The sequence below is a fragment of the Peromyscus maniculatus genome, chromosome 14 (genome assembly GCF_049852395.1).
Source record: "Peromyscus maniculatus bairdii isolate BWxNUB_F1_BW_parent chromosome 14, HU_Pman_BW_mat_3.1, whole genome shotgun sequence".
Lineage (NCBI taxonomy): Eukaryota > Metazoa > Chordata > Mammalia > Rodentia > Cricetidae > Peromyscus > Peromyscus maniculatus.
In genome coordinates this window covers 78,826,697-78,898,785 of record NC_134865.1, presented here as the reverse complement: position 1 = coordinate 78,898,785, position 72,089 = coordinate 78,826,697, and the positions used below count along the sequence as shown (strand labels likewise).

Sequence of the window (72,089 nt, the reverse complement as noted above, 5' to 3'; positions counted from 1 at the left end):
TTCACAGGTGCCGGGCTGAGGGCTGACTGTTTCCTCCTCTCTAACAGGACTGCATGTACAAATGTCCCTGTAGAGGGGGTTGGGGACGGTGTCTGCACTTGGACTTATCTTCAGCTCTTATGCGATGTGAGGCAAGAATGTTCCTTGGACACAGCAACCAGGTAGCACCATCGATGGAGAGGCTGCATTTGCCAGTGCTTGATCTTGGACTTCCAGCCATTAGAAGCATGAAGAATGAATCCATGCTGTTTGTCTCCTGCACTCTGCTGCCCCAGCACAGGACAGATTGATACAGCAAAGGGAATGCATGGTATTACCAAAGGAGATCCCCAAGCAAGGGTCTGCATAACACATACTGTACATACATAAACATGTTCGTTAACAACTGATGGAAAGCCCAGACACCAGTCAGGTGGCTTCTCACAGTGGGAAGATACGTGGTAAGGGTGGGTGGGGTAAAGAAGAAATACTAATCAGAGAGAGGGTGGTGAAGGTTCTGGATGAGGGAGCCAGGAAAGACATCACATCCCTAGAAAGACCCCAGAAAATCTGAAACCATGGGGGTGACAGTCAGCCAGGATTAGGGCTCTCCTTCAGGAAAGGATCAGCAGGTTGATTCTCATCCTGGCAGGACAAGGACAGCACTGTCCAAGACAGCGAGGTCAGAGCCAGGAGGATCCCTGGCGTCACTGGGCAGAAAGCCTCTCCCACAGTCAGAAACTTCCTGTTTAAAATATAGAAAAGGACGGGGGCCTGAGAAGCAACAGCTGAAGCTATCTTCTGGCCTCTACATTCATATACACACATGCACATGTGCACAAGCACATGCAATCAGACACAATTCCATGTCTGCATATGAGCGTGCAGACACACAAAGACACACACAAAAAAAGAGTGAATCTAATGGGCTATACATGATGGAATGACACCCCCCCCATGGAAGAAAGTGAGGAGAGGCCACAAGAGTACATACAATTCACATGAGTGCAAGAGGGATTTGTATGCTAGGTTCGGCCCAAGTGGCTTGTGCTGAAATTTCATCCATACCTATATCAACGTGTTGTTTTCCAGAAGCATCTGCAGCCCCATTCACTGGCACACCCGACCAGCTGTACCTTGCACCACTGAGGAATGGCTAGGTGGAGAAGGGCAGTGCAAACATCAGCCTAGGAGGGGTCGGGGACTCAGCACCATGGATACGGGAAATGGGCAAGGCTGTGCGCCTGGCTTGTTAGAATTGGATACCAAAGGCAATCACGCAGCTTTCCACACTGACTGCCAAAGCCCAGAACTAAGCAAGTAAATAAATATATCCATAAATTTAAAGGAGCCTCTGTTAGCCTGTCATTATTGTTCACTGATGATAGGAAACTGGAATATGAATGCAGTTGGAAAGACAGCAGCGTCTCTTTGGTACATCAAAAAGCCCTCCCTGCTAGCTCAGGACTTTGGAAAGATGCTGGCATCAAAGCTACTGTTAATCTATTCTCCTGATGTCAGATTGCAATGACAGAGGCCCCGATATATCAATTCCATCTCCGTTCAGAAACTCTCAGTTCTACACCAGGGAAGTCAAATGGACTTTTATCACCATTCACAACAAAGTGCTCAGTTTTCTCGATGAAAAAATAAAAATGCAGAATGTGGTTAAAATGTAATCATATTTGGGAGGAAAGAGTCAACCTCACTCAATACTGGAGATCTTGAGACGACTCTGCCACCAACAAAGTGGATACCACCAGCTGTAGAACTTCTGGAGCCCTGGAGTGACATGTGGAAAATGCATGGAGTTTAAGTCATACCAACCCCCTGGGATAGCTCACCTTTATTGACAACTTGACAGGATCTGGATCATCTAGGAATGAAGCCTCTGAATGTGCCTGTGAGGGAGTTGCTAGGTTAGGTAAACTAAACTGCAAAGACCCACCACACAGCATATTCCCAGACTTGATGTAGATTTCCAGACTTAACTAAAAAGAGAAAGTGGATTGAGCACCAACCAGCATTCATTTTCTCTCCACTTCCCAAGTGTAGATACAGTGTGACTCCCTCCCGTGACTTCCCTACCATGAGGGATTATACCTTGAACCAATCATGAGCCCGAACAAGCTCTTCCTTTGTTGTGTTGCTTTGATCAGGTATTTTGACCAAGCAATGGGAAAAGTGACTAAGACACCCTACGTTCTCCAGGGACCCCATGCGTTTGCTCCACTCTCCTGTGTTGGATGCATCGGCATCTACACAATTGATCTCTGCGTTAGAGAGCATGGCACGGCTCTGGAGTGCCTATGCTTCTAATCCCTAGAACGCTGACAGGCTGGTTGCCACTCTCAGAGAGAAAACATAGGAATACAGGAAGGCCTTTCATGGATCCTTCTCATGAATGTCAAGTCCTAACTTCTGGAATGCTACAGGCCCACTCGCCCTTAGTGGGGACATGTGTGCCTGCATCCTCTACGCATCATATGTGTTCATGCCTGTGTCCACATGTGCATGCATACACACAGGTAGATGTGTTTGTACAGGCTGGATATCAGTGTCAAGTATCTTCCTCAGGAATTCTCCACCTTATTTTTGAGACAGGGTCTCTCAGTGAAGCCAAAGCTCACCTATTCAGCAAGACCCATTGGTCAGCCAGACCTAGGCCTCCTCCTGGCTCCTCATGCTCAGGGCAAAGACTATAGCTGTACTTCATTGCCCTCACCTTTTGACGTGGGCACTGGCTAAGTACATGGCCCACTCCTCACGTTCATGCACCAAGCATTTGCCTTGCTGAGCTGTATCCTCAGATGACTCAGTGGAGACTCTGGGTCCTAGAAAAAAAGAGTCTGACGAAAGGCTCACCAAAGCCTGCTGGCAGAGTTTTGCTGTATTGTCAACAACCTTGACTCTAGTGTTAAAATCTTCCCAGGGCCTGGGAAGTGTGTATCTACTTGGCAAACATGGGCTCACTGGATGCCAGCTTCCAGGCTTGGACACCATAATTGTCCCTAAGAGCCATCTGTGAAATATCTGAGGGATCATGAGTTCTAACCTGGCCTCTTGGAATCTACCCACCATGCCAGGTGAACCCTATCCTTTGCTGACCTGTCTGAGGAAATCCTCATCCATCTGTTGAGTCCTGGGAACCTCTGGTCCCCACTGTCTCAAGCTGTCCCAGGAGAGGCAACTTGGGTAATAATGATGCTAATGACAAAGCGCTAACTGAAGACCCCGTAACCCTTGGTTTCCTCCTTTCCCATGGCCATGGTGATGAAGCGGGGCAGGCGCTGGGGGAGTTATTAGAACTGGCTGGGGATTAGCTAAGAGGTGGTTTGTGGTCAGGTGCCCAGCAGATGGGTTCAAATTGCCTGGCTTTAATTTCACCTAATTGGTGGGCTGGATTACCTCAAACTCGTGGGACTGGGAAGTGTGGCTCTGGCTATTAGTGCATAAGAAAAGGGTGACTCAGCCCCGTGGGGAAGAGGAGGGTAGAGGAGGAAAGGGTCTGACCACGGAGACCAGATGAGTAAGAGGTGGGTTACGCTCTCCAGCCACCAAGGTGGGTATCCTGTGAGAATCCGCCAGGAGTTCTCCACAGGGGATGGAAGAGAGTTGGAATTTGGAAGGGTGAAATTGGGTCAGCCTTGTATCTCTCCTATTGTTTGGTGTGGGGTTTTATTTCAGCTACAAATGCAAAAATGCACTTGTACAACTTCCAAATACTTGCCAGACTGCTAGATTGTGGTACTCCTCTAGCCTGAACTTAAATCCACATGCACGACATTATATAACATCTAAATGACCTTCCCCTCCAACTAGGTGTTGATTTTAAGCCATTAGCTTGTGGTGGTGATTACTGGTATAACGAGATGAATGAAGCTGCTTGGTATGAACCAGTACTGTCTTACCTCATATCCATTGGTATAACAGAATCCATGAGAGGGGATAATTTATAAAGAAAATATGTTGTCTAGGTTCATGCTTCTGGAGGGTGAGAAGTCCAAAATGAGGCATCTGGTGAGAGCCTCATGCTATTTCAACTGACAGCAGAAACGAAGAGTGAGTGGACATGAATACTGTGGAAGAGAGAAAAGGGGACTGAACGTCTAGAGGTGATGTAGACCCGCAGAAAAGCGCTGCTCCATTGTTAACTCTGCTAAACACCTCCCACTAGGTCCCACCTCCAGTTGCTGTCACATTGGGGAATTAATGTTGGAACATGGGAAGTTTGAGGAGACAGATTCAAATCTGAGCGCAGGGCCCCTCATGGGAAACAGGACTCTGCTCTCAGCCCCTGCACCCAATTATATTATTTGTTCTATATTTCCTTGTGCCAAACTCACAAAATCCTCTTCTCTGGGGACTATGTCAAATGCCTCCACCTTAATACACCCACCCATCCCTTCCTAGTTCACTTGTCATTCATTCATTCATTCATCACTTATAATCAGATCCTTAAGTCTGTGCTTAACCTGAGTGTGCTATATACCAAGCATCCACTAGACACTCCACAAACATTTGCTGAATGACTCAGTGAGCAGTGTTGCAATGATTGACAGTGGAGGTCGGAGGGTCTTCCACTGAGGGTAGTGGATAGCCTAGAGAGGCAGATGAGATGATGAGGGCTTTAGCAAGAGCTGATAGAGATGGGGATTTCTGTGAGCATAAATTAAGGCATATGTACAAAAAAGTAATGTCTGTGTGTTTTTGTTGATATGTGTGCTTGTGTTTAAACAGATGAATTTGTATGGATATATATGTATGTACATGTTTGTGTATACATGTGCACATATATGTCCTAATTGCCTTCATTCCTGGTTGCTAATCTATGCCTAGTCATCTCCTTTTACCCAGATTATGATGGAGGCTTCTAGAAAGAAAAACAAGGGATTGAGACCAAGAGAAAAGGCTATTAAAACGTCCTCTCAAAGCTTCCCAAGGGCTCTGATAAGGCATTTAGAGTTACTCTGTAATCTGCTTTTAATCTAAGAAGTGCTCTATGGCAGATCATCCAGAAAAAGACCAAAAGATAGATAGCTCTGTACCCCCTACCTGCTTGAGGGCTTCAAGACCCAGAAAGGCTGTCTGTCCCTGGTTGGACTCAGGGTTGCTGGTCTCAGTGCCAGCAGAATAAAAAGACTCTTGGGTCATGGGGTCAATGATGAACAGTTTCACCCAGCTCCCCAAATGCTCTTTAACAGTTGAACCCTCAACAGCCTGTTTCTGCATCTGCAAAATGTGAATGCTCTACCCAAGGGGCTGGTGTTGACTTCCAAAAGAGGACAGTTTCTACAGATCCAGTACGGTCCGTCAAGGGCCCAGGAGACTGGCGAATGCACTCTTTTATCACCCATGAATTTGTGCTGACTCTTGCCCCTTCCCTGTGTTATATAATCGTCACCATCACCAACTGAACGGCTCTCACCCTCAGGCCCCAGCTCAGGTGGCCACTGATCGAGCTTGGCCCCCAGACAGTTTAACCTCACTGGGGCCACCTGGTACTTGAAGTACCTCAAGGGCCTTCATAAAACTGCTGGGTGACCACAAAAGCAACCACCAGTTCCTCTGGCGCCCGGCCCAGCAGCATGCACCCGCCCTGGGGTGGGGTGGGGGGGTGAGTTGGGGGATGATGTAGCACTTTGTCGCTCTATCCTTAGCAGTCAGGGGGCAGGGGCCTCCGGGCAACTTGTCACTTCTTCATAGAAACCTGCTCAGGTCAGCCTGTGGAAAGCCCCACAGGGATGAGGGCGCTGGGGCTCTGTCCCCTCTCTATGTATGCACAAAAAGGGGGCTGCCTGCCTGCCGGGGCCTCAGATTAAATCTTTGAAGTTAGAATAGCAGTGACTTGCAAGGAACGAGGATGGCCTCCCAGACAAAAGCCTCCGACTGACTCTAATTGGGCAGACTTAAAGGGATAAAGCACAAGCCTGAAAGCTTAGCCCCTGGGAGGGGGGCGGTGGTCTCCTTAGAAGGGTCTTGATCCTTGCAGGGCTTGGACATTGGGGGACAACCATGAGCCTACATCGATACTTTTGTCTCCTACCTAAATGTTAAGTCACCCCAAATCTGACTCTATTTATCTCAGTCTCCTTCATCAACCATCTATCTCTTTCTTCAAAACCCAGAGAGCTCCGATTACTAGGCTCGCCCCAGTACCACCAGACTCTGCGGTCAGGGCAGCTGCCCTGTCCTTCGAGTATTAGCCCATCTTGCTCCCGTGGATACAAAGCTGGGAATAAACATTCGAGCAAACCCACAGGAGCACAGCAGCGGTTGCCAAGGGCGGCATGGAGAAGCTCCAATTGGAAGGAGGGGGCTCTGGGGCTCTGAGCATCACTGATCCCTGGTAATGGTAAGAAAGGCATACAGATGGCCTTGTGTGTGTGTGTGCCAGGGCAAGAAAGGAGACTGGAGTGCCACACAGTCTGGAAAGGATACTCGACCACCAAACCGTTCAGAGCCTGAAAGTCAAAATGAGAGGCCACAGAGGACTGGGCATGGCTGTGGTGCTCAGTACCCGCCTTCCTCAGAGAACATGGTACCCCATGTCTTCTTGTAGGAGGATGACGTGGGGAAGATGAAAAGATCTGTTTACATCTCTGAAGGTCCGGCACTGAGGGTTAATGGCAAACTTCCCATGTGATAACACTCTTGAAGAAGGAAGAGAGTGGGCCAGGCTATGGGACTTCCCGTGCCCGGCTGATTGGCACCATGGCTCTGACTGCTGCTCCTGGGTCCAGAGGGAGAGGTAAGAAAGAAGAATGATCAGATGAAAAGGAGCTAGGGCCTCACAGACAAGGCAGGAACTTGAGATGGTCTGGGAAAGATGGCAACAGGCAGGCTACTGTTCGCAGCAAGCAGGATGAAAAGGCTCGGTTCCAGGAATGAACACACAGAGCTCCCGAAACTCCCCAGCGCAAGGGACTTCAGTGGTGCTCTGTCTGGTGGAACGAAATGGCCCCTGAAGCCTTCCCACGTGATCCAGAAACCTCTGCTGGCCTTCACCCTGACAGTTTCACTGGAGGTCTTTCTTTCTGTCCTATCACAGCTTGCAAGTCAGATCCAGCCCCACGCCTTGGTTGTTTATCTGAAGGGAGAACATTTCAGAGAACCTCATCTTGGCTAATCTTTCAGACAGGGTGAAGAAGGACAGACAGACAGCAGGTTTGTGCCATGACATGTTTGTGGCACATACCACTTTCAGCAGCCCGGACTGTCGTGTTCTCTGTCCTGCTTGCCTCACCTCCCTCCTGGTGCTGGAGGAGATGAGGGCCAGCAGGGAAAAGGTAGAGAGAACTATCCCTACCCCTAGTGGGTTTACCGACCACTGATTGTGTGCTCTACTCGATAGACAATCTAAAGAAAGGAGGTTGCAGGTCCAGAGCCCAGCTCCTAGCATTCCCAGCCCCAGGAGTGTCTGCTTCTCTCTACAGATGGGGTACATCCATGGCAAGTCATCAAGATACTCTGAGCCTCAGTTTCTCATCCTTGAGAAGAGGGATGATCTCACCCTGCACTCTTTTCACAGCCTGCAGGCTGGAGGTAAAAAATACAGTAAACACAGGAAGTAGGCTTGGGTACTGAATCTACTGAAGCCTGAGCAAGATGCACACACTGGCCTTCCGGCAGCCCCGCAGCATTCTTGGGATCCTCATCTTCCTTGCCTTCCCAAGCACCTGCTGTATTAAAAGCATAACATTTGATTTGCTGTTATTATTACTAAAACTCTTATTACTATTTGAGACAGCATCTTGTGTATTTCAGGCTAATTCTGAACTCCCTGTGAGGACAAGGATGACCTTGTTTTTCTTATTCTTCTGCCTCTACTCACCAAGTGCCGGTATTATAAGCATTCACCACCATGCCTGGTTTATGCATACAGAACTGGTGACTAGACCAGGAGGTTTATGTATATTAGGTACACAGTCTACTGACTGAGCTACATCCCCAGCCCTTTTTATCTGAGTAAGGAAGCCAGCAGCCACTCCTCAAAGCAGAATGAGCTTTGCTATGCAAGTGGATCCATGACCCCATATGAGAAACCTCAAGGCCATGTGGCCTTTGGCATTCAGAATGCTTCCCATTTAGAACGGTAAGCAGTTGCATGCATCAGTATTATTTAACATCCCCAGTGGGACCTGGGGCAATGCCTTGCAATAAAGCACAGTGATATTTCTGCAGAAAAATGTATGAACATGTGCACGAAGTGAAATAAACAAGGGCTATAAATAGCCTAGTGTCAGTCTGGGTCAATTTTTGCTGCCTAATAAGTTCAGGTCAGGCCAGTTGTGACAGCCAAATAAGTTATCAATTGTAGACTTTCCAAGTGCTTGGGCCTTTAGGATTACAGAGGGGACTTCCATGACAGATGAGAGTCTACTGCCCTCCATTCTCTGTGCTAAGGGCACCTAGGTGATACGTTACCAAGGCCACAGGTACAAGTACTCCTTCTACCCTTGGTACTAGAAGAGAAGCTGAGTCCCGAACAGGAAGCTGCAGGAGGATGCACTCCGCCAAACTTCAAGATGCAGGTTCTGAACCTCAGTGTCTGACTAACGCCTATGGCTACCAAGCAGGGAGTTGTAAGAGTCGAAGAGTGGAGTAGAAAAAGGAGAAAATCCTCCTTCTGTTGGGTTAAAGTCACAGGAACAAGGAGAGCAGCCCGTTCTGGATTTCTATCCACACTTCCTTCTAACCTGGAAGAGCCACAGTCCCAACACATGAGATGTCAGGAAACAAGACACCCTGATTTCTCCAGCTCGGTGCCAGGGGATCGAGAGTCGAGGCTTCACTAGACTGGTGTCCTCATCAAAGATTTTAGCTCCCTGCCTTGTCCCCAGACTGGCTCTATCAGTGTCCCTGACTCCATAGTCAGGTTTACCTTCTAATGGAGTCAACTAAACATGTTACTCCTTTCAAAAAAAAAAAAAGTCCTCTAGAGTTTTTGCTGAGGACCTGAACACTCTGCCTTCGGCTGCTAGACAGCATCAGTGTACTGCATAGCCCCCCCAGGTCAACTAAAGCCAGTGACGTCATTCCACAGGCTCAGGCTCAGTGCCCGATTTCACCACCACCTCTGTCTCCCACTGCCACTCTCCTCCCTTCCTTCCTTAGGTTAAAGTCTGCTAAAATTGAAGAGTTTCATCTGGTCCTCTCCCCAAGGAACATTGGTTGATGCTCCCCAAGACAAAAGCGAACCCGAGTGTTCTTCTCTTGGAGAATGTCCCACTTCTCTTCTCTAGAGTTCTTGGCGCCTCCAGGATTCTACCATCTAGTGGGCCCACTTTATTCAAGAGGGCAAATTGGACCCCATTTTACTCAGAATTACGATTGTTTGCCGTGGGGTGTGTGGAGTTGGACAAGATGATGCTGAATAAATGAGTGTCACAGAACGAGGGCCTAGAGCTCAGGCTAGGGCCTAGCTTCGTTCTGGAACGAGGCGCCATGCAGTTCACCACTTTCAAAAAGCTCTCAGCCCGGGGAAGTTCTCAAATGACAGCCAGAGTGTTGGGGTGTTTCCTAACAACTCCCATGGGTGACAAGTAAGGAAGGAACCACACCATAAATCTACTGTTTCTTTGGTCTCTGAACTGTTCAAGGTCTCCTCTTCCTCCCTCCTCCCGTCACAGTATGTACTCACCACAGCATCAGTAGCCTGTGGCCACCAGTCTAAGAATGTAGAGCTTTGCCAAAGAAGCTTCAATGGGATCAATCAGTGTTGATGGGTCTATAAGTAGGTTTCTAGGGCTATTTTCTTGACACTGAGTGACAAGCAATGGTTTTCTTGATTTGATCTTGATAATTGAGTCGCTGGGGCAGGGCGGGGGTGGAGAAGAGCTACAACTCTTTGGTAGAAGAGGCTTCCCATGGGACGTCCAGACTCTCTATGATTCTTCAAATTAGTAGCAGAGGTAGCAGAGGAAAGCTCTGCATTGCATCACAAGGCAGCACTGATCCCTCTCACCCTCTGGGCACTCAGCAGATCTCTTAGCCTCACAGTCCACGGGCAGCTGTGGACCAGGAGATCCTGTTGACAAAGGGCTCCCCTAAGCATTCTACACCATTCCTGTAGACACAGTCCCCCTGTCTCAGCTTACCACAGCCCATGATGTAACAGGTTGTGGCCTGGATCTAATTAAGAAGACACCCTAGGATTGAAAAGTGTTCCCCAGGAACCCCATATGAACATAGATATCATCTATTGATTTGGTAACTTAGCAACTTTTACTAGCCTTGGCTGGACACCATGGCACAGCCATGGTGGCTTTGTGGGTACATATAGATCATTCTGGTGCTTGCAGTAGGACCTGTGTCTGTCTGTCCTATACCAGTTGTAGTTCCTATATTTTCAGGCTCTTTTCCCATGGGCTACCATGGGCTTGAACTCGAAGCTTCTTTTATTTGCTGATTTGCTTTCTTTGATATATTTGTGTGCACATACACTGTGTATGTGTGTGTGTGCGCACATAGTATGTGTATATGATGTATGTATATATTATGAACGTGTGTGTGACCATGGTGTGTATATGATGTGTGTATGTGTTGTGAATATGTGTGTGAGTGTGGTGTGTAGACGATGCGTGACTTGGTATGTGTATATTTACACGTAAGTATGCATGTGTCTGTGATGTGTGTCTGTGGTGTGTCTGTGGTATGCATTTGTGATATGTATATGCATGGGACGTGTGCATTTTATATCTATATGTGTATGTGTGTTTGTGTGACATGTGTATAAGATATGTATATGTGTGTATTGACATGTGTATATGATATCTATATGTGTATGTGATTTTGTATATGAGTGAGTTTGCATATATATGTAGTGTGTATATATGATGTGTGTGCATGTGGCATATATATATAAGGTGTATATGTATATGATATTTATATGCATATGTGTGTACAGTGTGTGTGCATTTATGTATGTGGCATGCATATATGATACATATGAATACATGTGTGTGAGTACATGTGCCATCTAGCACATGTGCATTCCATGACATATGTGTGGAGGCCAGAGGACATACTTTTGGAGTTGCTTCTTGTTTGGTTGCAGGGTTTCTCTGGTTTCTACCACTTCATCACACAGCCCAGGTTAGCTGGCCTCTGAGCTTCTGCACGGGTCCCCCTTCTCTACCCCATGTTGCTGCGGGATCACTAGGGTTACAAATGCATAGCGCTACATCCAGCCTTGAAAACATGGCTCCTTTAGATCCGAGCTGAGGTCATGGGCTTGTGTGGCAAGTGCTTTCACTACTGAGTGTCTCCAGGTCCCTTTGATGCATTTTGACATTCATTAGAGCTTTGATAATGTACACGAGTCGATGCCATTGAACCAAAGCCGGTCTAAAATAAAGTCCCCTTCTCTCTGAGTCTGTCTCCCCTGCAGTCACCGAGAGTCAAGTTCAATGCAGCATGCCCACAGCTTTGCAGTTCTTACATTTATACTAAAGTCCTGCTGGGGGACAGGCCGTAGGTCTCCTGGTACTACACAGATGACTAAGCCCGAGCCAACGCTGGCTTCCAGGTCCTCGCCATCTAGAAGGAAAAGTGGATATAGATATAGTGTCGTTTCTGGCATGGGACCTCTTCTTCCCTCACTCCCTGTGCCACTGACCATTTCCCAAGCTGTTCTTGAGTGTGGGCAGCTTAGACACGCCTTGCCTTCTGGAGTTTGGGCCACTCCAAGTAGGCGTCCTTCTGCCTGTCACTAAGCAGAGATGACATGAGTGGGTACAACTGACATGTTTCTTCCTTTTGGAAGTGTGGGTGCCTGCAACATTTTCTTCTCTTCCTCCTTCCAGAAGTGCAGTGGGTAGTGTGCCAGTGAGGAGTGGGTGGATCCAACCAGCATGGTCCAAATGGCCACCCTGACTTCCCCACTTCTTAAGCGTCTATGCTGCTGCTTTGGGGCTAGTGAGGTCCCTCAATATGCTGCTGACATTCTCACCCACACTGGGAAGGGCTCAGAGTACTGCCAGAGCAGGAAGCAGGAAGATTCTTCCTAGCCATAGAATGTCAACACCATCTAAGGCTAATACCAGCACACACAGGAAGACAGCTAAAAGCTCCTACATTGGAATAGCTCAGTCTTATTTCCACTGCCGTGCACTCCTCCTGGGAATGTTCCAGGATCTCCGTCCCAGTGTCATTCATGGCCACCATGCCTTTCAGTCTTACCTTCTTTTGCTGTGATACAACATGAAAAGTTGTGCTTCTGGTCTTCATTGGCCTTCAGTCCCTGATCTTTGTTAGGTGGAAGACTGAGTGATCTCATCTTGCTCAGTGCCCAGAAAAACTGGAAGCACATAGTGGCTGCTTCACAAATACTGTACAATTAAAATGCACACGGTTTCATAAATATTGTGCAATTAAAATAAGATGTGGTGTTTTGTTGAAGGAGCAAAGATATTTTAAATTTCATTAATTCAAAACTGAGGGTTTAGGTTAAGCCAGGCCCCTAAAATCTCTTTTCCAGCTCATAATACCATTTGAAAGCAAATGATGTATGATCTTAGTCAAGACTAGAGATGTGTTTCTTGTTCATTGTCTGTAGAATGAAGATCAGATAATCCTAAGGATCTGTGGAAGAAACCATCAACCACAGCAGGGGATGGGTGGGGAAGAAGGGCGGGGCCTCAGTGCCCTTTCTTTGCAGTGAAGTCAAATGTGTTTATTGTATCTGGTTCTTCACGTCGATCTCAGGAGCAACTATCACATAATGAGTGCAGGATGTAGGGAGGGGTTTCTCTCTGTCCTAGATGGTGTGAGCTTACCAACTGACATCCCACTCTGATGGCTTATTTTTAAGGCATCATGGTGAGGGTGCATCATCTATGGCTTTCCTCAGGATGCTCTGTTTCCAGAGGATTCAGTCTGAGCATTGCATTTCAAGGGAATCATTTTCTCTTTGGGATTTCCTGGCAAGCAGATAGACAAGGAGAGAAGACCCTGAGAGAAAGGATGTTGGAGCATGCTTGCTGGGTAAATTATGTGCAGAGATGAACATGGCACTGTGCGGCTCCAGCACCCCGGAGCTGGGAGGTGGCAGACCTACTCCCTGGCCAGCTTTGTGCTTTGATGTGGAGACTCTTGGGTGAAGTTAAGCTCTGCTTACCTGCATCTGTTACCTTACAGCCCACATGAAAGAGCTTGAAGCGACATGCCTCACCCTAAGGTGACTCGCCCTGAAGTTATTTGAGGTGGGCTTGGTGACTGGTTGGCACCTCAGGCAAGATCTATGCTCTCAGGAAGCTTCATCAGATATTGTAATTTTCACCCCTGAACCATACGGGATTCTCAACTGAACCTCCCTTTCCAGAAATGTACTGCATATCATATAACACCAAGACTGGTCATAACATAAATGCATTTTATTTAGTTTTTAAATTCATTTCTGAGTAAGCCTAGGGATCAAACCCAGGGTTTCGCCCATGCTAGGTGAGCACTCACTAATGTGGTGTTATCTCCACCCCTATACGTGAATTTCGAAAACAAATGCCTATTAAGTGCACAAACCAGACCTTCCTCTTCCTGTGAAAGCAGTGAGATAATCAGGGACCCCTACTGGATGCATAGATCAGACCCTGGGTGACACACACTCCCAGCTTACACTTTGCTTTTTCTGTGACTCATGTTTCATCAGGAACCTCAGTGTACAACTCTCTCTGCAGCATCTTCCCAGCCCCAATTCTGTGCCTCAGAGAGCTCCTGGGGATGATTGACAAGTCCATCTCACCCATTCTTTGCTTGCTGGAATCTCAGAGTGGGCTCTAATACCAAGCTGAGGAGCATATTCTAGTTAGGGCATGACTGGTTTAGGAATAACTTGTTGAATTAAATGCACAGAACTCGGCGCCCCTAACAAGCCAGAAGGCTAGGTCAGCGTTGCACCACTCTCATGGGAAGACATGGCTGCCTCTGTTATAGAACCTTGGGAAATGGGAATTCCTTAGTCAACAGGCTTTAATATTCATGACCACAAGCCACCTGGTAAAATTTACTCTCACTTTTAGTTGCAGTTGGCCATCTCTGCAAACAGCAAAGATCCACCTGGAAACACTAAAAGAATCCACTGTAGACATCTGGAAAGCAGACCACTCAATCTTTGTGTATCTACCTCTTAATCCATACCTTCAGTCACTGTGAGTACCTCAGATTGCTGAGCACCGCTCTGCTCCCAGCACACTAACTTGGCACTGAAGATGCAGAATTGAGAAAAATAGTATTTTTATCTCCAAATAACCTAAACATAAACCAAACTTCTAGGTTATTATCAAGACTAAGGAGCAATGATCTCTGTCCTCATGCATTCTCTTCCTCAGTTCTCAAATGTCTTAGACTCAAATCCTTCTACTACTCAACGACACTGAAGATGATCTTTTGCTCCTCTGCCCATAGAGACAAAAGAAGTAGATAGGAAGGCCCTAGACTAGTCATCCTCAGGTGCAAAGGGTGGTCTCTGGTCTCTACCTGCCACGTGTGGGTCTGTGAGCCAAGCAAGCTCTGTACTGACCTTCACTTCCTGGTATGACAAGGGCCTTCTGGTTACTGCTCCTGCCACCAAGTCAGAGTATATATTGATATGTGAGAGAGTTCTGCAAGGTTCCAAAATAATGCAGATGTGGAACAATGATACCAGACTGTACCCTGGAGCCCCGTAGAAGCCAATTGGATGTCAGGGTGGAAGATCCTAGGAGGTGATAGCCATGGCTATAGGTCCTTTGGCCAATCTTGAGAAAAAATGCAGAAGACTCTGCAGGACAATCAGGAAAACATGTCAACATGGAAGGGAGCTGCCAACTCCCCCCCATGACCCATTTCTGGGAGATGAGAGAGCTCATGAGCCCATGAGAACTGTGAATCAAAGGGAGAAGCTGTAGACCTCAGCAGGTGGGGCCACAGCCCAAAGAAGAAAGCTTGCCACAAGCCCAGAAGCCGCCGGGCACAGACGCTCTTCTTCAGCCTGCCCTTCTGAAGATGGCCATGCATATTTACATCTTATCGTTTCTTCTAGAGAAACGAAAGAGCACCCATCTGCCCAACCACACTCCGCTTCCAGGAAACCGAAATGAGAGCGGATGTTGTCTCTCATGGCTTGCTTTCGTTTTTTGTGCTTTCCTTTCATGCGGGACTCTATTTTTGTTATTGCATTCTTACAAGATACTCTTGGAGATATTTTCTTTTCTTTTTTTCTCCCTACGTTCCCCCCTGAACTGTCCAAAGTCTTGCCCCACAGCAGGAGAGGCAGATACTGAGGAGACCATTTAGTCAAACTCAAGTCGCCCTGCACGTTCCCTCACAACCCTTCAGGATGATGCCCAGAAGGCTGCTGTGGGGCTGAGGCCTTGTACCATAGGTGCTGTTCCACAGTTGCCAAGCCTGCTGTGGGACACACGGCCTCAAGAGCTTTCCATTCTGAGTCTAAAGAGAAGAGAAGCGAGATAATGCACTTCCCAGTGCCTGCTCCCATACCTTCAGCTACCTTTTCATAGCCCTTGTCTGATCCAACTCTAATTGTCTTTACAGACTTGTTATGGGGTCATTCCTCCTTTTGGAGGTGAGAGGAGATTGGTAAGCAGACACGGGGACCCAGAAAGAGAAGCAGGATAGGGCCATAGAACTTCCTAGCTGCAAAGATCACACTCCCACCCGTCTTAGAGAGAAGCCTTAAGGACATGAGCTGTGAAGGTTTCCTGCACTTCTTCAGGATCCTGCACTCAAGAAGTAGACGTTAATTTCAAGGTGTTTCCAGGCTCTGGGATGCTGCTGTGTCCTGCTGGACACATGAAATCTAAGTCATTTGTGCCCCCCATCCTGGGATTATTTTAAATATGTTAACTCTTGACTTGCCAAAGCCCTGTAGGACTCTTCAGTGTGCATGGTAACTTGTTCCTCCAAGGAGACCCAGCCCCAGCCTCTTGTCAAAGATGCACAGGTCTGCAAATGCAAACACATAGGGGCATGACAAGGAGGCCATTCCCAGCGCAGTCCTGGGAAAGCCCTCCAGAGCTGATCCTTGCTCACAAACACAGCTCTGGGAGATAGGAAGCTGTTTGGGACATTCCAGCCAGGGCTAAGGAGCATCCCTTGAATGCAAGGAGAGGGTCAATACCAGGTAAAAATGGGTATGAGAAATCTTGCAATCCATGATTTCAATGCATAGAATCACAGAACATTCTAGAACATTCACAGGACAAGAGTCAGTACCTTAGAATGTTCTCTCACACATTGTTCATACATTGACCCAGAGTGCCAGGTCAAACATCCTATCCCTCTATTTCCTGTTCATACAAATCTGTAACCCATTCACTCTGTCAACTCCTTGCTTATATGGACTGTAGGAAGCTATATCCTGGAATCTTCATCCTCAAGGTCAATGTAGGTCATCTGTTTCAGGACAGAGGGACTGAACTTGTCACCTTGTAAAGAAAAGCTTATGGAGAGTGATCAAACTCCTAGACTCCAGCTTCTGTCTTTAAACCACTCTACTACACTGATAGTCACCACTGGCAAGGTGGCCTAACTCATTTGCTGGAGTTTCATTTCTGTTGCTGTGATAAAATACTCCAACCCAAAGCAAATTAAGGGAGAGAGGGTTTTATTTCAGTGTCCAATTCTAGGTTATAGTCCATCACTGTAAGTCAAGGTAAGAACTTCAGAAAGTTAGTCACATCAAATCAACCGTCACAAGCAGAAAGAAGCAAATATGCATGCCTTCTTATTTGCTTGCTTGTGCTCAGCTCACAGTCTCTACTCTTACATAGTTCAGGACCCCCTGCCTGGGGAATGGTGTTGCCCACACTGGACTGGATCTTCCCACACATCAACTTAGTTAAAACAGATCCTCACAGGAATGCCTGTAGGGCAACCCAGCATTGACAGTTCCTCAAGGAACCTCTCTTTCAGGTAATGCTGAGCTGTTTCCAGTTGAAAATTAAAGCTAAACATTGTGTCATCATCATAGAATTTGTGCAACGGTCTCTCCTGACAAAAACATAAGATCCCTTCCTTCTTTCTTCCTTCCTTTCCTTCTTCCTTCTATCTTTCCTTCTTTTTTTCCTCCCTTCTTTCCTTTTGCCTGTGAACAAGTACTAAGCCACTTGGCTCAATAATAACACTGGGATCACAGTGTGAGCAGGATGGACCTGTGTTTAGCCGTTAGGGGCCAAGGTTGGCAATCAGCACAAAGAGAGCAAGGGAAGCTCCCATCTATCAGGCAGTGGCATCAGGAGGCTGAGGGGGCACCATTCAACTCCAAAAAGGTGGGCAAAAAGAAGCTCAGCCTTGCCATGCACAGTTTTAATCTTGTGAAAAATTCCCACCAAAGTGCATCTCCTCTCTCAAAAACTGCTATAAACTTAACCACCCAGGGTTATAGGCTAGCCCTTCAGAAACACCATCAAAAGTTAAAATGAGGGTCTGTGAGGTGGCTCAGTGGACAGAAGCACTTGCTGCCTAGCCTGTTGACCTAAGTTGGATCCCTGGAACTACAAGGTACAAGGAGAGAACCAACCGCCACAAGCTGTCCTCTGAGATCCACAAGTGCACTATGCATACATGTGCTCTCTTTCTCTCTCTCTCTCTCTCTCTCTCTCTCTCTCTCTCTATATATATATATATATATATATATATATATATATATATATATATATTAGATAGATAGATAGATAGATAGATAGATAGATAGATAGATAGATATAGATATAGATATAGATATAGATCTCACACACACACACATGCAGGCACACACACAGACACACACAAATAAATACATTTTAATAATTATGCTAATCTAAGGTCTGGGTTGGCTTTTAAATGGTCATTCACATCTTACAGCATGGGAATTGTCTTGCTGACTGAGGATACTCCTCACTATTGGGTCCTCAGGTCCTGATGAGTAAACTAACTTTCTGTCCCCATGCTGCTCTGAGCTCCTAGAACAGGTCTGGGCCTGTGTCCTGGGCTTTCTGACATCAGGATATGGGAAGGCTGAATTTTTTTGCTGGCTTCATGTTAAACCTGCTTCAAGAATCTTTCAAATATTTAGTCTACTCCTTCCCTAACGGTTGGGAAGCCACAGCAAAAGGCAGGAAAAGCAAGAATAGAAAAGTGTGGATACACATTTTCACTCTCCCTGTCACCAAATAAAGAGGAAAAACAAACAAACAAAGTAAAAAAGAACCTCTCAACACCTCAGGGACTGTATTCCAGTATCCTCTGGAAGAATAGAGGGGCCACTCTGCTGACCTTGGGCTTGGCTGAGCATTGGTCACAACTGTGTGCTTGTGATGGTTTGACTTCAGGGTGCAATAGAAAACAGAAGACATTTTTGAAGACAGAGAAAACTTTTTTTGTGTGTGTGGCAAGGGAGAAGAGAAAAGAAAGGTTTGTTTTAATGCCAGACAACAAGGAATTGATCTTTATTAAACAGCCAAACGATAGTGATGCTCATCCCTTGACTTACTGTCTTAGACTCCTCCCTGTGTGTCAACTCATTTGCTCCTCATGGCATGTCTGGATCTCCACTGATGATGCTTCTATGGCAGTGGACCAGTGGGCAGGCATGTCCATCTCTGGCATCCATGACTGTACATTGGTGTGGAGGCTCCTAAGAGGAACTTCCCCCTGAGACTTTTATTTCTTCTTCTGTTGTGTGTAAATGCATCTCAGGTGGAGGAGGAGAACAGAGCCCAGAGGCAGGTCTGGTTTTGTGACTCCAAGTTATTGACACCCTACTTCTCTTCTGATGAGGGGAAGGCACAGAATGAAGGAATTCACTCACCGTGCTGAAGATCTACAAGAGAGGATTCCATAAACAATCGAACCCCAAAACACAAGCAGCTAATGAACCCCAAACCACCCACAATATCTTCGTTGAACAGAGAATACTCCCACTTCCAGCATAGACATCACCATTCTCTGAAGGGAAGGTGCTTAGAATGTATTTTGAATCAGTTTTTAAAGTATCTATGTTTCCTCACACAGAGAAATGGATGGGAGCAGAGGCCCTGGCTTGGCATCTTCTTCCTCGGGAGCAAGTTGTCCCCTATCAGTGTATTCTCAAAGGAGTCAGCTGGGGAGTGGTTTCTTATGTCAGATTTCACTCTTATGTTCTTATCCCACAAAAAAGCCCTTCTCAGCTCTCAGTGCTCAAGCAACTGCTCATTTTAACACCTTACATGTAAGGAAGCCAGCATGGTTTGAGAAATTAACACCCGGTCCAGCAAGCGAGCCCTCAAACCAGTTCCCATTTGCCAGCCTGTAATAGATGAAGCATTTCGTATCTATGCTGAAGATGTGGAGGGCTCCCCTGCTCAGGAAGGTACAGTAGGTAGTTTGGGGTTCAATTGCCCTTGAAATCCTTTCTTGTGTACCTTTAGCACCATGAGTGAACTCCTTCAATCTGTGCCTTCCCCCATCAACTCATGAGGTGCTTTGAGAGCAACATGCAACTTCTCAAGCTGCTGTGCTTTGTGACAAAGTGCCAAGAGAAGACTTCATCATTACTCATGACTGGTGTGTGTGTGTGTGTGTGTGTGTGTGTGTGTGTGTGTGTGTGTGTGCATGTGAAGGTAGATATCATATAAGTTCCCCATAGAAGTTCCTCAGTTGGTCTCCACCTTATTTCTATTCAGTATCTATCTATCTATCTATCTATCTATCTATCTATCTATCTATCTATCATCTATCTATCTATCTTTTATTTTTTTTTGAGACAGAGTTGGTCACCTAACATGGAGTTCAGTACTTGCTTGACCAGTTGGCCATTGAGCTGCAGGGATCTGCTTGACCCCCACCAGAGCTTCAGTGATGGAGGCAAGACATCATCTTCAGCTTCTGATGGGATGCTGGGATCCAAACTCAAGTCCTCACATTTATGCAAGCAAGCACCCTGTCAGCTGAGCCATCTCCTCACCCTATGATCTGCTTTCTACGTAGATCCAAACACAGCCTCAGGCAGGGTTTAAATGGTTTCCCTCCCTCATGGGGTGGGCCTTAGACAAATCTGAGCATATGCGGTTTGAAGCAGATTCATCTGAACAGTTCAGTCCCATATTCCAGGCACCACTTTAACTCCAAGGAGCTGTGCTGCCGGGGCCACCAGCTTTCCAGCTCTGTTTGAGGAAGAAGAAGGCAGCCAAGCCCTTCACAACCACCTCTGCACTGCAGCATCAGAGCTTTGGAGAATCCTCATATTAAATACTTTTCTAGCCACTGCAACACCAAGCACCCTGTGTGACCACAGTGAATAAAAACATTGATCACCCAGGAGGCCAAAGACAAGCCTGTGAGGATGAGATGGATGCCACAGGCAAATCAGAACATGTTTCCAGACCCACACAGTCCATTGGAAGTCAGTCTGAAACCTGCTTACTTTTCCCTCTTACACAGATATCACACACACACACACACACACACAAACACACACACACACACACACACATCCATTTACACATGCACATGCAGACACCTGTATACACACACACACATTTTCACAAAAATACACAAGCACATACCTACGTACATATGGAGACATAGACATACATGGACAATTGTACATATACATACATGTATACTCATATATACATAGACACACACATGTATATACATGCACACAGACATACAACCATATATATACAGAAATACATATATAGATGTATACATGTGTACACATAGACATACATGTGTACATACACACAGAGACACAAATGGATACACACACAGATATAGGCACACACAAAAAGACACACATAGATTCATAAATACACACACATATAGACATACACAGAGATATATGCATACACACCAGCATACATATACACATATACAAATACACAGATATACACATAGACACAGATGGGCATGCACACACACACACATATATATGTATAATGCATAAGACATACACACACAGAAACACACCTGTATGCATGTACACATACATACAGACACATAGGCACAAACACAGATATATGTGCATGCATACATATATACACACAGACATACGTACACACGTAGACTCACACAGATACATACAAACACAGATAAACATATCCACACAGAGAGACAGACACCCCTCAAGCAGCACAAGGTTCTGTGATCTTGGAGAATTAAAGGTGAGGTGACATTTTCTCATCAGAAGGGACGTCCCCTGGCTTCTGCCACAAAGGGAGCCAAGACCTTAAACTATACCAGTGTTTTCCTTCTGTCTTTATTCAAATTACATAATCAAAGCTGCCTTTGGCTCTCGGTGTCTGGGGGGAAGCAGACTTGAGTCTACACAGCTGCGTGTTCAGCTCCTCGAGGCTGTGGAGCCATCAATGGGGCACCTCACATGAAGTTCAGAGCTGTGTTCCCTCCTCCTTCGTGAGGCACGAATGACCCTGATCACCTGGTGTGTTCAAGTTTGAGTCCTGACTCTTTGGCCCTACGGAATGCCCATGACTGTGTTTCTGCGCCTCCCATACCCACTGTCCTCTGGGATTCGGTACGAAGTGAGGGAGGACACAATTAAGAAATCACTTGGAGTGTGGATGTCCACCAGGAATGAGAGCTGCTGCAGGGCCCACTTCTCACTGAACTGGAGGACGGTGGCACCAGAATATGTGCCCCCATTAAAGTACACACTACATCAAAATATAAGTAACTCAGCTAAAGGACGGCGACCTCATTAAAACATGTCACCTGATCAAGCCTGTCTCACTGTTGCATCCTCCTGGAAGGTTTCTCAGACTCCCAGTGGGAAGAAGTCTGCCCTACATTGTGGAACCTCTCAAGCCACCTCTCTTCAAGGGTCCTGACCACCACCAATGCCAGAGAGGGCGTCCCTGTCCACGGGTCCTGTCTGGTCCTCTGGGTACACACCCTCAGCTCTGGTACAGTGCCGGGCACACAGAGGCTCCCTGCTCATATACCTGTCAACTGCTCAGGAATCTGGAGTCAAGGCTGACCCTGGGTGATGGACAGGGCCCAGATCAGTCATCTGGTCAGACTGTCTGTCATTTCTGCAACTGATCTCCTTCTGAGAGTCCAGGTTCTGGCAGCAAAGCCCGTGGCTGAGGCCTGCAGGGTATTCATCTTTTCGACACAGAGCATTCTGTAGATCTTTCCAAGAGATGGGCCACTTAAGGTACCCATAACCAACTGGAACTTCACCCTTTCCCTCTGAAAGCATTACAAAGGAAAAGAAAAAAAATTATCACCTGCCATGAATATCATCCAAAAGAAATATTGGTAGGCACAGGGTGGTGATGGTGGTGGGGAAATCCTTACACAACAATCCCAAAAAGAAATTCCAGCTTCTAGTATAGACATGATTTAAATTTTCATGAACAAATCATCTGGTTCACACAAAAGCAGCAGTGATACGGGTAAAAAAAAAAAAAAAGAAAGAAAATAGAAAACACACCATAAGCCACAGGGGACTGTGTGACCCGACAGGGTCCCCCCCAGGACCCTTCTGACCAGACTGCAGTGTGCACCCCTTGTCATGGAATACACCTTCTGCTCTGGCTAATTACTTTTTAAAATTCATATCTAGAGCCATGGGCTGCCTCGTGGGATTAAGCACAGTATGCTGTGCAAATTGAAAATAAGATAGCTGTTAGGAATATATGCTTGCCTCTATGATTACCGCAGCAAACAAAGGCAAAACATTAATTTACATCTATTATAATAGAGAAACAAAGCCAGAGACACTCCTGGCATCTCAGGCAAGAGATGGATTGGCGAAGGTGATGTTCTCCAGAGATGGGGTAGGTGATGGGCTGCAGGGGTAAAGGGCTCCTGGGATGAGGCTGAGGGAGTGAGGACTGCTTTGGAGGCTTCCACATTCCTCACCTACTTGATGGACAAGGAGAGGAATGAGGGTGTGGAAGGTAGGACCATGTCCACCAAGCAAGCTAGGAGCAAAAGGGACTTGGTTTCTCTCAAATTCACACCTGAGTTTCTGACAGGACATGTTTCAGACACGGGGTTTTGCTTTTAATCAAAAGGCTGTGAGAATCACAGAGAAATTCATGACAACATGCTCTTTCCCTTTCCCTTTATATTTCCGGTGGTCAACGCGCCCGCGCGCTGCACAATTTCTACGGTGACAGACACTTGGATTGTTTTTCCCGGTCACGGCTGCAGACCTTGGCCTTGAAGAGATCCGGAAACCAGACCCAAGGATGTCACTTAGATTGTCACTGTGACACCAGACTGGACACAGAGGCTTTGTGGTTCCTGGATGGCCATTCCTCGCCATTCTCCACTCTCATCTGGATGCTTTTCACTCAGGTCAAGCTGTCTGGCCTTCGAGTCTCTCTGACCTATGAGCAAAGGCAGAGCCTTGCCTGCTTGGGGTCTTGCCATTTTGCTTTTCCCTAACCCCCCACATGGAGGCAGGGAACAAGGTGTTAGGTGTTGACCGGTTGTTGCTCCAATGGAGAGCAGGAGTCAACTTATCTGTTCCTATGAGAAGTGCCAGGTCCGCCTTCCTTGGCACATGGACCTTATCTCATAGCCTGGAGCTCTCTACTGTCCTTTCAGAGAATTGCCTGTCTTGAACCAGCTGGGACCCAGACATTTCTGCCTCTTGCCTATGTCATAGATTGTACGCCTCCTCCCATGTCAGAGCCCGGTCCCCAACACCTGCTGACGGGACAGTGATAATCCTGTTCTTGCAGGGACAGTGCCAATCTCTGCAGAGCTTTAGTCGACCTGGGGCATTGGTGAGGTTTTGGAGTCCACTTGAAGCCAAGTCTTAGAAGACAATTCCCTGGCAGGGATTGAAGGGGACTGAGAAGTTATAAAGTTCTTTGCTATGTTTAATTCTTCCCAGACAAAGAAAAATCCAGCCATGCTAATGTTCCACTCAAATATTTGAAGCAGACAGTTTTGCCTCTCAACCATGCGTGTGTGCCCTTCATTAAGTCCTATGGTGGTGAACACATGGCTGTCCTCCCTCATGCAAATGTCGTAAGGCTTAGGAGGCACCTAGCTGGATTCCGGTTCACAGTGTCACCTACTCATTGCAGGACCTGGATGAATCACCAGCTCTCTCTGACCCTTTGTTTCCTCTTCTGCCCCATGGGCTTGAGGCAAAAGTCTCCATTGCATTGTACCCCGTTACCGCCAAGGTGAAGGCTTTGAGCAGTGACAATAATTTGTAGCAGAAACAGGAAGGAGAAAGGAGGACTCCTGGGATAGGAGGGGCTGAGGAGGCCGAGGGTGGGGAAGGTCTCTATCCTGGGGTCCTGGGTTTTCAAGTGCTTTATCTGGTAGAAATGCAGAGAGCATTTACACATTGGAAATAACTCTGTAAACACAGATAAGATTGTGCCGGCAATACTGTAGCCAGAAACAGCTCACCACAGCTTCCTTTCAATTAACCATTTAAATCACAGCCCATACAAACCCCGACCCCTGCTGCTTTGTGATACAGAAAGGAGAGTTCTGCCTGAGCCAAGGAGTTTTGATGTGAGCTGCCGAGTGTGGAAGACACACCGTCTTTCTTTGCAGCCCGAGGTCCAGGGCTTTCTTTGAAAGAACTTTCTTTCGGCTGTTGTGGGAGATACGTTTGCCCCCTGCCCTGCGGCGATTCATTATAGATAACCCCTCCTGATTAATTTTGCTTTGACTTTAACTTTGACATTAAAGAAAGAAAAAGATAGCACCAGAGAGGTAAAATCTTCCCTCTAACACTCCATACTCAGCTATTTTTAGCTAGCTCTCGGGGGTTTGATGCAGAAAAGGGGGTGGGGTACCTAAATTTAGAAAGAAATGACATTGTTGATTGTCATTACAAGTCCTGGCTGTCAGATTGGAAAGTCATCCTGGTAGACCCCCTGTGATAAATAACAAATCAGTGATTTCCTTGAAACCAGTTTTAAGGTCCATCAACTGAGATTGTCAGAAGATGGTTGGGTTTGGCAGGTAGGAGCTGGCTAGTCAGCAGGAGACTTTCTTAAGCCAATTATCCATACATAGGGTTGGGGGGACCACGCTCCAGCAGAGTGGTCACACCCAGTTACCTACCGCAGCTACAGGACAGGCACAAATGATGCTGTTACTGGATTCTGTAGCCAGTCAGGGTGGGCACCCAGGTCCCTGCCTCTTTCTATGATCCTTGGTGTTCAGATCTGTGAAACAGTTTGAGTACTACATACAACACAGAGATGTCACCAGAGTTGAGAGGATGCGTGGGGATTGGGGGCACAGAGGGCAGCTCTCAGAGGGGTCTTTACATGGTGACAAGGTGTCATGAGTAGAGTTAGCAGACAGCCACAGTAACTTCTTAACGCAGAATCCACAGGGGAATCCAGTAAGGGACTTTCCAGAGAGTTTTGTCCACTGTTACTCCAGGTTAATGAGTATATTGCTCTAACCACCCACCTCACCCCTGTTTACAAATGCTGTGCTGCACATGTACCATCCACAGTCAGGGTTTCACTCCATCAGTGAGTGACTGGAGGTGCAGCTCTACTCCGCTTAATTCTCAAACCCTGGGACAATGGCTAAAATCCATAGGGATGGGGGTGTGTAATCTAGCCCTGTGAGGGGTGATCAGGGGACTGAGAATAAAGCCAGTGTGAACTTAGACATTAAAATCAATCAGGACCCCGCTCCTGGCACACCTCTTCCCCTGCCTTCTCTTTAGGCACAGGCATACTTCGGTACTTCATTTTTCTCTCCAAAGTCCTACAGAGACTAGAGTGCCTGGATGAAGGTATGTTGGAAGAAACGAAGACTGAATGGGGGGGAGGGGTACTAAGGAGAGAGGGAAGAGAAGAAAAGTGAAAAGGGTGAACAAAGTTGGGTGACATAGCCACTTCATAGACACATGGATTCATTTCATCGTTTTGAAAATTACTTACGTATTTATATATTCATGCAGATGTAATATGAGAGTCTATGGCCAGAGGACATCCTCCAGGGGCCTGTTCTCTTTCCTTCTGCTATGTGAGTCCCAGGGATGGACCTCGGGTCTGCAAGCTTGGCAGCAAGGGTCCTCACCCACCAGCTGTCCTGCCAGCCCTATTTTTTTTTAACCATTTTAAGTCCTAGAGTGTTGAGTTTCCCATTCTCTTCACCGTGAATCATCTAATAAATATTTGCATGATTGCAAGGGAATCTTAAGGTTTCACCTGCATTGGCAGTGGTGAATTTTATCATGACAAACAAACAAACTTTATTCTGCATGCATCGTGTTCTCTGCCATTTTTATTCAGGCACATTTCAAAGATATCTGGATTAGTTTAGTAAATAGTAAGTAGAAGTAAGATACGTTGGCTTTTAAAAATGTAATATTTAAAGTATAGGACTTGATTTGGTATGTACATACATAAACATGCATTGTACATCACACAGACAAAGCCAATTAACATAATAGTCATGTCACCTAGTTACCAGTGTGTGTGTATGTGTTGTGTGTGTGTGCATGATGTTTATGAATTTGAATATACATGAGCATATATTTGAATATGCACGAGTGAGTATGAATATGTGTAAGTGTATGCATGGATGTGTATATGTGTACGAGAGAGAAAGTGTGTGTGTGTGTGTGTGTGTGTGTGTGTGTGTGTGTGTGTGTGTATAACACAGATGGATCCAGAGAACATTATGCTAAAAGGACTAAGCAGAACTAGAACATAGGACTCTCACAGCGGTGTGAAGTGTAGTTATACAGGCCTTCTAGTGCGACCTGATGGGCCTTCCGTTTGTGTCTCTTTGACTGTGCTCAGTTACAGGTTTGCTAGGAGCCCACACACATCCTCCTCGACTCTGAGGTGCATCCCAGCCCAGGTAGGAACCTTACACTCCTAGAGAATTCCTTGGGAAGCCTGGCCTAGGACTTGGTCTGGGTCTAAGGCCTCAGATTCAGGGAGGGCTTCCTGAGGTGAGGACCCTGTGGAGTACAGTATCAGAACTTCTCTCTAGGGCTTCACAGGGTTCTGACCTGAGAAGGAAATAATGCACTGGGGTCTCTGAGCAAATTAGAGCAAAGACTGGGCTCAGCAGGGAACTTTCCAGAACCTCAGTGTATGCTCTTTGATCAGGCCTCTCCTGCTGGTTATAAAAGAGGCTGCTGGCAACAGGATATCTGAGAGGAGTTTTGGTGAGGGTCCAGTATTCATGGTGTACCAGAAGCCAGGGGTTTTGAACCAGGCCAGTAACTCACGGCAATGAACATTTGCAAGTAAACCTGAGTGGGCAAAAGGGTACACTGTGTAACACACTGCAGCTCCCAATGCCACTAAGATAAATGAAGAGGTGTTGAGAGGCAGGAAAGACAGGAGAAAAGCCTTTTTTTTTCTTTGTTTGGTTTTGTTTTTAATTATTATTTTTTAAATTTCTTTGGGGGTCTCTGTGGGGGTGAGGGGTGAATATGGAGGGACTTGGAAATGAGTGAGACTGGTGCATGATGTGAAATTCCCAAAGATCAATAAAAAAAATATATGTTAAAAGAAAATAAAGAAAAAAGTAGCTGTTGGCACTGTCTCTGTTCAGTCTGTCTGTATGTGGGTGTCATGTTTCCAGAAGCCCTAGAAGTATATCCACCAAGACCCTTGCCCCTCGAAGCTAGTGTAGAGCTCCAGACTCTAGGCTTATGGCCTTTCCTAAGAGGACAGAGTCCTGCAAAGAAGTCCCCTTAAGGTTGATGTAGAAACTGAGTTTCCAAGGATGAGGGCTACAAACAGTCAGCACACAATCCCTGTGGGACATACAGACGGAGCAGACTGTCTTGATTTGCTTTGTGCTGCTATCATAAAACACTGGGACCTGGTTGTGTAATGAAGTAAAAAGGTTTATCACCGGTTCTGGAGATGCAAGAGCATGCTGCCAGCATCTATTCAGCCCTCCAAGGGCTGTGTGGGGCTAGTATCAGAGAGATGGCAGGCTGCTCCACGAGGTTGGAACAGGAAGCAAGAGAACTAGCTGAGAAATGCTGCGCCTTTGCAGTTAGCTCTTGTGGGAGCCAGTGCACTTTGTCTGATCAGAGTACACCCCTTCTAAGGGTGGCACACTGTTCCTTGCATACATCCCACTGGGCTCCACCTCTTAAAGACCTACCACCTATTAATACCACCTCCCTCTAGGGACCAAGCTCCCAGCATTTGAGGAGACACATGCAAGGCCCGTTTAGACCTCAACAGGAGTCTCACCGCCCGATGGAGGCGGAAACAAAGTATTTCATCAGGGAAGCCATAAGGCCATGGATCACATCTCCTTGTCATAGGCAACTGAGTGTCACTTATTTAGAATACAATGCACCCCTACTTTCAGTGTTAGTGTAAGCCATTTGGTTACGGATAGGGTAAGCCTAGATTTGTCACCATCATCCCGGCTCACTTAGGTCCCCTTCATTAGCCAGGCTCTCTGCACCTGACTGATGTCCGAGAATGAGGTCCCTTATACATATTTAGACAGATTTGTATCAACATTGCATTGTTATACTTGACTTCCCTCCCTTTTTTTTTAATTATGTAAAAAAAAATCACATTAAGCCGAATCTAATTACTGCAATGTATATTAGAAGCAGGGCACCATCAAAATTTTATTTAAATTAATCAGGTTTTGATTTAAGATATTAAATTCAAATTAATCATGTAAAAATGGAAATGATCCTTGACGTGCTTCCAGCTGTGACTTCAGTCTGTTTTCTCGTGAGTCACTTTCGGGATGTCTTGGGGGGACCATTACAAAAATTCACGCCGGAGCTATTTCAATTACAGTTATTTAGCAGGACAGATGTAAAGAATATGGTATAATTAAGAAGGAGCTGATGACATGGCCACAGATTTTCAGGATTAAAAGTGAAGAAAAAAAAATTCAACCTATGTGGACTAGAATGGAAATTGACTACTGGCCTTGATGCCCCGGTTCAAATGTAGTGGGGCTAAGCATTCGTTACAGACAGGAAGATGGTACGAGTGTGGGACTTGTTCTCTGAAGCTATCTGCACCTTCCGACTTAGCTTTCAACTTTGAAGTTTCATTAGCAGGTTGCTTCTAACTCATATTGCAATTCTTATCACTCCTCAAATTATCTTTCCCCATGGCTATCATAGCCGTGGACTAATTTGATTCTAGGGCTATCAAAAACCTCTGAGACTTAAAATAACACTTCCAGACCCATCGGAAATCAAATTGCACACATTGGCGTATGTAATATTGCATACAGAGGTAATTTATTATTTATACTCACATGCGATTCTATCAATATCTTCTTTTAAATTAATGCTAATTTCTCATGTTCATAAGACATTGGACAGGGTCGTAGAATGCTTGTCCGTACCTTGGTCCTATTTTAGATGGAGTGGGCCATGATTCTTTGTTCTTAGATAGTACGGTTGGTCTAAAGAGTTTGTGAACGTTGTGTGGTTTGCCCTAAGCCTTGCAGCTAACTGGAGGCTGGGGACAGCAGTGGCCTGTTCTTGTTTCTCCCAACAGTCTCTAGTCATGCCCCTGTCTCTGTAGTGGCTCTGCTCTGGAGAAGGCTGGCTTTCAAGGCTAACTTAAGGAGCCCTGACACTGAGACTACAACTTTAAGGGCCTAGCGGCAGGCTTGGTCAGAACAGAAATCTTTGCTGGGTGACTGGGTGGCTGAGAGGCTGGGCCCCCAGTCTGTTTCCAGTGTTTTGGCTGAACCCTTGAGAAGGCCTGGGGTGGGGGCTTTCCAGCCCCAGGACGTGACTCACTCTGGGTTTCAGAGTCTTCAGCAATCACTATTTCCATGCAATGAGCAACGTGTGTGTCCTTTCTCGAATCCTCTCGGACAAACAACTCTGCTCTGACTCCTGTGTCCTCTGCCATCCTCTGTCCCCACAGGAGCACAGTGACTGTGGCTGCATGACCTTCTAAGCCAGCATCATTCCCAAGCTTGGGGCAAGCAAAGTATCTTCTCTCTGTCCTCAGTGCCAGTCTACGCTGTTTCCACCCAGCCTCCGCAGTTCCTTCTGGAAGGCTGAGATCTGATGTCCCTCCTATTGCCTTTTCCTCTGGAAAGATGACCTCATGGTCATAGCACAGACCTCGGCCTTGTGTCTCACAAGTAGCCTTGGCTTGGGCAACTGTGAGGACCAGTGTTTGTTGGTTATTAAAACATGGCGCAGCCAATGTGAGATTCGAAACCCAATAGGGACTCAGAAAAATTTTTGCTCAATAAAGAAGGGAAAGTGAGAGAAAATCAAAAAGCGTAGGCCAATGAGTGAATTTTCTGCCTCAAAATTCATCCCTAATGCTCAGTACGGAAGCTCTCCTTTTTACGTAGTCCTAAACTTTTTCATGGGACTGTCTACTGGGTGAGACTGTTCACTCCATTAGTGGTCTCATATTAGACGTGTGTGTGTGTGTGTGTGTGTGTGTGTGTGTGTGTGTGCAAGTTCTAAAGAGTAGATGGCTCATTGATGAAGTCAGAAGTCCCGTGTAACAAAAATACATGTAATGAGTCTTTCAAAAATCCCATTTTTACAATCAACACATTGAATCGGGTTCAAGGGTAAAATATGTCTTGCCCTTTGTGGAAAACAAGCTTTGTCTGCCTATTCTTGTACTACCTGGTCACACATCCTGTCCTGTCCTTCTATTTAAAAGGCCTCAAAGGTCTCAAGTACTAGGTCAAAAGAGTCATTTTCCCTGATCTCCATTTCCTTTAGTTTCCTAATAGTACCTTACATTTCTACCCCAGCCTCATGTACCATGGCAGATGGGAAGACTTTGATTTAGATTCACTGTTTCCATGCTACGGCCACTGAAGAAGAAACGTCTCCCCTCTGATCTCATTCCCTCACTACAAGTGGATGATTGCTTTGGTGCCCACAGAAGGGCGCCTGGACCACTAGACCACAGCTGTAGTGCTTGCTTCTGTCTTCAGAGGCCTGTGGGAGCTTTCCCTAGACAGACTTAAGAGCTACTTGTAGCTCAGAGCCTGTTCTATATTCTCTGTGTAGCCCTGGCTGTCCTGGAACCCATTCTGTAGACCAGGCTAGCCTTGAACTCTGAGATTCACCTGCCTCTGCCTCCTGAATGCTGGGATTAAAGGTGTGCACCACCACCACCTGGCTCCATCTGAGATGTTCTCTAGTCTTGCCTACTAAGACAGTGTGGGACAGCATGTACTTCTTACAGATTCTAGTTAGAATCTCAGCTCAGTAACTCTCTTAAAATTTCTATGAAATTGTGTGACTGTACTCTGTCCCTTTGCAGAGATCCAATAGAAAAGCCAGAACCCTTTCCTGTCATGTTATCACTCTCTAACTGCTCTTTGCTGGTCTTTAAATGCACCCAGTCTCTTTTTACCACAGGGCCTTTGCTCTGTCTGTTACCCCTGGCTGGCATGTTCCCCTCGGGATGTCTCTAATTCCCCTTGTCCATCAGTCCTCCCCATGTAGCTCTCTATTGCTCCCTACAGGGTCTATTTCGGTGCCTTAGTTTATTTTTTTTTTTCATGATATTTATTTCCTGAAACAGCACTTTTCCCTTATTAACGTCTCTGCTGTCATCTCCAACTCCATTACTGCATTAACTTTCTTGCTCTGCCTGCAGTGCTGGGGCAGGTCATAGGTGATCCACCAAACATTCACTGAATAGAGGCCCATGTTGAACTGTGCTGCGAGCCGCCTTCTCTTTGGAGAGATCCCAGGCTTTTCTGGGAAGCAGGAAGCCCCAGCTGCTGTGCCTCCACTGGTATTCGTGGAGGGCAGCTCAGCAGCCTTGAGTGTGCATCTGACAAGAATGGAAGAAAAATCCACCACGTCACGGATGAAGAAAACCTGAGGGGGGAAGCTAAAGAGAGTCCCAAAGCAGAAGAGACACCAAGATGAAGGCAGAGAGCGAAAGAGGAGGAGAAAAGTGTGCCCAGCTGTGAGTATAGAAGTGGACGTCTGACGCCAGGGCTCAGTGCCTCAGGCACTGCTTCTCCGACATGCCTGCCACCTGCACACAGGGAGTCCTTCTTACATCATCCCCTCACCCTTTGGAGGCCAAGTGCCATCTTATTTACTTAGTGCTCCTGGTCAGCCCTGAGTCCTTTGTGAATGGCGACGTCCCTGAGTGCTCCCCTAGAGGCCAGAGTGTCCCCTGTAGCACCAGGCCAGGGACAGCCAATTACCACAGCAAAAAGGTCTTGGTGGCTTGTGCTAATTGCTGTGGCCTCAGCAGGTCTTAATTCCCTCTTACCTCCTCCCCAGCCCCAGTTCCCAGGGGCCAATCCTCCTCCAAGCACACAACTACAAACTCTGGAGAGTTGAAACATTCTTAGCCGCTTTGCACAGGGGTCATCCAAAAATGTCTAGAAAGTGGGGAACCCCCCCAGAGTACCCCTTACTCAAGAATCTTCACTGTATGCCCACACCCACAGCAGCCTCAGGCTAGGCTTGCCAGGAGGAGGAGGCTTCTGCTTTCTCCTGACACTGGGCAACATCGATCTCCCAGGAGTTCTCAGTCGGCTGAGGACATCACAGACCACAGTTGCATGGACCTGAACTGCTGTCAAAAGCCACTCTATTTGTCAAATTGCCATGAGTGCCACTGCCCAAAGCTGCTGAAGGGACATAGCTCTGAACTGGGACTACAGATTTGATCTATGACCCCCTACCCTTGGTCTCTTTCATGGAACCCTAAAGCTGGATGTATTTTATAAGTCAGAACTGTGTCTCATAACTACACTGTGTAATGACTGCTGGGTCAAAGAAGTACCTAGGGACAGACTATGTTTCCACCTGTGCAGCAGTGAACATGTCTGTTCTGACCATGAGGGGAAAGGGAGGTTTAGCCATCAACTTAAAGGAGTTTTAACTATTCAGGCCAGCTTTGACCCACAGAGGAATGATAAGGAACTCTGAAAACCACTTGGCTCTGAGATCATAGGCCTGGCACAGACTGAGAGGCATCAGAACAACGCTCTTTGCTCCTATTGCATAGACGAGAACCCAGGGGCATGGCACGGGCAGCTTCTGTTTATAGACCAGCCCTTCAGAATTGGAAGGTGTGTACAGAGCAGAGACAGCCCTTGTTCACAGCAGGGGGAGGCAGACCCTCCACTGGCCTAGCTGACTTTATTTCAAGTATTGTTGTCTTAGGGATCATCTGGCCTTGGTCTGCACTGGTCACCCTGATCTCCTTCAGTAGAAGGCAGCTGGGATGAAATCAGACATCAACCCAGGGACTGAGGGACAGACAGTGTCTAGTAATGGTAGATTGTGGTGACCTGGAAGACCCTTATGCCTGCCTATTGCGTTAGATTTACATTAAATAAGTAGGACTATATACCCTGGACACTCAATAATTGCTAACTCTAATTGCTCAAGCCAGGCCCCACCCAGGTCTAGTGAATAATGCATGATCACGCTGAGTGTCTTAGAGCTGTGCCTTCCGTCTGCATGGAGCCCGCTGTCAAAACTAACACATTAAGCTAGGAACAGGGAGGGGGGTGCTCTGGAGGTGACAGGACTGAGATTTCCCCAAGACATTAACTCAGAACGTCTCTCCGAGATTCATCCCCCTCCAGGCAGTTCCCAGGACAGAAGGAGTACCTTCACATTGGGACATAGGACCTTGGAGCAGGTGCCCAACTCTGCCCTTGTGGGAGGGCAGTTAATTTCTCAAGGCCTAACAAGACCTGTCACACCTCCCATCTGATAGAGTTTCGACTTCCTTCACCCTTCACTGTGTGGAGATCAGAGGTGCAGCTCCCATCCCCCACCCACGTGGCAGAAGAAAGGGCAGAACACAGGCTGGTTGTCACCAAGGGAGGCCAGAGGCTGTGATTCTGCAGAGAGGTATGGTGCTTGCAAGTTCAGGGGCAGGCAGGAAGGAAGATTGTCGTTGCTGGGCTTTGAGGAGCCACCTGCTTGCTACACTCTGATCCTGACAGTTAGAATTTTAAAAAGACAAAACCAAACAAAAACACAATGAAACAACAACAAAAGACAGGCCCCCTGTGCAGTGAGGGTCCTGGTAATCTCCCTGACAGACTGGTTTGGACTGCCTCAGTTTCCCCATCTGTGGAGTGAGCTGCTGATATCCTCTTCACGGGACTGCTAGGTGGTAAGATCAAAACTGTGGGCAAGACTACCACAAAGCACCAGAGAGACTGAGTTTCCAGTTCTCGGGATCATGACTTGGCAAATATGGATCTGTTTGAGCCCTTGCTGGCTTACAGTGTTGGTCCCTCTTGGCCTGATAATCTGCAGGATCACAAATATGTGGGGTGCTCACAGGATTTGCTCAGGACCACAGAAATGTCCAGTGGGGAGACTCTGGTAGAAATTCATGGTTTTTGTTTTTTTTTTTTTTCAGTTTTGTTTGACTAAATTCCATCAGTAAAATCACCTTAACACATGGCTGGAGAAATGGCCACTTTGGTAAAGTGTTTGCTTTCCAAACAAAAGGACTTGAGTTCAATCCCCAGAAACTGTGCTAAATAAAACAAACAAAAACAAACAAAAAGCCAAGTATAGTGTGTGGGTTTGTAATCCCAGGCCCAGAGAGGAGGCAGGGACAGGTGGGTCTTTGAGGCTTTCTAGTTGACCAGCCTAGACTGATGAGTTCTTGATCAATGAGAGATCCCATCTCAAAAGGAAGGTTATACCCAAGGAATGACACCTAAGGTTGTCCTCTGGCCTGCATTTGTGCATATACAAGAGTATGTGTACATGCACATGAAGGATTACATGCGCGTGCTCACGCGTGCGCGCGAGCACACACACACACACACACACACACACATACACCATACACACCACACAGAGGCATGTGCAATGGCCCCCACACACATACACACAGACTCCATATAGTTAATAACAACAAAGCAGATAGCTGATCATCAGCATAACATCTAGGAAAAAATGGTTCTAATCAGGGTCCTGCTCCAAAGAGACAATTACTGTAAAAATATAATAAGTGTTGAGAACATGCTTAGTTCTCTGACCTGGGCAGAAGGTCAAGGGATCCCTTTGCCTTCACACAGCAATCTTTCATGCAGGCTCCATGCCCTAAAGGGCAAAGATGATATTGCCTCATCGAGGCTCTGAAACACATCAGATTCTTTGCCTGGCTAAGCCTCTGGACCTGCAGGGGAGAAGATGAAGCTTTGAGACAGTGAATGGGGAGCTGTGTCTTTAACAGCGAGCCAGTCCTTGCCTTCCCAGGGCAGAGGATAGCAGCTGGGCTGCCCCCCAGGCCCAGGCCTCCTGTTTTGCACAGCTTCTGAAGCCAGCCTGACTGCTGCCCTGGGAGTCTCCTGGCCACAGGTGAGGTTCCATGGCCCCAGCAATGCCCAGGGGGCCAATCAGGCTGGGCCTGCATGAGGTAAGAAGGAGAGTCACCCCGTGTGCTCTGGGCTCTTTCAGAAATCTCAGCAGATCAATGTCACTGTGGCTTTTAATTACCCCTCCTAGGCTTCATCATTATTTCATGGCCTCTAATACGCCCAGCAGGCAGCCCTGGGCATGCAGATAAACAGCCACCCAGCATGGCCTGGCCCCTGAGGTGGTGCCCACTGTGGCTGCCCAGCCCAAGGGACAGTAGCCTGACAGGGGCCTGGCTTTGCTGACTAGAGATAGAATGTGCACTTGGGAAGAGTATGTTTGTCTCTCTCACTTTACCAAGGACCTACTGTGTGCCGGGCATTGGCCCAGAGTCTGAAGACACTGTAGTGGTCCCTGTATGACTTCCATAGGCAATCCTCAGTGAGGTCCCTCTGTCCCCGAGTGCCTGTGCACATTGCCATTTCTTAGAATAGTAGGCACAATCCAGGATGATTTTTGCCTTCTGGGGACACTTGACAGTGCCCGGAGACACATTCCGTTGTCACAGCTGGAGGAGGACTGCTACTGGCATCTAGTGGGTAGAGGCCAGGGCTGCTCAACCTCCTTCAGGGCATAGGCTGGCCACACCTAAAAGATGACTCACACGAGGTGTCACCAGGGCCATGGGCAAGCGGGTTTGAGATGACAGATGCCTCTCTGCCTGGCCTGCCCAAAGCTATGATACCGGACTTCCCCTTTTGCCTTTAGTGGCAAAAATCCCTCAGGGTTTTCCTAGTCACACCATTTTGGTCATCTTGTTCTCTCCATCTGAAAGTCCTTCCCAGCTCTGGTCACAGGACACGTCCTGTTTCTTAAAGTCACCCCTACCCATGAAGCCCTACCAGGGTAACTGAACACCCTTCTTCTTGGGTGTGCAGAGGTTGGTTTAGATTCTTCCCCAAACCTCCACCCCATGAGCCCAGCAGGTCACATGCTGAGTTCTATGAATGGAATTTGTCCTCACAGGGCTTCTGATTTGGGATGGTTTGTGATTAAAAAACAAAGAGATCTTGGGTCACCCTTTCACATGAACTCTTCAGCACATAAACAGAGACACTGGCAGCTGAGGGAAGAGGGCTACTCCATAGCCCATCTCTCCAGCACCTTCGCACAGGGCTATGCATAGGGTCAGTGCTTAGAAGTTAGTAGGTGTGGCCATGAAGAAGAAGCCATCCTGTGTTCTGTGTGGAAAGGAGGTGTTAGGTAGGTCAGGGATAGCCCTTCTTCTCCTTCCATGGCCAAGGCGAGGTGAGCTTCACCACTGGCACCTTCTCAGCACTGCCCACCCTGCCAGCACACTGGCAGCAACTCAGCCCTCAGAGTGGTCAGTTTCATAAATGCCCATCATGCAGTGTTCTGTCCAGAGTCAGGGTCCCAGCCAGCCAGACTTACTCTCTCTTCTTCCTATGTCATCCAGACTAGCTTCCAAGTTCCGGTGGGGGAGACCTGAGGCCGAGAGACAGGCCACCACATCTGTCTTACCTTGTTCCATAATCCGAGAATCTGAAGACAGCAGTATCATGGGAGTTGGCTCCTGAGTTGCCAGTCACAAAACTTGCTAACATGTGAATTAGTGGATGAATGTGTGGAAGTTGTGGTGTGACCATTGAACCTCCACCATGTCCAGATTAAGATCCCCACCTCCCCTCACTGGTTCTCTTTATTCATGAAGCCCACCTGCTTCCCAGTGAGGTTGTATCATTTTGCCTCTTCCCTCAGTTCCTCTGTAGGCTCTAACTTAACCATCTTTCACAGCATGGGCCCCAACCCTCCACTCTTTGGACCAGTCCCACAGAACTACCCTTTAGGTTAAGCTTCTCTTCTTCTTCAAGTTCTTACTAAAAAGAGCAAAAGGGGGTGGGACGGGAGGAACCACCTCCAGGCTTCAAGTGATGTGATATTATTGTTACCGAACATGGGGGTCAGAGCATCTCCTTCCGGGAAGTCAAGCTCAGCCACATCTGCTTTCCAGAAGCCAATGAAAACAGCTGAATTAATACTACTCAAAGGCAGAAAGGGGAGATTTCCTCTATGTGGCCACATTGGGAAAGAAAAAGAGGTCAATTTCTCCCAAAGTCAATCTTGGGATCCTGAAGTGAGATTTAAGTTTAACTAGAAGTCCAGGGATATGATCAGCACATCTAAGCAGTCCTGAGCTAGGCATGGTCCCATCCTTATTTAGGCTGTAGTCTCATCCTGCTTGGTGATCTGACAAGTTCTAAATATTTTTATTCCTAGAGTTAAGTTCCCCCTCTGGCTGACACCTTTTCCTTCTCTCAGGATAAGATTTCAGGGAAAATTCTCATTTATTTTGTGTTGATTGTTTCAGTGATCTGATAGGTTGAGAGACACAAGAATATCTTTAGACTATCTTCATTTCTGCCAGGCTGGTGTGGTTGTGGCCAACTCAGTTTGTGTGGGTATAGTGCTAGACAGGCCACAGACGATTCTCTAGTAATCTGGAAGCTGAGTCCTGCTTCCAGGATTCCCATACACTGCTCCCTCTGGCTGAGCTCTGTCGGGTAAAGAAGGTAACAGTCGGCAGGAAACTTTCTAGGGCACACTCTCTGTGCTCCGGGATGTCCAAGGGTTAAGCCAAGTCCATGAGGTAAATGAGGGGCTTCCATGGTTCCTGGTAAGGAGCTGAGCTGGGCTCAACAGCACTGACCTACCTGGCTACACCACCAACCTTGGTGACTCAGAGTGTCTGCCCATACCCATCGTGTCGGGCTCCAGTTATAAAGCCTGGGGTTAGCTCTGAGCAGGACCATCATGCGGCTGTTGTACTTTGGTCTGTTTTTGGATATGAGTCCACGTCATTTTTATAAGTCAGCAAACCCATCGGTTAGCTAGCCAACTTTTGATTGGACAGACTGATAAAGACAAGAAAACTGTTTCAGTTGTATTTGTTTGGAAGACATTTTGAACATAGTAGTTTGACATAAATTCAACTTTCATTTTATTTTTTGATTTGGCTTTTCAAGACAAGGTTTCTCTGTGTAGCCCTGGCTGTCCTGAAACTTGCTCTGTAGACCAGGCTGGCCTTAAACTCACCAGAGATCTGTCTGCCTCTGCCTCTCTAGCGCTGGGATTAAAGGTGTGCACCACTGCACTGGCTATAAATTCAGTTTTTAAAATGGAGGAATTCAAAGAAAACTCTGGACAAAAAATTATAGCAACTTAGAAGCAAAATTTAAATATATTTACGAAGTTTTCATCCCTCATTCCTTCCATCCCTTTCTGCTTTTCTTCTTTTCTTTAGTGTCTTCTTACCATATATATTCTGGAATCCAATGGGTAACTGAACAAATGCAAAAGGTCAGAACGTATGACCTTTGATGAAGAATGGATTAACAGTTGTTCAGGACTCAGGTTGTGCCAACACCTCTTCAAGAACCCTTATGTGCCCCCAACAGTCGTCTTTGTGACAGGCCTTCAAGGGAAATAACTCGTTAACAGTTTGTGATTTTCTTGGGTTCACAGACTCTTTGTGCGGGCTGGAGGATAATCTGACAGCTCTGCTTTCAGTTTTGAATGAGTGAGCTTATTAAGCACGGAGCAGGCAAAAGTAAACGAATACATCGCTAGTAGCAGATAGAAGCGCAAGGCAGACAGCAGAGCACTGTCAAATCAGGCATTCACTACATGCAGGGGGGGCAACTGGGGAAGCCGAGGCAGTCCGAGTGGGTTGGGATTCAGCTTTCTCTCCACGGGTGAGCTTCTGGCTTCTCTCTCCCACTGCAGGCATTTTTCTTTGGTGGGATAAACAACAGCCATGTCTGTCGGCGATGGTTCGCCCTCCATCCACTCTCTAGGATACGATGTTTTAAACTTCAGCTGTTCTGCTCTCCTCTCTCCACTGTCACTCAGCAAGGGGACCAGCTTATTCCCCGGCAAGGAGCCTTGAGGACACTTTGAGACGAGCATGCTTGGGTCTGAAGTGGAGGAACAGGCGCCCCCACTCCCAGGGCCAGCTTCTCAGTGTGCTCAAATGGTGCATGAAAGTTTACTCAAGTAATACACATTACAACAGGTGTTACATGTTTTGACCAGGACAGTCCGACTGCAAAGCTAGTGCCCTCTCCTGCTCAAGAGGGGACCTTCCTTGCTTACTGGATGCACCCACCCCCTTTGTGGGCAGCTGCACCAATGGAGTATTTTGAACTTCATCCTTGATTTGGAGTTTGCATTTTTTTTCTGGATTATGGAAGAGGATCTTGAGTGGTTTTCCCACAACCTAGCATTTGAAACTAGATGGGCAAATGTACTATTTCTTGTGCTTCCTGGAGAGAGAGAAAGAGAGAGAGAGAGAGAGAGAGAGAGAGAGAGAGAGAGAGAGAGAGAGAGAGATTCTTCCTCACACAGAAGATTGAACTTGACACCATTGACTGACCTCTGGGTCTCTCACTGAAATCTGTCTCTGAACTCTGAGCATCTCTAGCTCAATGCTGGATGTCTATGACTGAACTCCAGGCATCTCGAACTAAATGCTGGTGTCTCTGACTGAACTCTCATTTCTCTGACTGGACTATGGTGTTTTTCTGAACTCTCATTTCTCTGACTGAATTTTGGGGTCTGTGACTAAACTATGGCCATTATTAAAATCTGTTGTCTCTCTGACTGAATTTCGGCATCTCTGATTGAATTCCTGGGCCTCTGACTGAATTCTAACTTTGTTGACTGAACAGTGGTATCTTTGACTCAAACCTGGTGTCTCTGACTCAACTCTAGTGTGTCTGACTGTGCTCTTGTGTCTGAGTGAACCTTGGTGTCTCTGGCTGAACCCTGGTGTCTCTGACTGAACCCTGGTGTCTCTGGCTGAACCTTGGTGTCTCTGACTGAACCTTGACATCTCTGTTTGTACTCTGGTGTCTGACTAAACTCTGGGCACCTTTGTTTCCTCTCCCATATGTGGTAAGTACAGTGTGGGGCCGTTGACATGTACTGAACTCCTGTCTATGACCTCCCGACAGTCTTCTCTGCTTTCTGTATCTGTTAAATGTGGACCCCTCACACCATCCTAGAAACTAATGTTTGGTGAAGTCCATGCCTAGCTCTCACATCTGAGCTTTCCCCTGAGAGCAGTAGTTATTTCTCCCACTGACCAGCAAGTAACAGCCCCTGAGACCATGGTTCATTTAAGAACATTCTTCTTTGCCAATGGCGTTCTCTCTTCCATCTTCTAGGGAGTATTTGCTTTCTTTCCTTTGCATTTTTGTTCTTAACAAAAAACAAAAACAATAACAAAACAAAACAAAAAACACGCCGGAAGAGGTAGTAGTTAAAAGAAAAAAGAAAGAAAAGAAAAAGAAAAGACAACTCACAAAGAAACTGCAGGAAAACATGCCCCCACTCCTTTCCTTCCCATCTAGAAGTCCTGCCCTGTTTTAACGCTCTTAGTTAGTGGCACTCCTCACCAGCAGAGTCTGAGCTCTCGGCTTGGTCAAGTTCGTGGCCTCGCAGAAGAGTGCCCCATTTTGGCAGGTGCTTCATTCAGTTCAGTTAACCACAAGCCATGGTGTCAACTGGCTAACCACCCACTCAAGTGAGATGGGACAAAGCTTAGGGCAACCATGGACATGTCTTCTCACAGCAGGGGTGAGGAGAAAGTAGGGCTAAGTCAGGAGGAAAGCGGGAACTGGAAGCTGTAAGGTCCTGACCATAGAACCCATGCCAATGGCCTGGGACAACTATTGATAAGGATATATTTTTTAAAATTCTTCTGATGATAGATTCAGAGGGCAGAGGCACACAGCCACAGTGGCATTGTTCTGAGCTTGTGTTTTAAACGTGAATCACCCTGAAAGCAGTTCCGTAGAGAGCCTGGCTAAAGAGGCCCATATTAGGGACTTGATACAGAAAAAGGAAAAAAGCAATGTACTGATCTCTGCCATGGAGAAGGAGGGCCGAATGCACACAGCACAGTGACCCTGGCCCTTGTGCGGCCAGCTTGATTCTTGGTTTGCCCACTTTAGCAGGTCAATGCTCCTGTCTAGAAATGCCAAGGTCAACGTGAAGAAGGGAGAATCATGTAGGGATACTGTGGCATCCATGATGCAGAACAAGTGGTCTGGAAGGGAGTGAGCAGAAAGGGGAAGACACCAGCAGAGTCTCCTTCTGTGGGACTGGGTGCATCAGGCATGGCTGAATTGTCCAAAGAATGTGCTTTCCATTGAAGACGAATACACGGAAGACTCATGGAACTCCTCTAAAGGCTCACTATGAGGTGAGGCACCAGGGCCAGAGGATGGACTCATGGGTCATCCTCTGCCCATGCCAACCTACCCTCACCCCGCTGTGGAAGCCCTGAGCCCTGCCTTCTCTGGATAAGGGGTGCCCCCTGCCTTCTCTTAGTTGTTAGCACATAACCCCATCATTGCCAGAGGTCTTGTTGAATATTTGCTGTAGAAACTCAGGGCAGCAGGGGCAACTTATTTTCTCCAAAATACTTAGGGACTTGTTGAAATACCTCAACTTCTAGAAACCAGAATGTGGTGGGTTTTTTGTTGTTGTTTTGCTTTGTTTTGTTTTGAGAAAGACAATGTTAGTCTCTAGAAGTACCAGAGCTTGGTGCAGAGTGTCGGAGGCTCAAAGGCAGCCTGAGGCAGCCTAAGAGTCTCAGAGTACTCAGGGGATATCTAAAAGGAAGGTAGCCATCAGAAACATGTACAAGTGAATCCAAAGTACTCCATCCAAGCAGGTCCCACCCCTTCTAAAGAATTAAACTGATTGTCTGGAAATGATTTATAACCATTATGAAGACCACTGAGGCCAACATGTGATTGTGATATTGCTAAGCACCTATAAATCACATTCCGTGCCCTTGTGAAGGATTATAGATGAACATCCTCACATGGCAATTATTTTGGACTCTAAAATCAGTATTATTAAATGCTCATGTGGGAAGAAATATCACACAAGACAAAATTTTAAGACGTGGGTAGAGATACAAGAACCTAATCATGGACCCATGTCTCCGTGGATGTGTACTATCTTCTGGAAGGGAGTGAAGCCCAAAGGCACAGGACATGTTTACAGGAATAATGCTAGCAAGGTTTCATCCAGCATTCCCTATGTGCCAGACCAGAGGCTGGCTGCTTCAAACAGGATTGGTAGCATATTGCAGACAGCTAAAGCAGAAAAAAGGTAACATAATCATCCCGAGTCCTCAGTTCCACAGTGGTGGGGGAGATGAGCCTTACATCTAGGCGGGGGGGGGGTCTAGGAACCCCACATGCTGGTCTCCCTGTTCAAGTTGAGGGAGAATAGGTGCTAGAGGAGGGAGCTTAGGCCAGTTGTAGCTACTTGCCTCATACATGGCCTTGATCAAATATCTAACAAGAAGCAGCTTGAGGAAGGAAGAGCTTAATTGTCTCACAGTTCAATGGTACAAGCTATCATTGTTGGAGAGTCATGTAGGAAGGTGCATGAGGCAGCTGGCCACATTGCATCCACAGTGAGAAAGACAAGAGAGATGAATGATGATGCTCAGCTCTCTGTCTCCTTATTCAGTCTGAGATCCCAGTCTATGCAGTGGTCCCACCAATGTTTAGAGTGGGTCTTCCTTTCTCAATGAACTTAAACTAAAAAATACCTCCCAGATACCCTGGAGAGTTCTTTCTGTGGTTATTCTAAATCTTGTCACTCTGGCAGTCAAACCCACCATCATGGAAATCCACACCCTATCAGCCCACCACCTCCCTGCTGGGTGTCAGTGTTTGGTACCTGTAGAGTGGGCATAAAGATGCTTCTTGGACAGAGTTGACTTCGAATGCTGTTCAGTATAACCCGATGAAAAAATTAATCTGCCATAGAAGTTGGGGACATCTAGGATGTCCAGGATTTGTGGCTTCTTTTCCCTTTCTTGTCTTCTTTTCATACAAAGTGAACTGAATTGCGTGTGACTTTGTGACCAATCAATCACACTTGACTTGCAAAGTGGTTTGCTATCAGCAATATATAGAATTAGATACACGTTACATGGCTACTAGGAAATGGTCCAGGTCATGGAATAATTACTCCCTAGACAGTGGGTGGATGGTGAAGAGTAATATTCAGACATTAGGGCAACCCAGGCCAAGACCAATAACTTTAATTCTAGAAGGCAAGTGACTCTGGGACCACCCAAGTTATTCGCAATGGTCCTCTCAACTGGCCCATTCATCTGATCAGAAAGTGGATTAAGTGAGCAGTGAAAATGAGCCTAGGGCATTTGCTCAATGCCCAACTGGCAGGAGATCATGGCCAGGGATGTTTTAGTCCAGGCTGGCTCCACTTGGGTATGGGAGTTCTGACTTATGTTCCTGGCCTGGGTTGGAACTGCCCTATCTCAGGAATCCTTGTTTGGGCATGCTTACTCTGCTGATGTCTGTGGATTGTAGGATGACTATCAAGTGTCACAGAACATTTAAAATTGAATGAGCTCAGGTGTATTGCAAATAGTACCTGCGCCTTACTAAGAACTCACACCAACAAGATGTATTCAAGGAAATTTTCTTTGTATCTGCAATAAGCATGCGCCATGTTTTCTATTCATTCCTTGAGGGGTGGTCTTCTGTCATGAGTGTGCACTTGTTTGTCCTCTTTTGTCAATCTATTTTTAAATTAATTAACAACAGTTTGTTGACTGTTAGGTATCTGTTCATTTAGAGTGACCTCATTTTGTGCTTTCTCTCTCTTTCTGTCTCTGTCTCTCTGTCTCTGTCTCTGTCTCTGTCTTTGTCTCTGTGTGTGTGTGTACATGTTCACCTGTATATGTGGGTACACTCTCACTTGTATATTTGTATAGAGGTCAGAGGTCACACTGGATTTTTTTGTCACTCTTCATATTGTTTTTGAGACAAGGTCTCTTGAGCTTAGAGATCAACATTTTGGCTAGGCCACCTGGCCAGTGTCCTTTGGACGCCAATGCTGGGGTTACAAATGCAGGCAGCCACATCTGGCTTTGACTTTGTGATCTCGATGTGGGTGGGTTATCATACTAATTTCCATTTAGGTGACATTTTGGCTTTTACCATTACTTTCCCTCTATAACCAGCCTTTCCATAAGCTACACTTTTTGTTTCATGGTTATATAAAAATTTCTGTAACTATGCAAGTTATCTACCCTTTATTTTTGTAATAAATTTCAGGGTTGCTCTTAGGCAAATTGAAGACAGTACAGTGAGATCTGTCCTACAAGCCTTTATGGCCCTTTCAATCTCTGTCATTCCCAATTCTGAACAGGGAGCTCTTCTCTCATTATCAATCGATTTGAGTTGCTTTAACTATTGGTGAGAATTAGAACCCTCTTATGTCCATAACAATTCATAATTTATCACCTTCCTAAGCATCCACTTGGACAATTTTTTGTTGCTCACAAGTGCCTTTCACCGTGGTGGAACTTGCCTACACTTGAGATGTCAGCAAGACTGTCCTTCCTCTGTGATGTGTATAGGCTCTCCTGCTTTGGGATCATTGGTGGAGCATTTAAAGCTTTTGTATTTTTGAATCCATCAAGCATTTCACTTTCAGATATCCTGTTTGATGCCTGGCTTAGAAATGAAGCCTTCCCCATTAGATCGAAGGAAAGTATGTTTTCCGTATTTTTTTTTCTAGCCATGTTTTCCAAATTTTATCCTGATGTTTTCTCCTTTGTTTTATTTTTATGGATCTTAAGTATTTTATTTATTTATTTATCTACTATTTTTGAGATTACAGTTTAGTTACATTTCTTCCTTCTAAGCCCTCTTGTATATCCTTCCCTGCTCTCCTTCAAGTTGATGACCTCTTTATTTTTTTACAGATTGTTATCATATGTATATACGTATATGCATATGCATGTACATATGTGTTTCTAAATATAACCTGTTCAGTTCATGTATTGTTACCTGTGTGTAGATACTTTTTAAGGTAGCAATTACCCACTTTTACTAAACCACATCAGTTCCCTCATCCAGCTAGAAAAGGTGAGTTTGTGATAAGTAACCCAGATGGTCAGTTTGATAGGATCTAGAATCCTCAAAGAATCAATTTCTGGGTATGTCTGCAAGGAAGTTTCTAGAATAGGTCAACTGAGATGGAAAGACCTGCTTGAATGTGCTCCACTGGCGAGGGTCTCAGATGAATACAAAGGAGAAAGTGACCTGTGTATCAGCGCATCCTGACTGTGGGGATGATGTGAGCCTCACTCTGCCACAGCCATGCTCGCCCCGCCCCCCTTGGAATGACTGTACCCTGCAACTGTGAACTCAAATAAACAAACCAAATGGAAAGAAAAACCTTCTTTCCTTATGCTGTATTTTCTCACAGAAAGACTCTGTGTCCTCTTCCTTAAGTGGATTGCATGGTGGCAAAGTATCCCTCCTCCTTGATGGCTAAAGGGGAAATGAACCCTCCATCCCCTTAAGGGCAGTTCTACTTAACCATCCATCCCTTTTCAATCCCTCTTTTAGAACATTTCACCCTTATCTTCTGGGACCTCTTCCTGGGGGTACTTACTTATTTGTGGAGATTTCATAGAATCTATATATCTCTTGTTGGTTTACTGAGATTCTTTGACTATGTTTTTTACACTAAACTTAGTCCAGTGTGATCCCTCTGCTAGTCCCTACGAGAGCAGTTCTCAGCCTTCCTAATGTTGTGACCCTTTAACACAGTTCATCATGCTGTGGTGAGCAGCCCACCATATAATTATTTTCATTGCTACTTCATAACTGTAACTTTGCTGCTGTTAGGAATCATGATGTAAATATCTGTATTTTCCAATGGCCTCAGGTGACTCCTGTGAAAGGGTCATTCAACTTCCAAAGGGGTCATAACCCACAGGTTGAGAACCACTGCCCTAGCCTATCCTCAGCAGCTCTCAATCATCTTCAGGACCAAGCAATGGCCTGAGAGGGAGTTTTTGTCAAAAGTCATGTGAAGGTGGGTGTGGTGGTTTGAATGACAATGTTCTTCATAGGCATTTGAACACGTGGTCCCCAGCTGGTAGTGCTGTTTGGAGAGGTTATGGAGACCTGCAACCTTCTGGAGGAACTACATCACTGGGGGTGGCCTTTGAGAGTTTAAAGCCTCAGGCTTCTTCCAGTTCACTCGCCACTTCTTGCTTGCATTTGGATATGTGAGCTCTCAGCTTTCTGCTTCTGCCGCCATGCCTGCCACTTGCTGCTCTGATGCCCAGGATGATGGACTCCAATGCCTATAGAACCATATGCTCAAATAAACTGGTCCTGGTGTCTTATCATAGCAACAGGAAGAAGAGTGGGAAAAATGTCTAATAGCTTCTGGAATGAACCTGCTATGACCTGGGTGATCTAAATGGACAAAACCTAAGGCAGGTCCTTAAAAACAGGAGAAAAGCTGTCTGGTAGATTCAGGAAAAACTCAACCTAGCCTGTGGGGTGGGTTTCTGTCTACAGGATGTGTATGTGGTGGTCGTGGCACTGGGACTGGTGTAGCCAGATGGAAATATTTTTGTCTCAGGGAGAGCCAAAGAGAGGTAGCGGGTCACTTGTCTTGAAAACCATGGAAATCAGCACCAAATTCTACTTCTGGATTCTGGAAGTGTGCAACCCTGTCCCAACCCTCTTCAAGCCACCCCTAGGTCTTCCCTGTATGCTCAGTCCCGTTCTGCTCTCCAGAGAACAAGTTGCACTTGCTATAAGCAATAGAAAAGAGCTCTTGGTCCATATCAGGTCTTCCTTGAAGGATCACTGAAGGATGTCAGAGCCAGTAGTGTGTGCCCAGTGTTCTTGACAGGCAGGTGTGACTGTGATCGCTGAGGCTGACTTGTAAATGAATGGTTTATAGAAGAACTCAGTGAGTGCAATGACTGAGGACAGGGCTGCAGGGTTCTTAAGTCTCCAGCACTTCTTACGGAGTAAAGGGAGAGCTCATAGAGACACAAACATTTTGAAGGACGAAGATTTTGTTTTAAAATAGTAACTGAAGACAAGGAATTTCAAGACACCAAGAAGAGGGAATATTGTAGGCAAAGAGGTGAGTGTATCAGAAGAACAGAGAACATTTGTATATGTGTGAGTATGCACATAGCCAGAGAGAGAGAGAGAGAGAGAGAGAAAGAGACAGAGACACACAGAGAGAGAACACGATGGAGGGAGATGCAAGTCAGACATGTGCCTGAAATCTATTCACTCTCTTCTCCGTTCCTCCATGTCCCTCCTCCTGTGCAGAACTGAATGGTGTTTGAGGACACAGAGCTCTGGCATCTAGCCTAGGTCTGTACCCCCTGGTGGCCAGAACTTAGACAAAGTCCTCCCTGCATTCTTCTTTGTGCCCAAGTTTCCTCCTCTATATGGGATCCAAGAATGTCAACTGAAGTAGGCTTTGAGACCCTCAAGCAGCCTAGCCAGTGTGCAAAGGCCAGTGTGCAAAGCAAGAGCCTCAGATGTGGCAGGGACCATGCTCCCGGGAGAACTGGAGAAGCCTCTCTCCAAGATGTCAGGACAGCACAGGAAGCGGGTGAAGGCCACTTGGAAGGGGTGTGCAATATGCATTCCTTCAGCAGAGTTCGCAATGGGAAGAGTCTCTGGGCACCGGGGCCAGGATCTTTCTGTTCTCTCACAGGAAGCATTTCCCAGCTCTTCTTCCCACCAATCCAGATGCTTCCCTCCCCTCCGCTGGCATTTAAATAATGCAGCTCTGGTGGGAGGTGGGGTGGGTCTCGAGAAACTTCCTGGCTGCGGAGGGCCCCTGTGCAGGCAGGGTTGCTGCATAACGACTCGGGCCGGCTCCAAAGAAGGAAACTTGGTTCAAAATGTATGAGTTCATTTTTATGTTCTACCGAGAAAATTTATTCAGTGTGACTGCTCGGCAGCCAGCGCAGTAAAACACCTTAATCCCTGGTTGAAGAAAGGTAATGCCTTGACAGATGTGCGCCTCCTACTTTCCTCCCGGCCATGTCTCAACAACAAACCTTTATTTCTGCTTCTCGGCTGTAGCAGGCAAGAGAAAAAATGAGGAGAGCAATAAAGCAGTCAGAAATCTCAGGAGCCAGGCGGCGACGCAATCGTAATGACAGATTTTTAATGTGGCGAGAGAGATTGACAGGGAAATGTCTTCGGAGCAAACACTCACCAGATGGAATGCAAACCGTTTATTGGAGGAGAGAGGTGCGCCTGAACCGTGGAGAGGGCGGGAGCAAGGTGGGCTTCTGCCGTGCCAAGAGACAGGCCAGAGAGAGGAAAGGGGGTAAAGGGAGGTGGGGAAAGTGAAAGGGGAGGAAGGAAGGAGGAAGAAGAGGAGGAAAAGAGGGAGGAGGAAGGGGAGAGGAGGAGGAAGGGAAAGAAGAGGAGGAGGAAGACGCTGGCGGTCCTCTCCTGGGCAACGTCCCATGAGACCTTCCAGGGAAAAGCATGGTGTCACCTGACACCCCAAACTGGACCCCATCGTGAGTCCCCCGAAGGGAAGGATGAATGAGGGGATGTCTGTGTATAAAGACCTGGGTTCAAGGTAAGGGCTGCTGAGTCAGGCCTGGTGGCGCACACCTGCCATCCTACTAGGCAAAGTCTGACAGGAGGATCGCCATGAGCTGCCGGCCAGCCTGGGCTGTGCGGTGAGATTCCGTCTGGAGCAAAGAAAAATAAAGAAAGAAAATGAGGCGTGATGGGAGAGCTGTCGCTAGGTTGAACCCATGGAGTACCGTTCTGTAGCTTCAAGCTCCTCTGGCCGGCAATGGGGGCAGGGAGCAGGTGGTTTCATTTCTAAGCCTTTTTCAGCATTGGTTCCAGGTGCTGTCTGCAGTAGGCTCTGAAGCCAGTGAGGGGAGGCCAGGCCCTGCTTTGGCTCAATGAGATGCACATTAGAGCATCCAGAAATTAAGGGTCTGTATAGACAACAAAATACTTAGCCACTAAATGATATATATATATGTATATATATGCATAAATATATATCTGTCACCTGTATTATCCAGCCACCCATCTATCCATCTACCCACCCCTTTCTACTTCCTTTTAAAATCACTTTCCTGTGTATAACTCACTGTATGCTTGAAGTAGTCAAAAACAAGCTTGCGGGATGGCTCAGTGGATAAGGGTGCTTGTTGTGCAAGTATGAGTTGAGATCCCTAGAGCCTTGGGGGACAGTCAGATGGGCTTGGTGGCAGCCTCCACCAGTCCCAGTGCATAGCAGTCCTACATGGGCAATCCCTTTCGCAAGCAGGGTAGCTAGACTACCCAAAATGGTGAGCCCTGGGTTCAAAGAGAGACTCTGCCTCAATATGCATGGTGGAGGGAAAATGAGAACATCTGATGTCAACCTTGGACCTCGACGTGCATGTGTGCATGTGTATCCATACTGGTGTGTGCTCATACACGTGCACAGCAAACAAACATGTGATATATATCCTAGCTCAAAAATCAAAGACAATACATGAGATGATTTGAAACAGTGTGTAGAGGCATCTTATAAGATTCTATGAAGTAATCCCGTTTAAGCAGTATGTATGAATTCAAGGGAATGCGATTTGGTCTAAGAGCTACCTGTATCACGTGACTGTGGTATAAAGAATATGGAAATGTTTGAAGCAAAAAACAAAATGCATGCCACAGGAACCCTGGAGCCATCACCATCACGGGAGTGCAGCAAGGTCCTGGTGCATCCCAACTCAAATCCAAAACTGCCGAATGCTGTCCTGAGCCTGCTCTGACTTTGAAGCCACCCCACCTTTTTGCTTGCCTCAGTGTCTCCAGCTTGGAAAATGAAGTACTCGACTTCATGCAATTCCCCACTTCCTTATCTGCTGACATTTAAGGTTGCTAAGTCCAAATCCAGTGGTGAGTCTCAATGTGTCAAGACCTTTTCTCTCTCCTTTCTCTTTGAGACACAGTCTCATTATGTAGTCCTGGTTGTCCTGGAACTTGCTATGCAGACCAGGCTGGCCTCCAACTCACAGAGATCCACCTGCCTCTGTCTCCAGAATGCAGAGATTAAGGTCATGTGCCACCACCTCACCTGAGGTAGAGGACAGGACCCTTTCAAACAAAGCAACAGTATGCCAAGCAGTTATCAAATGCACTTTTGTGGTGGGTGCAGTCATACATAAACTCATCTTCTCTTCAGAAAAACCCGGTTCAACAGAAAGGCCCCCCCCCACTAGGAACAGGAAGCAAATAATGGAATTAGGTGTTTCTGAGGGACTGCAAGCCAAGACCTGTTGTCACAGCCCTGTAGAAGATGTGGAATGTGGATCTATGAAGTTCTACGCCAGACATCTTGCAATGGAAGGGAAGCAGCGTAAGGGCAAGAGAAAGAGTGGACAGAAAGACAGAGCTGCAGCACTAAGACCATTGTCTGAGCACTGTGGGCTGCCTCCTTCGTAGGTACAAAGAGACTCCAGGCATCATGAAATAACACCCTTCTCTCTCTCTCTCTCTCTCTCTCTCTCTCTCTCTCTCTCTCTCTCTCTCTCTCTCTCTCTCTCTCTCTCGTGTGTGTGTGTGTGTGTGTGTAATGGCAGGGTGAGGAAGGGCTTTTCGGTCACTTTTCCTGTGACCCCGTTTTCCAGATCAATGAAGTTCTGGGGGGTTGGGAGTTGAGGAAATAAAAGCAAGGAGCCTGGAGCAGTGTGACAGCTGTATCTGGGACTTCGCAACAGGCCAGTTTGCCAGTCATGTCTTGTCTTGCACAATCTTAGGGCTTCAGAAGAAACCCCCAGAATACTGCCTTCTCATGTCTCTGCACAACCCAACATTGACACTTTTGTCTTAAAACAAATGGCTGAGTAAACACTTCTGTTTGTCATAAACTACTTACTGTTTCTTGGGTGATCCCGTATTATCCTGTCCACATGGACTTCTTATAAAAACAACAAACAAAAAAAAAACCCACCTTCTTGGCTTGAAAATCTGAATGAGTAGACAGCTGTTAGTTCAAAAGTTAAATAAAATTAAAGGTTTAAGAGACAAACAGGCAGCTGGACTGTTGGCTTTAGGAACAATGGGTTTCACTGGATTTGCTTGTTAAAAAAACAAAACTGGAATGAATTCTTGATTCACATTTCTAAGTTGAGTTCAAATCCAAGGACAGAAAGCTCCATGGTGGAATGCTTGGCTTGGAAAGGGAGGGAAGAAGAGAATAGAGGAAGTAGGAGGGGAGGAGGAGGGGAGGAGGGAGGGAAAAGGAAAGGAGAGGGGAGAAGAGAGGAGGACACGGACAGGAGAGCAGGAGTTGAGCCCTCTGGTGCCAAAGGACTCCAAGTCCGTTCTACTTCCTAGCTGTGTCTGGAATCCAGCCTGGTGCCCCTTGTTCATCAGAGCCTCAGCGTGCTCCCCTTAGATGGGGCACACGATTCCCAGGACCTTGTGGTGGCAGGTGAGCACTAAAAGCAAGACTGATAATCACACGGTACGGTACCTACAGTCATATTCTGACTACACTCCTGAATCGTCATCCTAGTACTGTTGTCAGCAACGAGGGCAGCTCCCCAGCCTCTCGCTGTCTGCCCCCACCCCCACCCCTGGGCATATCTATGAGTTTCCAGAACCCTGTCTTGATCAAAATGAACTTGAACAACTTGGGATCAAAATAGACGTGGATTTTGATCTTTCTGCTTCATAAATACAAAGCATCCATCCTATCCACTCTCTGGGTTCCTTCCCATGGGTAAGAGGGAGGAGAGGCATGGGAACTTCATGATGATGGTTAATTCAACCTTGCTTTTACATAGGTCAGGGCACATGATCACTGGTCAGTTCTGGTGAGTTTTCCCTCTTTACTCTGCTGAGCAGGCAGACTGGACTCTCCCAGTTGGCTGAGTGTTGTCACTTGGGTTGGATGACCCTCTTCTGTCGCCTTGGCAGTTTCATGAGCTTCTTGGACAGGAATAGAAGGTTGGGTGCAGGTCCAGGGTCCCTTGCTTTAAAGCGTAGCACTTCATTCTTCTGTAGTACAAAAACACAATTCAGAAAATGACCCAATCCTCACTTTATGTTACTGACCTAAGAGGTCAAGTCTTATGGTTGCCAGAAACTATACATCAACTGATTTTTTTAAAAATAGTGTGTGTGTATGTGTGTACGTGTGTAGTTTGTATGTGCCTATGTGTGTGGGTGTGCTCACTATGCGTGTACTTGTGAAGAACAGAGGCTGACATGAAGTGATTTCCTCTGTTGCTCTTCACCATATTTTTAGATGAGGCCTCTTTGAACAAAGCCAGGCCTCCCCATTTCAGCTCTCCCGGGGCTGGAAAGTCACCAGGATCTACCTTCCCTGCCACCCCTCAGCACTGGGATTGCAGACACATGCTGCCTCCCCAGTCTTGTGTGTGGGTTCTGGGTACTTGAACACAGGTCCTCAGGCTTGCACAGCCAGCTAGCATTTTACTGTCTAAGCCATCCTTTCCATCCAGTGGACTCAGCAGCTTCATAGGGGGCTGCCTTGCAAAGAAGTGGTCCCCTTGCTGGAAGCTTTACATTAAAAACAAAAAAAGCCAATGCAGAAGACGTAGAAAATAAAAACCTCAGAGGTGCTACTGCCCCACAGTTTGTACATCCCCTTGTATTTTACAAGCTGCAAACACGTGCGTACTTCTGTTTATTTCTATACGTGGCTTCACACCGTCTGGGCTGTCTGTCCCGTGTTTGGTTTCACTTCTTATTCTTCGCTGCACATTATAAAGTCTAATCCCACCACACAACGATCAATTATAAACATCCTCCTTTCCAGCTAGGCTGTAACCACAGAGAATGGGTGTCTTAGACTGGGGGGGAGGGGTGCCCCGGAATCATTGGGAGCCCAGGCTATTCCTTCCCTGGCTTCACTGAAGTCTCCCTGCGCTGTCCCCGTGTATCTTTGGGAGTGGATATTGATCTGTTCTCCCCATCGCTCTGTCTCAGTGTTTGGAGCAGGATCCTGGCACCAGGAAGGTGGGGTGGAGAGACTGGGAGATGGGGAGGAGCTCAGGGAATGCAGTCTATGGACAAGACATGGGCTGATGCACTCACGAGCTTGTAGAGACCGTGGTTACCTGCATAAAATCTGGAAGGTCAAAGATCAGGCGTGGGCTAGTGTGGGGAGGGGCTCTGGAGGTCCCGTCCATAGCTATTGGCAGTTGGTAGCTGTTGGGAGAGGGAGATGGCCTCTTCTCTGGGGCCTTGACCTCTGGTGGGTTCTGTGCTCCAGAGGGTGATCCCACACTGTACACATATGGGCAGTACTAAATGAAATCAGTAGTTTAGGAGTGACAGGGAAAGAAAGAGAGGGGGGTAGGAGAGGGGGATATATATATATATATATATATATATAGAGAGAGAGAGAGAGAGAATATGAAGTGGTAAGAGAATATGTTGGGGGGCCCAGAGAGAACTGAAGGGAGAGAGTGGACATGATCAAAATGTATTGTATACACATGAAGTTTTCATATAATGAATCCAAATGATTATTAAAATATTTAATAAAAACGTTATTAATTCAGCAGAAGAAAAGTTATTATCCCCCCAATGTCATTTTGAATTTCTTTGACTCTAATGAGATTTCATCTTTCCCCATATCATTTCAATGTTTGTGTCCTTATTCACTTTTGTTCTGTTTGTTTCACTCCTTTTCAAATAAAATGAGCAGAATCTTGGAGCCATGTTTGACATGTACTGAGGACTTTTCATTGGCCTTACAGATTCTGCTTTATTTTAATCAGTTATAAGCATTTATTTACCATGTTTCTTATAAGCATACTCATGCACACTACACTTTACATCTGCTACACATGTTGAAAATATTTTCTGTTTATTAATTTATTTCATAACTATTTTATTTCTATCTTGTCACATCCCCACAGTATTTGTTTTTTTTTTAAAAAAAAATATTTGGCTTCTATCTTTCAAGCCAATTTACCTTTGAAACTGAGTGGGTTATAGCTAAGACACGTTTCAAACTCATGCAGTATTTATGGGATGAATTGAATCTTGGAAAATACCAGCCAACTAAATTATATTATTAAACACAATCCTATTTTGTTTGTGACTTACACTTTCCAGGCAGTTTGCTCTGTTTCTGGGATATTCTGAAACCCTTCCTCTGGCAGATGGATGATAGTAATACACCTATTTTTCTAGACACAGTTAACAGTATCAAGCAAACAAGGACTGGAATATATTTTGCATTCATTTTCAGGATGCTGTGCGTTTGGCTCCTTCTTTGGGAATCAGAGTGGAATGATTGTGGAGATGACTACTGACAACTGCGACGCGCACAGGCTGTCTGACCGCAGCCTTCAGGGCTCACTCCCTGGTCATTCTCCGTTTACCGAGGTTCAGGTCCGTAGAGTAGGGTGACAGGATGGCTCTCTGCCCTCTTCCGCCTGCACAGGGTGGCAGAGTGATCCATCATTCCACGTCTTTTCTCCTTCTGAAAGCACAAGAATGTCCGATGCCGAGGCCCCCGTGGACCCCTGGATACTCTGCTGGTAACTGATGGAGAGAGGAGGATGCCAGCCCAGGAAGTGTGCATCCTGGGCCAAAGGTCCTCCCCCTCCCGCTACAGCTCCCAGCCCAGCAGCACCAGTCCCTGACTTTGAGTGGCAAATTACAGTCTGCCTGTGTAATAGCTCTCCATCTTATTTATTCATTTTTTGAATTCCTAAAAAATCATGGCAAGAAGATCAGCATGGCCCCCTGCCCCCCGCACTGTGGAAGTTTGATAATGTATGTCCTAACCGCTTAATTGATTGATTACCTCGCTCCAGCTTCCTGAGGTACCAAATTTATCTCTAATAGCCAGCGTCAGGCTCGGCAGGCAACCGTGGGGGGGACGGGGGTCCCTTGGTGTCGATTTGCTCTTAACTGGAAAGTCATTACCACTTAATACATGTAGATTGTGTTGAAAGAAAATTATGTGTAATGAAATGAGGGGAAAATTAGTGGAGTGTTATGGGCGAAAGCAGATGTTAGGGAGGAATTATGCTAGCAGAGATAATCACCTTCGCTGGTATTGTGTGTGCTGGGGTGTTAACTGAGGGAGAGGCTGGGGGATTGCTGAGGCGATGTATTGTTGGGCCCCGATTTGCCCCTGGAACCTCGACGAGGAACTGTCCCCATCAAGGACTCGGATGCTGGACCTCTGTAGCGGGGCTTACCCACATCTGTGCCTCTTTCTCTTTGGTTTCTTAAGGTGCTTAGACCCAAAGCATTTTACCTGCTGGTGCTTAGAAAGGCAGCAGCATGGGGTTGCCCAGGAGGCCGGGGGACAGCAATCCACTTTCATTCTTACGTTTAGCTGGATCTGTTCAAAACATGACAACCCCAAAACAAAATCCGAGCAATGAAACGCAGCAAAGCAGCGAATGACAAGCGGCTGGGAGACCTTTTGTAAACAGTCTCATCCCACATGGAGACATTTAAGGGTGCTCGGGGAAAATTAGATCCCATGTTTTGGTTCCTAGGATGCTGGGGAAAGAGAGTCAGGCATTCACTATCCCCACCTTTCTGTAGTTCCTGCTAGTCCCAAGGCAAATCAGAAATAGAAGTTCCCGTGCATAGTCACAGCTACAAGGAGCTAGAGGGAAATCTGGCCCCCAGCACAAGGTCAGCCAAATGCATCGTAGCCCCCACAGGACTCTGAGATTCTAGAGTGTAAATGCTATGAGGCGGCACCACACGATGACCTATGCTCTCAGTGTTAGGGTAAGCAAGCATGTATACGTATTAGAGCGTGCCTCTTGAGATCTGGATGAGACTTAGGGTAAGGCTGCCCCCGTGGCCTGCGGCAGTGCATGGAAACACTTGGATCAGTTGTGGTACAGCAGTAGAGAGCTTGCCTCGAATCCCAAGGCCAGTGGTCCCATCCCAAGCATTGCAAAAAGCAGAGGGGACATAGACGGGACTGAGTGTCCTAACTGGAGTTTCGGGTAGGAAAGCATGTGATGCCCCAGGCACAGTTCAGGGTCTCCTGGTTCTCAGCAAATGAAAAGGATTGTGGAAAGCCACAATGAGGTGTCCCAGACATGCCAGTTCCGGGCACACAGGTTAGGAGTAAGTCCATTCTGTGACAGTGTCAGGTGAATAAACTCTCAAACCAGTGTTCATCAGCTTGACAACAAATACCTCCGATGCACTGTATACAGTGCCTGGTGCCTTTAGGGGCTCACTTGATGTTCATTGTTCATGAGAATGACTGTTAGGTTTTGACAAAGAAGTATAGATGCTAAATTACATATAATAGATAGGTAAGTATATATAGAGACATGCAAATAGGTAGGCAGGCAAGCAGACAGATAGGTATAGATAAAATATAGAAATTATTTAAAATTCTTTTAAATTGTTCTCTAAGTAGCACATCCATTCATGGGCTTGTCTTAGACACTTACTGCAGCAATTCTCCAAATGGACTGCAGAATTTTGTGGGTCATGACAGGAAGATGCATTACTACTTGAGATTGGCGAAGGTTCATCCTTTCCACAAAGCACATTGACTGTGTTCTGTAAAGGATTGGCAGAAAGTCAAAGGACCAAGGTTTTAGTAAACAAATTTCATTTTCATTTCTCTAGACTGAAGGTGTCATTATAGAAAGCACGTTCTACCACAAGGGCCATTGCCGGGAGTACCTAACAATCCAGCTGCAAATGGTAAGGACTTTCCTCCAATCAAAGGTAAATGTTAAGACAACAACCCTCTCGGTTCATTTGAGAGCTGGCGCTCATCCAATTCTGGTGAGACCCCATGGTTCAGTGGGGGCTGGGAAGTTGGTATGAGTGCTTCAGAGGGTTGGGTTGGAGCCTTGGTGGTGCTTGTGGCTGAAGCGGACTGGACTGTAGGTCAGAGGATTAAGATGAGGAGGAGAGAAGTCTCAGTGAGTAAAGCGCTTGCTGTAAGACCACGAGGGCCTGAGCTCAGATCCCCAGAGACTACATAAAAACTAGACATGACAATTTGTGTCCGTAATAGCATTGGAACAGGACCCTGGGGGCTCCCTGGTCAGTCATCCTAGTCAAAACAGAGCTCCAGACTCAGTGAAATACTTTGGCGTGAGAAGTAAGGTGGAAATTGAGGAAGACACACAATGTTGATTTCTGGCCTTCACTTATGCTTGCACAGGTGCACACACCTGAGAGTAACTAAATAAACTAATGAATGAGAAGATAACTAAATAAATAAATCCAATGCTCAGAAAAAAATCTGGAAGACAGAATTTAATAAATACAGCACACATTCTGTACATACCACTGCCGCCGCCGCCACCACCACACCACACCACCATTTACACCACCACCACCACCACCACCACCACCACCACCACCACCACCACCACCACCACCACCACCAAACATCATCCATAATCTGTAAAGGTAAAGCACCTGCTGAAGTAGTCTTCCATGGAGCATCTGTGTGTGTGTGTGTGTGTGTGTGTGTGTGTGTGTGTGTGTGTGCACATATATGTTTGCCTGTGTGTGCACATGTAGATTTGTATGTGTCCATCATCTTTAAGAAGTTCCTGGTGAGCAGCTAAGTGAATTAATTCACTGGAATTTACAGGACCAACTCCAAGGTACAGGGTAACTGCAGAGTTTTGGCGTTACAATCCAGCAATGGACAGCCATGTATAGTGTGCAGTGAATCTCTGATGATTTGCTCTCAAGGGAAATTCCTAAAACATGTAACCATGACATGTCATGTGTCTGTTATATAGATAGGACAGGCATTGCAATTAGGAGCCTCAGAATGAAGTTCAGGTAAGAAAAAGTTGGCACTAAAATGCATTAGTTGTCTTTGCAAAAGTAAACAACAGCAAGAACCGAGCTTGCAACACTGACTTCTTAAAACCTAGGAGCTACCCATCATATGTAGACCCAATACTTTGGAGGAGGAAGTGGAAGAACCAGGAGTTGAAGGACACTCTCAGCTACACAGAGACTTAAGGCCAACCTGGACCCTGCCTCAAAACAAAGGAACAACACTCACATGTCCTCACTCTGTATGCAAGGCCTACATCATGAACTATCTCATTCTAAACATCTAAGAAGTCCCCCCAAACTCTATCTCTTTAACAGGAAACTGTCTTTGCACACTGACCAATGCAGCAGACACTGAGGAACCTGCCGTGATTTCGTTGTGAACAAATACCCAGGACAGAGAATTTAGTAAGAGCCTTCAGGTTAGATCCTAAAAAAGATCTGAATCTGCCCATGTTCTGGGTGATGTTCAGTTCCTCCTTTGAGCCTGTGGATTTCTTTTTTTGACAATGGGAACAGTCAAGAAGGCTGGGCACTCTCAATGGAAACTCATCTGTACTGGGGGACATTTCCTGTCTTAGGGATTCTGGGAACTTGGTGAGGGCTGTGGGGAGACCCATGTTCACATGTCACATGTCAGATGGACACCTGCTTTTGCTGGTGTTGTTTAACTATGGTACTAGTTCTCCTCATGTGTTAGGTGAGAGTGAACATACCTGCCTTTTTAGGGTTTCCTGAGAAATCGTCAAAATATTTTTAAAAGATAGACCCGTGCAGAGCCTGGCACACAGTAAGGACTTATGCTGGAATTAGAATGTCTCTACCTTTTTTTTCAGTCTTTTAAACTTTTTATTTATTTATATTTGTGTGTATTCATGTGTGTGAGTGTGGTCTGTGCATATGTGTGGTGTATGTGTATATGTATGTGTGGGAGGATGCCCCTGTGGACATACATAGAGACCAGAGGGCATCAGATGTCCTTCTGTCACTTTCCACCTTATGCTCTAGAGACAGGGTCTCTCACTGAACCTGGAACTAGGCCAGGAAGCCCCAGTGATCCTTCTGTCTCTGTCCCTATTATTCCCAGTTTACAGACATACAAAGGCCACATCTGGCTGTTTACATGGGTGGTAGGATTGGAACTCAGGTCCTCATGATTGCTCAGCAAATGCACTCACCCTCTGAGCCATCCCTCCAGCCCCCATCTTTAACTCTTTAAACCCATAAGTAATATCCACAGACCTTGTGAACATGCCAGTCATCAGCTTCACAACTGAGAGAGCTCTCCAAGAGGAGACCGGCTCACTCTTCACCCATCTCTCCACCAAGAGGAAAGCTGACTCTGGAAACCATTGGAAAACCATGATGGATGTCCTAGTGACTCAGAGAATAATTAAATCCTCAGTCCTGGATGCAATTAAGCAGAAGGGGTGCAGTCATGGCACACGGCTGTTATTATTTATAAACACTCAAAGGCAGCAGGCAGCTAACACCCCGGGTCTGCCCACTGCCCATCACTCACTGTGGAGTCTGCGTGTGAAGCCGTCTTCCTCCCTCTTCTCTTTACTTAGAGAAGCAGCCAGCTACCATAAAGGCAGAGAAGGGCGGAGCCTTGGATCTGTGGAGAGGTGTCCTGCTTTTCCTGCCTGGGTCCTGGTTTACCAGCAGATGGGATTGAAGTGTCCTGGGGCAGATGCATTTATTTGTAAGCCTCACTGCTCGGGGTTTGAAAAAAGAAAGACCCTGGGTTTGACTCTTTAGATACCACCTTAGGAAGGAGATCAGGTAAGACAGAGACTACACAGGCACTGTGGGCTTTCTTACCATGAAAGGAAACATGAGGAAAGTCTTCAGCTGGTGGTGGGCCCAAAGTGCAGGAGAATTCCTCTCCTTTCTCTCGGAAAGCAAACTGATTCCTGTCGCCTTAGTTTTGTTTCTCTGTTTGCTTTCAACATGGTGTGAAAACTTTGCAACATAATCCAGGACTGAAGTATACTCCAGTCTTCCTTTTCTGTATAGCACTTAATACTTAGGTACACTATCATGACTCTGAGATGCTCTTACACCAAAAGCTCCCAAATGTCATGGTGCTTCATTCTCCTATTTACTAGTTTCTCTTAGAATAGTTCTTTAAGGTCTTTGGTCCTTCTTTTCTTGGTTGGCCAGTTCCCCAAGTTTATAATGCGACTCATATCAGTGACCTCATCTGCTCTCCTTCAGAACAAGCCTAGAACCAGGTGATCATCAGGCTCTTCACTGGTTCTGAATTGAGCCCACGGTAAAGGACTGGGACTTCATTCAATTTCCATTGTGAACAACACAATACAGCATACTAGGTTTGTTATAAAGAAACAGACTTGCTTGCCTCATGATTCTGGCTCAAGGACAGGGAATTGATGGTAGCTGTCCTGCTGGCAGATTTTTTCAGTCAGCTCAGGGCATCCAGGGGCAGAGATAGGGAATGAGCAGAGGATGATGGAAAACTAGCTTTTATAGTAAACCCATTTTGCTATAATCCATTAGAGACAACCCATTAAGCCATCAATCTGTGAATCACATGAATAGACCAGCCATTCATGAAGGCATAGCCCTTCGACCTTTCACCTGGTCCTACCTATTAATAACTCATAATGGCGATTAAATGTTAACATGAGTTTCTTGGAGGCTGGGGCAAGCCATATCAAACCTTAGCAGCTTTATGCATGTTTGATTAAACACCCTGACTCTTGGGAGACACTTTCAGTTTCTAGACTGTGCTCTGCAGGGTTGACAATTCCCAGCAAACCTTAGATAGCAGTGTTCATCCCTGAACTAAGAAACAAGGCAGCATATCGGCCTCTGTTACTCATTCATAAATATTCACACCATCTCCATTTCTGAAGAGAGTTTACACTTCATCTCTTTGGCACTGAAGTTGATGGCCTGATTTGCTTTGGCCAATGGGATATAAAACAATGTAATGTTTACTATGTCTAAGGGAGAGCTTTTAGAGGCAACAAGAATGCCTGCCAAACCTCTATTCCACTGCCTTGAACAAATAACATGGATTAACCTGTGCCTTACAATGTGAAGAACTGGGGAGCAGAGCTAAGTTCCACCAGCTGATTAGAGGGGTTTCTGAGGACAGAGCTACAAACTTCAGCCTACTCAAGCTTTACATACAATATGGACAACAATTGAGGACTGTTTGTTACTCAGCACTATTCAAGCACAGCTGATAGATGCAGATAAGAATGTGACAGGCACCTGTCACAAGATAAAGTCCATAAAAGCATCCGAAAGTATTTAGCTTTAATTCTAAGTGATAGGACATAATTTCTAGATAGATAATATCTGAAGTGCAGGTCAAGCGTTGTGGTAGGAAAGGTAAATTTGCTTAAATGTTGACAAAACATTTGATGCCAATTCAAGTATGTTGTCTTTAAAAAGTACAAGAGTCTGCCTGTACAATGGCTCCACTAGAAGAATATGTTCAATGTACAAGTCCCCTGTGGTGGTTTGAATGAGAATCCCCGCCCCCCACAGGCTCATATATTTGAAAACTTGGTCCCCAGTTGGTTCCCCTCTTTGGGAAGGATTAGAAGGTGTGGCCTTGTTAGAGGAGGTGTGTCATTGGGCTTGGGCTTTGAGGTTTCAAAAGTCTGGGTCATTTAGTCCCTCTTTCCGTCTTGTGCTTGTATATCAAGATGTAAATTCTCAGCTACTACCCTAACACCATGCCTGTCTATGTGCTTCCATGCTCCCCATCATGATAGTCCTGGATTCTAAGCCCCATATAAACTCTCTCTTCTATGAGTTGCCTTGGTTGTGGTGTCTTCAGCGCAATGGAGAAATAACAAAGACACATTTACTCATGTTATTGTTGAGAATTTTGGTTCTGTGGTAGCACGGAGCTTGTGAACTTGGAGTCTTATCTTAACTTGCTTTCAATTATTTGGAATTCAATCACTGATCTATAAATCCAGAGTCCTGGAACTCCACTCAACTGGAAGGAAACACACGTGCTCACCTCACTCAGTATCCACACACCCTCCCCTCTCCTCCCTTCCTTTTCCCTCCCCTGCCCTTCCTTTCCCTTCTCTTATCTCCCCCTCTTTCTTTTTCTTCCCTTCCCTCCTCTCTGTTCCCTTTTCTTTCTTTCTTTCCTCTCCCTCCCTCATTCCTCATTTCTTCCTTGAACTACATATGATACATTTGCTGTTTACATGCTTCAAGATCATGTAAATATGTGTTCAACATTTTTTTAACAACCAGAACATAGGAAGACAGTAATTACACTGACATAATTGGAAATAGGCATCTGTGTCTAGAAAACATCCCTCCTCTGAGACTCTTGGAGCTCTCCTCCCCTGCTGATAACTTCTGTACATTCCCATGCCTTCCATGTGGGCTTTGTCCCAAGTCAGTCCTGATCCTTTAAATATAAGGGAGAGCAACCAAGTGGATGGGTCCACAAATGATCAGACTTATCCGTATGACTGGTGGGTCTCTAGAAGATTCTTCATAAATGGGAGGCAAGAGGAGAAAGGGAATTTAGGTTTGATAATGAGGAATGGAGTTAACTAAAATGTGCAGGGCTTTGCCCTGTGTTCATGAGGTATCTGCTGATAGCTTGAATCCATAGTGCTATTTCTTGGCATAATAAATAACAAGCATTCTTTTCTGGTTGGCAGAAATTTGGAGATAAAGAATTCTTTACAGCATGAAATAACTTTTAATGCATTAGTGTTTTGGATTTCTGAATCTCAATTTCCCTCTTTTCTCCCCATCTCATTTTGTTATAAAATCTTTATGACACTTTTAAATATTAATTATAAAAAATACCCTACCCCCATGCAGGTGGCATCAGTTTGCATCAGTTTGTTCTTATAGAGGAGGAAACTTGATTTTAGGAAGTTGAATCCAAGGCTTAACCAAGGTTGGAGAGTTACTAACTAGCCAGTAAGACTGAAATTCACTAGTAGGGCAACATCTTCTTCTACTTAAACCACTTTCCAAATGTTCTGATGTCTGATAGAACATTTAAAGTTATACAACGAAATGAGATGGGAGGAGAGAGGAAATCAAGATTCAATTAATCAAGACATTAACATATTTGAATTACTTTATCTTAGTTATCACATTCCCCCCAATATGGCTGCATCACAGATGCATACCCTGTTTGTCTGGGAGTTCCACACTTTCATTTTATCTCTTCTCACTCATACAATCTTCAGACATCAGTTAATACTTGACTGAAATAGTGACATACTGCAGTGGTAAGTGTTCAGACTGAAATGAATGTGGTACCTGAGTGATGGCTACTGTGATGGGTCTGTCCAATAGAGCTCATCAACCACAGCGCCAATCTAAAGAAGAGTTGAAACCCTTAACTTTTTGAGCAACAGCAGCCAGGCTTCTTCCAGAAGGTCTTCAGCTGGGATGACCGGTTTGTGTGTGTATGTTTGTGGCTATGTGCTGTATGTTTATGGTTAGCATGATGTGTGTGTGTGTGTGTGTGTGTGTGTGTGTGTGTGTGTGTGTGTGTGTGGTGTTGCACGCATGAGGAGGTACACATGCTGGTTGAGGCCAAGCAGGGCTCAAGTGTCTTTCTTTATCTACCTCAAGTGTCTTTCTTTATCTACCGCCCTCCTCCTTGTGACCGTTAGGCAGGGTCTCTCACTGAGCCAGCTTCTCACCTTCTCAGCTATGCTGGCTGCCTAGTGAGCTTTCTGGAGCTGCTTATCCCTCCCAATATTGGGCTTATATGCTTGGGAAACCATGTCTGTCTCTGTGGGTACTAGAGATTCAAGCTAAGGTCTTCATGTTTGCAGGGTAGATCCTTTATCCAGGGAGCCACCTCCCCAGCCCTGAGCAATTGGTTTTTGATGTTCCAATCTGTGTTGGCTTGTCTGGGCTGAGTGCCTCATAAAGACAGCAAGGCCATCTGATTTCAGGGTCAAATCACATGGCCTCCTTAACCAGGCACAGATTTGCTTTAATGAATCTCTGCAGAGTGACTCATCCAGGATTCTCTTAGCATCCCTTTTGTGCCTGGTCCAGATGTGCATCTAGAACAGGTTCAGTTCAACAATTTCAAAGGGTGGACGCCCACTTTGCACATATGATTAATTCTACATGCGCCTAATTATACCCACAATTGGCTAATTGCATCGACAATTAGCCAATTGCAGGCCCAATTGGCCACTTGTCCCATAATTTGAAGGTGCGAGTGGACAACTGAAGGAACAATTAGATGCATGCCGAGTTTTACATATTTAAAGAGGAGGCTGGGAGGGAGTGCAGTTCAAAATGCAGTGTGGTCTTGAGTGCCAAGCAAAGTATCCATGGGTGTGGGTCTCTCGGGAAGAAAGGGGAGGTTACTTAGTTTTTTCCATGCAATTTCCAGAGCCAATGTCGTTTGTTTATTTCCTAAATATCTATGAAACAAACCTTCACTTTGGATTTCAAAGAACTAAGTCCTCAAGCCTGAAGTCTATGTGTTGCAAGGGGTCCCCACAAAAGCAAATGCACCTCCATGGAAAATGCTGAATGCACTAAGCTTGGAGTGCTTGACTCTTCACATTCCCTCTCCTGTTGATTTCCACTGCCTTTGTCTGGAAAGTTCTTCCCACCTCATCTCCTCAGGAGACCTAGAAGAATGGACCACTTTCCTTCCCAAGTCTGTATTATCACAATGAGGAATCACAATGCTCCCAAATGCAGCTACTTTTGCCCCCAACCCCAAAATCTATGAGTACGCTTACCAGTACCCCCCTTCCACTACCTTCTTGGGTGCCTCGGCCCAGGAAGCCCAAATCCAGAGTAAGAGCTTAAAGACGCCAGAAATCCTTTGCAAAAGCACACATTGTAGACACCCAGGGAGGCACATGCCATTCATGGGCACTGAGAAGGCTCAGGTGAGCCTCATGTGTTCAGCGGTCTTTAACGGCACTACAACTTCACACGAAACGTACTTGCTATGGTGTCCCTCATTTCTGTAGTTTATGTCTTCAGAGACTTCATTCCTTCATGGACTTGCCCAGAGGCTAGCCAAACAAGAGTTCAGATACCAGGAATACCTACTCTAAAGCAGAGCACTGAAACCAGGAGAAGATGCCATGGTGCCCAAGGCTCTCACCCACTGTGTGGTCTACGAAACACAAGTCTGGGCAGTATTTTCTAAGAGTGAAGAATTGCACAAAGATGAATAGGGACACCAGTAGAAAGCAGGAAGACCAGCAATAAAAGATTTCTCAAATATCCATTGAGCTCCTGTTTTAACCCATTGATATTTTAAGTGTAATTGACCATGGAATAGATTATAAATATCAGTGATATCACAATGCAGCATTAAGCATTGGACCCTAACTTAGCAGTCAGTGGTGCTGACACACACCTTAGATCTTATGACCTAATTTTTTTCTCATAAGAATATTTTTTGAGAACTGCTTTCAGGGCTAGAAAGTTGAACCCCATTTTGAATTTGCATCTCAGCTCTATCTACTAGAGATAGTTCACTCAATACTATGACCCTCAGGATCCCTGTTTATATAGTAAGAGCTGAATCTGGAGGACACCAAGATCCTTCCCACCCTGGTACCCCAAGAAAACAAGAGGCTGAACACAAATAATGATTCCCCAAATGCCTCCCCTCTTTTTACTCAGTCTTTAAAGCTTAACACTCCAGTATTCAGAAAATAAGATGTCTAGTTCTAAATTAGTTCATCATCCCTGGATCTCTCAGCTTCCCCCAGTGAAATACCAGGGTCAATAATACAACCAAACACACTCCCTATGGAAGCCCTGTGGGCAGTCTACCACTGTTTCCACTCAATCATCTGGAACAGTTTGTAAGAACATAGCCAGGAGCTTCGTCAATGGCTATTGTACTGATCAGTCATTATTGGTATTAATTGTCTTCTACATCCTGCTCACCCACAGATCATGATAATGAACCTATGCTGTGTCCCCTGCATTACAGCAGCAGATTTCTGTTCTGCTAAACTTGGGGTTTTGCTTGGAGGGGAGACTAGCAGTGCTGGCCTTCGGGCCGTGCCAGGAAAATGTGTGGGCCAGATGGCAATCCGAGTTGGTCTGATAGAGCGTTTCTATTTCTGTGGATTTTCAAAAGCAAACTGACAGGCACGAAGAAAAGTGGTGACTCATAGCCCGCAGGCCCTTGACTTCCAGCTTCTGAGATGCAATTTCCTATTGTCCTGGGAACCCCATCTCTGCAATGACACAACCTCGCATCTCCCATTGCCATCGTCACCACTGGCGTCATCATCATTATGGCTGTTATCACAGGCACTTCACCAGGTACCTGCTGTGAGCTCAGGCCGATATTTACTATCTATTAAAATAAGCAGATTTAGTATAACTGCCTTGTGATGCACTCACACGTCTTTCCTCCCATTCCATCTCTAGGTGAAGGTACTATGATTCAAGGAGATGAAGCAATTTTCTTACAACGAGAAAGAGATGAAGATGTTGAGGGCCTGAATCTAGGATGTGTTTGTATCGTCTCAATGATGTTTTTCAAAGTGACAATATCTCAAAGGTTGTAATTCTCCTGTAGGCAGCCACTACCACATGTGCACACATGTGCATATGTATATATGCCCATGCACAAATGCACACGCATGTGGGTATTATAATTATACTCTTCAGATGGACTGATGGACTATAACACTGGGTCATTGTGTAAATGTTTTTCTGGCTTGTACCTCCAGCAAAGTTTAACCTTGTTCCAAAGCTATGCTTCTTACCTTTGTAAAATAAGAGAATAATAATGTTACTTCCAAATTTTCATTATGTAAATACAGATCTGGGGGCTGGAACATGAGCCATGGGCTGAATGAATCTTAGATTCTAGAGTCTCTGACTCCTGGGTCGACAATATTCCATAGGCCATGCCCCACAGAGCAGGCGAGTCTACATTTCTTATCACAACCTGACCTTACCCTTCTCATGTTGCTGACAGTTTGATGTTAGGAAGGCAGATCTAGATAAAAAGGCGTTCTCATGCCAGTAAAATCAGGAACATGTGGGGATGGGAGAAGTCTGAGTTTCTCAAGTGATATTTGGGTATGAGGTTGGATGGCAAGGAGACTCCTTCTCTACCAAGCTTCCATCAGACTCGAGGGCTTTGGACTGACTTCAACTGTGATGATCCACAGCCTCAGAAAAATTTCACCTGTGGTCATCAGAGCAGATGGGGAGGCCACGTGATAGAGCCCGTCTTGGTAGTGAGATAGTAAAACACTAAACATTATTTTGGAGCACATTCTAGAAGGGATTGGCTTATTTTTAGATACTCACTGAGTTGGTTTTACAAAATGAACATTCCATTTAAAAATGTATTATCAAATTAATAGCATAACAAGTTTTCAGGGGAGGTTTATTAGAGTCAAATATTTTAAAAGCTGTCATTTAAACAGAAACGGTTGTTAAATTGAGGAGATAATTAGGTACCTGAAATTAATCAAAGTATGTTTTTTAAAAATAAACTATATTTGACTCACTGGAGATATATTTCAGCCTTGTCTGTTTCCCTAGAATATACTAAAAATTGAGAATTTTCCAAACTAATCTGCAACATTGCCTTTGGCCATTAAAATCTAGTTCTGTCTTTCACAAGGTAGATTCTGCAAAAGAAATGTACCCCTAAATTAAAATTCAACCTATGAGATATAGGGAGCCAATAGATATCAATATACAATATATGATGATGCTAAATTGAATACTTTAATTTTCTTCTAGTAACCACTTCTTTCCTATTGGTTTTACTCTATTCCATTTTGGGTGGGGGAGAGGGGTTGGCTGTTTCTACCTGTGATATGTACCACAATTATACCAGCTTAGTGGGCTATGGAAATTTAAGAGCTAGCATAACAAGGTTGGGGCTACTTTGCTTGTATGAACCGAAGAGAGGAATGAGTTGAAATTTAGTTATGCAAGAAAATACCCATAAGCACCTGTTTTTTGTTAGGTAAGGAGATCGCTGAAAATGCGCATGTCAGAAAAGAGGAAGAGACAGAACACAGCAGCAAGAGCAAACATTCTGGCCCAGAGGAAATATCAAGAGGGACTGAATCCTGGAAACAAGCACAGAGCAAGACAAGAGAGTGAGGAGGAACTGGGAGAATGGGGATGATGCTTACCTGGGAGATGGGGGATGAAAAGGGTGCCTCCATTTCCAAATAGGAAATACAGTCAGTCCTGTTGATCTCTCATATTTCAATATTGACTTAATTTTTAGGTTTCTAAACAATTTCAGTTTTGCAGTAGATGGGATGAAGAAGGCAGCACAGGCTTTTTGAAGGGTCCACATCCCTTTCCTGGTTAAGGAAAAATGTCCCGGGGTTCACATACAAGTAGGACACAGTTCTTCCTAGCATGGGAACTGGTTAGACTCAGTGGTCCTGCCCTCAGCCACCTGCAGCCCTGGAGAAAGTCCTGACCCATTCCATGTAGGATGCATTCATTATGCAAACAACCGAAGTCCACACTGCATCCGTCAACTCAGCTAGTAGCATGCTCGTTTCCTAGCCCCATTTGTACAATTGGCTCTGCCTCAGTTATGGCTTCATCTTTTTATTTATTTACTTATTTATTTTGAGTTGGCAGAGTAACCCCCTTCCCAACTCCTTATTCTCTTCTCTCAGCCTTAATGAACTCACTTGTTTCTTTTCTAATTTCTTGGTCTGTGGTTCAAAATCTCAGAGAAGTATGCCGTCATGTCAGAGCTACAAAGAGGCGAAGGAAGGAGACACTCAGGTCTGGTGAGGCCATCAGAGCTGGTGTTTTTGAGATGACGTGGTGCCAAGTGTCACTCTGGAGCTCTCAGAGACCACAGGACCACTTAGTCCAGGACTTCTCAAATCTAGTCCATTCCAGGATTACTTTAATCTCTTCTATAAACAATGAAGATTTCTAGGCTTAGGGACAGAACAGCGTCGACTCTGCAGAGAGAAACAACAGCATACAAATGCAGACAGGAAAGCCTTCCCTCCTCAGTGCTGTCTGAGCCAGCCAAGGTGAAGGACCTTGGAACTGCTTCCACTTCCTCTCCATAACCGTGAACCACAGGGCACACAGGGAGGAGACTATCGCTGGACAAAGCAGGAGCCTTTTTGTACTGAGACCGAATCTTTCTAGATTGCTTCCCTTCCCAACTCAGCCTCGCTTTGACTTTCCCGTGGTACAGATCACCTCAGACAAGCTACCATGTCCTTTCTGAACTCGCTAGAGCAGCTGCTAGACCACAGTAGCTCTCTCACTAGCAACCATGTCTAGCTCCTTGTGGGTACTCAACCGATAAACTATAGTTCATCTTGACCTTGCAATAGAAAGACCTTCCCTTATGGAGGCTTCTATTTCCCTTTCTAAAACTGGACTTAGTGGGCTGCCCCTCCCCCATGTCTGTTCCAGTCCAAGCCTCTATCCATATTTAAAACCAGAAAGTGTGAGGAAGGCTTACAGACAGGCTGACACACTCCAGGAAGAATTGTGGTCACAATTGCGTAGTGTTGATTGTCTTCTATCCTGCCTTCCCATCCTTTTCCCTGTGTAACACTGCCCCATTATTTCCCTCCCCCCTACCTCCTACCCCCGTATCACTATGGACTATCTCCCTCTTGTTGTTGGTCTGCGGTGTCCTAGAGATACCCCAGAAAACACCAGCCATCGGTGTTGCTCTTGACTGCTTACAAGCCCTTGAGAGTAGGACCCTGTTGCTGAAAACACCATATACTTGGGCTGCAGGAGGTAGAGAATCCAAGTTGGGCCAATCAGGAAGTTTCCTTCATGGGACACCAAGGTGCTATGCAGGCTGCTTGGGGGTCAGGAGTAACCAGTAGTCTTACCTAGATGTGAGTCTTACGAACTATCATAACGAACAGGTCAGAAAGACATGCCCATGCGTGAAGCAGTGGCCTGAATGTTAGAGAGGTAACCAACTGCTCTTTTATTGTATTTAAGGCCAGCTTCACAGGAGGAAATCAGTGTCTGAGATTGTAAATCTTGCCAAGATCACTTGATAGGGGAGTTCATAGGCCCCTAGGGTGAGCCTAATACTATTATTTCCACTGAATTGACACAATTTCATACTTCGCTCTAAATTCTTACCAACATATCCCCAGATCAGGGACATTCCCAGACTCTCAGGGAGTTGTTTTATGCAGTCAATAGAGATTAACACAGAAACTCACAACTGGTGAAAGCGTAGACATAAACATCTGTGGGGTTATCAGCTACAAATGGGGCATCTGTATTATCTCTCCTCCCTCAAGGCTTGGGGACCATTGTAGAAAAGGGCCAGAAGACTTTAAGAGTCAGAGGTGGAGGAAGATTTAAGGGAAACATGTCTTCTGGATGTGAAAGGACCATTATACTCATGGATTCAAAGCAGCTGTGGTAACCTGTACAGGACCTGTACAAGATCTAGCCAGTCAGCATGGAAGAAGCAGAGTATCAGGAGCCCCCACCCCTCTTTAAGGAGCCAATCAGAGTCATGGCTTCTGGGGGAGGAGGAGTCATTTTTCCTCAAGTATGTGATCCCTGATTGGTTGAAGATGTTGTAGTGGATGGCACTACATCACAAGTAACTGTAGAGCACAAATTGGAATAAGTGGGTGTAGTGATATATTGTGTACCCTAATAAAATTTGCCTGAAGATCAGAGAACAGAACAAGCCACTAGATTAAACTTAGATGCCAGACAGTAGTGGTGCACACCTTTAATCCCATCACTTGGGATCTCATGCCTTTGGTGGGAAACACACACGCCTGTAATCCCAGCACTAGAGAGGTTTAGACAGGAAGTGATATGACAGGCCAGGGAAAGTTAGATAAGGTGGGAGGAGACAGGAACTTTAGCCTTTTTGGCTGAGGAAGCTCATTCAGCTAGAAGCCTATCAGCTGAAGCTTTTCAGGCTGAGAAGTCCTAAAGGTAAGAGTTGGCTTGTTCCTCTGTCTCTGATCTTCAGGCAAATTTTATTAGAGTATTCAATATATCACCACAAGTGGGCTATTAAAAAGGGGGCAGGAAGTTGTAGGGGAGGTGGGGATGGAGCTGGGAGGAGAAGAGGATGAATATGATCAAAATACATTGTACACATGTATAAAATTCTAAAAAATATACTATTAAAAAGAAGTGTAAAGTAAAATAAATCACACAATACTGGGTAATAAGTTAAATCATTCTGACATTTTTATAGGACACAGAAAGACAGCAAATGTGCACACATATAGAGATAACTCATAGTGTTTTCTATGTATGTAATTTAAGAGTAAACTGTTGAGTTAAAGAAGAGGAGATGATCAGGAAAGTCACTGACTTGGACCCACATCCTGAGTTTGACACATTTCCCAGCATATAGTGTTCAACAACTGTGTGTTAGGGGCTGGGGATGTAGCTCAGTTGATAGAGTGCTCACTTAGAGTGCCTGAAGCTCTGGGTTCAATCCCCATCACTATCCCAAACCAGGCATGATGGTGTACACCAGTTGTCTCAGACTCTGGTGGTAAAGACAGGAAGAGCAGAAGTTCAAGGTCATCCTTGGCTCCTTACCGAGATTGGAGTTTGAAGACAACCTAGAATGCACATGATTCTGTCTCAAACAAAACAAAATAAAATGTGTTGATTGAAGGGCAAAGTTATCCTTCCAATGGGTCCACTACCAGTCAGCACCATGATGGTGACATTAAGTTGGAGTAAGCAAATAAAGGCGATTCTGGAAGATTCCACAAGTGCCATTTGTAGATACTACAGAACAGACTAGGAACTGTTCCCTCCACTCCATCCGGGCCCAGTAAAACCAGTAGGTGGCCATTAGAAGACAGAGCCACTGTCACCTTGGGTAGCATTGTGTAGACTGCTACCAGGGGAACCCCCAAGTTTATTGCCAGCGGCAGTGGAAAAGCATTGCTTTGAATGCTTTTTCCCCCTACCTAATTGTCAAAACTGAATAATATTATCAGCTTTTTTTTATCCTTTGAGTATTTTTCTAATAAGAAAGCACAGAGATACACAGCAAATAAAAGCGTAAGATTCCAGGATGCAGTGCAATCATGCAAAATGACTTTCATATCAGTTTGATAAGCAGCTGAAATTTAATAACTACATCCCTCCTATGGCGCTGGATGAAAGTCTAATTCTCTGCT

General features: G+C 45.9%; 1 long non-coding RNA gene across 1 annotated transcript; it reads left to right on the top strand.

The window, feature by feature from the left end:
- Positions 1-35,031: 35,031 nt before the first annotated feature.
- On the top strand, positions 35,032-67,561 carry LOC121822252 (uncharacterized). Its single transcript, XR_006063256.2, has 4 exons — positions 35,032-35,221; positions 56,761-56,838; positions 66,056-66,243; positions 66,352-67,561. It is a non-coding gene; the product is annotated as an uncharacterized LOC121822252 (long non-coding RNA).
- Positions 67,562-72,089: the final 4,528 nt, after the last annotated feature.